General features: G+C 38.3%; 5 protein-coding genes and 1 long non-coding RNA gene across 7 annotated transcripts in view; 2 read left to right on the forward strand and 4 right to left on the reverse strand.

Annotated features, from left to right (window-relative positions):
- Window positions 1-4,156, reverse strand: part of LOC103723351 (DNA-directed RNA polymerases I and III subunit RPAC2) — a 5,348-nt gene extending 1,192 nt beyond the window's left edge. The window contains exons 1-3 of the mRNA XM_008814245.4: window positions 3,976-4,156; window positions 2,424-2,530; window positions 821-897 (exon numbers count right to left, since the gene is read on the reverse strand). Of these exons, the coding sequence (XP_008812467.2) occupies window positions 821-897; window positions 2,424-2,524 (178 nt within the window). The 5' untranslated portion in view covers window positions 2,525-2,530; window positions 3,976-4,156. The remainder of the gene's footprint in view (window positions 1-820; window positions 898-2,423; window positions 2,531-3,975) is intronic.
- Window positions 4,157-11,156: 7,000 nt separating this feature from the next.
- On the forward strand, window positions 11,157-13,212 carry LOC120111661. Its single transcript, XR_005513110.1, has 3 exons — window positions 11,157-11,286; window positions 11,909-11,977; window positions 13,039-13,212. It is a non-coding gene; the product is annotated as an uncharacterized LOC120111661 (long non-coding RNA).
- Window positions 13,213-16,587: 3,375 nt separating this feature from the next.
- LOC103723352 (asparagine synthetase [glutamine-hydrolyzing] 2) lies at window positions 16,588-39,292 on the forward strand. The gene is made up of 14 exons (XM_008814246.3): window positions 16,588-16,928; window positions 18,844-18,982; window positions 19,708-19,803; window positions 20,172-20,313; window positions 24,118-24,213; window positions 24,407-24,501; window positions 25,580-25,741; window positions 32,714-32,794; window positions 32,899-33,120; window positions 33,869-34,003; window positions 35,949-36,029; window positions 36,137-36,223; window positions 36,378-36,485; window positions 38,732-39,292. Exons 1-14 carry the CDS (start codon window positions 16,849-16,851, stop codon window positions 38,978-38,980), a joined length of 1,773 nt encoding a protein of 590 aa, XP_008812468.2. The 5' UTR covers window positions 16,588-16,848; the 3' UTR covers window positions 38,981-39,292.
- Window positions 39,293-41,709: 2,417 nt separating this feature from the next.
- LOC103723357 (probable inactive receptor kinase At1g48480) lies at window positions 41,710-44,982 on the reverse strand. The gene is made up of 2 exons (XM_008814252.3): window positions 43,680-44,982; window positions 41,710-42,643 (listed from the first exon to the last, which is right to left on the reverse strand). The coding sequence occupies exons 1-2, from the start codon at window positions 44,968-44,970 to the stop codon at window positions 41,955-41,957; spliced, it is 1,980 nt and encodes a 659-aa protein (XP_008812474.3). The 5' UTR covers window positions 44,971-44,982; the 3' UTR covers window positions 41,710-41,954.
- A 5,126-nt stretch (window positions 44,983-50,108) lies between these two features.
- Window positions 50,109-59,415, reverse strand: LOC103723353. Of its 2 annotated transcripts, XR_003382899.2 has the most exons (4): window positions 58,277-59,415; window positions 58,047-58,198; window positions 50,512-51,024; window positions 50,126-50,361 (listed from the first exon to the last, which is right to left on the reverse strand). XR_003382899.2 is itself a non-coding variant. In XM_008814247.4 (3 exons), exons 1-3 carry the CDS (start codon window positions 59,183-59,185, stop codon window positions 50,775-50,777), a joined length of 1,311 nt encoding a protein of 436 aa, XP_008812469.1. In that variant the 5' UTR covers window positions 59,186-59,415; the 3' UTR covers window positions 50,109-50,774. The 2 variants fall into 2 exon arrangements, 1 of the variants encoding a protein (XP_008812469.1); XM_008814247.4 differs by having other exon boundaries at window positions 50,109-51,024.
- Window positions 59,416-62,453: 3,038 nt separating this feature from the next.
- Window positions 62,454-69,525, reverse strand: LOC103723354 (receptor protein kinase TMK1-like). The gene is made up of 2 exons (XM_008814248.4): window positions 67,116-69,525; window positions 62,454-63,167 (listed from the first exon to the last, which is right to left on the reverse strand). The coding sequence occupies exons 1-2, from the start codon at window positions 69,322-69,324 to the stop codon at window positions 62,713-62,715; spliced, it is 2,664 nt and encodes an 887-aa protein (XP_008812470.2). The 5' UTR covers window positions 69,325-69,525; the 3' UTR covers window positions 62,454-62,712.
- Window positions 69,526-72,089: the final 2,564 nt, after the last annotated feature.

A 72,089-nucleotide genomic window follows, 5' to 3' on the forward strand; every position in this document is an offset into this window, starting at 1 on the left:
TTTAAAGATGAACAATCTGTGTTGCATGTGCCAAATACTAGTTTATATAAGCATTCAAAGTAATTTACAAGCTTTATTACTGTCTTAGGCAACTTACCATATTATAATCAACTCAATATACAATGACTAGTCAACAGGTTCAAAGTACCAGAAAGGGAAGAACTCTAGATTTATATTGTTCACTTGGTTGCCAACTAAATTTACCATCACTTTGTTGAAAATGTAGCTACCCATGTCGCCAGAAAATAAATTCAGGTCACAGCTGAGGTGCATGCAGTGTAACTGAAATGAAGAATATAGCAGATTGCATTAATATGCACATGAAAAGGAAGAGACTGCCAGATCACAGTTACTTTGTGAATTCGAGGTTTCACCCACAATTTTGCTCCAGATCCTGATGCATACTGCGAATCTATTATTTTTCGTCATGCTCCAGCCTTATGACAAGCTACAAATTAGGCCTATTTTCAGCGGGTATGATGCTGGATTCATCTCTAGCATGTCCAGAACAAATTCTATTTGGAACTGTTTGCAATGGCACACATGAACATCTACAAATATAATTGCAAAGAATAATTTGACAAGCTCCAGGATGATGGAATCTTTATTTTGAAAAGCCATAATTATAAGATAAAAATTTGATAGGCCTTCATCTATATGAACCATGAGCATGAGCATGATATGTGCATTGATTCCTTTCATAAAGCCAGAATACTCTCCATGCATAAATGTTCCATATCAGAGATAAGATTAACATAACACAGCAGTTCCAAGCATAGAAAATAAAAATTCCTGAAAAATTTCAAAGCACATGTGGTACCTGTAGTTTGGACTCTTATGTTAACCTTGTTATCTGAAGGATGAGGGATGCTATACCCACAAAATGCCACCCTTGGACTGCAATAAGGCAGGAAAAAAAAGGCAAAAATGGGTCATTTTAATATGAATAATTAAATAGTGAAATGAAAAAAAAAAACTCAAATTATACAAGGTTTGCCATCTCGGTGTACCGGACCCATAGCAGTACCATCATAATAATAGTGTCGGTACACCCGGTACAATATTCGATTTGGCATACCAAGTATGATATGATACGGTCAATACGCACCGGTACCAACCGGCACAACAAACCTAACTCAAATATATTTTGAAGTTCCAAAGCCATATTAAGCAGCCATAGTTTCTGAATTGTCAGTGTCAAACATGCGAAACAAAAGTAGGCAGCTACTAATATTGAACCTAAAGGTGGTAAGACAGACAAATACATTCTCCAGATTTTACTTAAGTACTCTCATTTCTGCCCTCTCCATAACATTGCTTGACAATAGATAGAATTAAGATGATGTAATGCAGAAGATGAGAGTGCACTATGGAGGTTTTTGATCCAGCTCACAGATTCACCTAAGGTTCTCAATTTTTCATATAGGCATGTTAGTTATAAGTTCTAACCTTTCAGCGATGTCAACTCCCACCCGCAATGCCAGAACTTTATATTGTTTCCTTTTTTTCTTTCTTTCCTTTTTGAAATGAGATAATGTTTTCATCAAAACTCAAATTTAGATAATTTTAAAGCAACAATTCTATATACGTTTTGTCAAGTAACAGAATTTCAAGATTGTAGTTTGTTTTCAACTTAATTTGTTGCTGCTTCGCTATCACCAGTACATACTAATATTTCAGTTTAAATAAAACAATCATGGCTTATCAAAAGAATATCCATATTTTCCTATTCAAAATCCATCTTAGCATTGGGAAACAACTTTTTCCTTCAAAACAAAACCATTTAAAGAGTGTTTCTGAATTACAACTTTTATTTATTGGGTCCTACTAGAAATAACCAAAATAATGATTTCATGCTCTTTTACAACTCACCCGTATGTGATTTTCAGTAACCAAGCCTTTGTCAATTTCAAACAAATGAACTGAGCAGAAACTTGATTCTCACATAACATAATTTCGTAGTCTTCGCCTTAAACAACAACCAATAAATATACGAAGATAATACATATGACACAAATACATATCATTGAAAATACATTTGTGGTCCTACAAAACAGTGAAAAGTCAAATGTAATCTTACTCTCTACACTGCATTAACAAACACTTGTTTGCCAATGTATTTAGATTTCAATTTGCTATACAACTATCTTCTATATTTCATGCCATATAAGAGTCATATTCTCATGTATATGTAAGCTTCAAGCATCCAATTATATATGACTGAAAGAGGCAATGTTCTAAGCATGTCATCTGTAGAGTTTTACAAAGATGCGTTGCATTAGGATAAAGCAAAATGCATTAGACATCTAACAGATGAGCAAAAGGTAATGGGACAAAATACATACAACCAAATTCAAGAATCTCACATTTGCTTGATACAATACAACAAATTGAAAACCTGATTAAGCTAAGAAAGTACTGACTCTTGATTCAGTGTGAATCTGACAGAATTTGCCAATGTGTGATCCTCATCCATTAAAGAAAATGTTGATGAGCTCAAATCAGTCAGAGAACCATGCTCCATTGCCAACTGTAGTTCAGGGGAAAAAAAAAGAATACATCCTTAGCTGCCAACCCTTACATTTCATCTATGCTATAACCAAGATAACATATATTTGAGGATAAAGAATCATGCATAAAAACATGGTTTTCTTCTCACACATGATGGACATAGACAAAAAAATGATGCTTCTAAAGTTATTAAACCCTGGTCAGGTAGATGCTAGCACTAAACAATGAACCAAAATGGCACTAAGCAAGTTGCTTAAGATGGGATGAGATGTCTAACGACAGTTTATAAAACATTTACCCTAATACAACCATATTCTTAGTTCAAAGAAGTTGCAGCTAGGCTGGAAGAAAAGAAAGGACAAAGACCCTGCTCATTCAGTAATAAGGTGCAAAAGAACAATGCTACATCAGAGAAGCATAAAATCAACAAAGCGGAATAAAAAAAGGAGAAAGGTTCAAAAGACAGATATCAACATAGCAATTTGTGCAGCTATTGCTTCCAGGTCAATCTCTTGCCTGTTGACAAACTCCACTTTTGCTACAACGAGTCTCACAACACCTTTTACATCTAGATTTGGATTTCCAACATACATTCAATCCAGTCCATCCAGTCAGTAGTCTGACCACCAGGTCAACCAGCCAGACCAGGTTGTCCCTAAAAAGAATATTTTTTAAACTAAAAATTACTTAAAAAATAGATGTGTAGCTGAAAACTATGCATAATTACTGACAAATTATCTACTTTAAATACTAAAAGTTTAATATCGTTTTTCTTTTAGCATTGAGTCATATTTCATAAATAAAGAAGCCACTTATTATATCTCGAGACACCAATTTTCCCTACTACCAGAGCATGCGCAAAAGAACGCAAACAGCAATTCACAAACTAACTTCCTTTTTTGTTCTCCCTTCAGTTTTTTTCAAATGTGGACGATATAAATACATTTTAACGCCAACCGGACACATGTAATCATACTAAAATGCATATTTTACTGCAGATTAAACAATCTCAAGTTCCAATTCAAAAAAAAAAAAAAATCTTTTCAGGAATAAAATTCTTAGAATTTTTTAAAAAACAAAAATTTCATATGATTAACAAAGAAAGTCATCAAATTTCTAACTTCAATGAGACAATTTACAGAGTAAACCCTCCTCAACATAAAAATAAAAAAAAAACGAAGCAGATTCCACTGCAGAAACCATCGATAAGGAAATAGATCGAAACGATAATCCACTGTTCGATGAACTTGACATTCTGCGATCCAGACCGGATCTCGATCATTCAGAGAAACCCCGTCAGGCGTCCAACGAGAAAACGAAAACCCTAGACCAAGAGATGTGCTAAGGAGGAACTAGCCTGGTGCCAGGCTCCGACTGCCGGCAGTGAGAGCAGACAGAGACAGAGAGAGAGCTGGCTGCAGGAGATAATACAGAGAGGGAGACTGAGGGAGAGGAAGAGGATACCAAGTAGGGGGATCTGTGTGAAGAGAAGCCGAGCGCCGGAGAGAAGGAACCGAGTCAGCGAAGAGAGGGCCGCCGGAGATAACGGAGAAGAGAGCAAAGTGGGGCGGGAGTGGGAGGATCGGGGGAGAGAAGGTTGGGTTTAGGGTTTTCCCTATTCTTATAATAATAACTAATGTAACCCGCGCTCCGTGGCGGGGTTTTTCCGGAACGAAAGAAAAATATTTCCAATACTTCGTCAACATATATATATATATATATATGTATATATATATATATATATATATATATATATGTATATATATATATATATATATATGTATATATATATATATATATATATGTATATATATATATATATATATATATGTATGTATATATATATATATATATATATTATGTATATATATATATATATATATATATATATATATATATGTATATGTATATATATATATATATGTATATGTATATCTATATGTATATGTATATATATATATATATGTATATCTATATGTATATGTATATATATATATATATGTATGTATATCTATATGTATATGTATATATACACACACACACACACACACACACAAAAGGAAATAGTATTTTTCCTTAACTGATGAATTTATGTTAGTTTTAATATTCATCATCCATAGGTTGTTCCCTTATATTGGAAAAAGAGCAGATCCTATAAAATCTTAGCAATTAAATAGAATTAGAAATTATTAAAAAAAATAAATAAATGGAAAGAAAATGCTAAAAGTTAAATTGCCTCTCTCACAATCTCTGCAATTGTAATGCAGAGTTGTAACAATATTTAAAGTATGTTATCAGCTTATATGTGGTTATTTTTTTGAAAAGAGAAGTTTTCTGAAAAAGTTTAATATGAATCTATTTTTCGAGAGTTGAAATAATATATTTTTCTTAAACTTGAGGTGAAGAAGGTCTGGATTCAAAACTTGCATGTAGATCACTACGTTAAGATCACTTTTTGGAAAATATTTATTTTGAAATTATAGATGTTGTCATTAAAATTTTGTGAACCAAATATAATTTGACAGATGTAGGTATCATTAAGGATCTTTTTAGTAACAGCTGGAAAAGTAAATCTGTCATATTTTGTATTCATCGCAAGTTAAATGTCGGGACACCAATTAGTTGCTGAGCTAATTTTTCAAATTCTATAAAGATCGTTGCACCAACTTTATCTTCAACAGTAGTGTTTAATTTATATCTTCCAAGGATGGATATACAATAGTTATTTTTGTTTAAGAAAAACAATAATGTATCTAGTTCTAGCAAATAAAATATGATAGTAAAAAATATACTGCAACGTTACTATGGAATTGAAGGTTGATCATTTTTACCGCATTAGTTGCCCAAAGAATTGTCACTATAAATCTTTATTGTAGCTCTGCAACTATAACATGCTTTATACCACCAACCATAGAAGGTGTCAATTGATTTTAAAGTTATCTTGCACATGAATTTTACCCTCTAAAAAATATTAAATAATTCAAGATTCTTGTGCAAGCAAATTATCGGATATAATCATATTTCAGACTGCACCGAAAGTCACGTGGATCCAATGTCAACAATCCTTCAATCATTTTTTTTGTTTGTGATACTTTCCTGTCGAGGGCTAATAATAATTTGTTACTTTTGTTCTATGAATCTAATAGGAGGTGCTTTGATCCTATGCGTAATTTATAGGCATATTTAAATCATAGTAGATAAATCCAACTTTTTTGTTGAATACATTATGTCAGAGAACTATGTCATAACCTATTTTGGTACTCTAGTATTTCCGACATTTGCATATCCATATAATATCTTGATACCGAAGATGTTGATAAGCATATTTTTTCTACAGATACAAAATAGAGAAAGTACTTTTAAATATTACAATATTGATTTTCATAATAAAAAATATTGCAAACAAACAATTAACCTCTATATGTTCTCATGGTCATGCCTATCAAAATAATAACAACTAGGCCTTCTCTTTTCTTTTCACAAATAACATTTTGATTAAACTCTTCAACAAATTTGGAACAGAAGGTGACAAAAGCTTTTTGAACACTAGAAACTAAATAAAATGGTTATTCAACAATATCATACCTTTAAAACATAAGGAAAGAGAGAGGAATAAAAAATATTTTTGTCTAATGATAACTAAAAAGGCAATTGAGTCAATATATGTTACTTTAAATTTTCTATCTCCAAATTTTTTTTATAAACCAACTTTTGCTTGACATGTATTTGATAAAGAGATCCAATAGTTATGATATGATCAATGACATCTGCAAACTAAATGCATCAATATAGCAAAATTGTATCCTTCTTTTTTATATTAATGGTAATGGTAGGTAAATTTTATGTATACCTATCAAATGAAGATCATTATAATTCTAAGTTGGAAGTTATCGAAATCAATGAAATTAAATTTTTGCAAGGTATAGAGCTAGTGTCACTATCAATTTGTTGAACGGTTGTCTGTTTATTAATGTATATAATATATTGATGGATAGCAACTCAAAAACTTTTTTTGTTCAAAGCAACATTGAATTTTTCAAAAATGTATATATTCCCTTCAATTAGCAAGCTACAAAACTATGCAGCATCTTATTTACATATCGATCCTTGAATTGGAGTTCTCTACATAAAACAAATTAACCAGAAGTGTAAAGATAGTATATGTATATATGAAAAAAATTATGAGCAATTATAAATAGTTGTCATAACTTGCTCATCTATTAGGATACAATTAACACTTAACAGCTAGTTATCAACGTTGGGATTTATTGAATCCCAAATCCTTGCAAGTCTGACTTTTATTTTACAATTGTATTTTTCTAGGATAGATGCGATAACAAATTGTATTCCATATCTCTTGCTATTTTGGTTTTTTTAAAAAAAATATAATATGATATATATACATGAACTTTGAAAATAAAAAAATAATGAAATTCGATAATTAATAATATATTGATGTATAATAAAAAATACATGAAGGTAAGTCAGAAAAAATTTCTCGATAAACAATATTTTTTTGTATAATTATCAAGACTTGCACATTTGTTTTTTTGTCAAAATCTTAAGCACAAACACTGGCCTAGGTAGGTGTAATCCAACTATTTTCAATGCTTGACCCTAACTTTTGTTAATTATCATGGCATAGCAAAGTCTTACTAGAAATTATCTTCTCTTGAAAATAAACAGTCGTTTTGTTTCTATTACTTGCATAATGAAATGTAGAATATAAACTTTGGTACCATTATGACTACCAGTAATGATTCTTACTTCGATTACTTTTATGGTTAGCTATGTCGTTATTAATCTAGTACCATTACAAAGACCCACACTTTGATTAATATTCTGCAATAACATTATTGGAACACCTTTTTTAATCTCCAATCATGATGTGGAACACCATTGAATTTTAAAGAGTTTAGAAATTCAACAGGATAAAGAACATTTGCAGTAGTAACATCTCATCCACTTTTTCATTTGTAGGTATGATGATAGGCACTCTTCTAAATATATAGAATTATCAGTTTTCTTCAAAATTTAGATAAACTGTAGAAGCAATATGTTGAATATAATCTTTATTTGTTTTTATAAATAGGTTGTCCGAAATCTTTTTCCAAGTTTCTTCTTCTTCATCTTCTTCTAGCTTAATAGTAGGAGCTTTTCCATCACCGACATCCAATATCCATTTACTAAAATTAGCTATTGATATCTTGGATTCTTCATCCAAGTCATTATTCAACTTTCACAACTTTTTTTCAAAACAAAAAATTGCAATAATTCCATAAGTATGATTGACTTATCGATGCATCAACTGTTTTTGCTCTACTCCCTCCAACAACAACAGGAAGAATTTGTCTAAAATCTCGTCCGAGAAGCACGATTTTTCCACCGAATAGTTTTTCTTCAGTATTTGAGTCTCTTATTTCCAAAATATCTTTTGAAGATCTATCAAGTGCTTCAAAACAATTTCTATGATTCATAGGAGTTTCATCCCAAACTATTAAACTCATAGACTCAATTAGTTTTGCAAGCTGAGTACCTTTTTTTATTTCACATGTAGAACATTCATTAACCTAAATTGGTATCTTGATCTTTGAATGTGTTGTTTGCCCACAAGGTAACAAAAGTGATGCTATTCCAGAAGAAGCAATAGTCAAAACAATTTTTCTATCACATCAAATTTTTGAAATTATTGTTTGCCAAATATAAGTTTTTTTCTGCTCCCCCATGACCATTTACAAAAAATAATCCACCTTTGTTTTCATTCGCAATATTCAAAATAGCATCATAAATATCTTTTTGTTCTTCGTTCAATCCCATGAATAATATCGAGGGTTCATATATGTCATAATCTAGTTCCTCTCTCAATAGTCAATTATTACTTCTGCTGCTATAGTTCTATTAGGAATTGGAAGATTATAATATGAAAGAGAACAACAATTTTTGCTAAATAATTTTTCTTGTTTAAACAAAATGTAATTCTTCAAATGTGATTCCAGAATTTATAGATTAGGCGGTTTTAACATATTTTTTAATCTACAAATAATATTGTCCATGAGAATTTTCCAATAATTTACTCGGATCAGCTACTTCATAGTAAATAATTAAAGTTTTAAAACCTTATCTTAATTTAGATGTCATTGCCCAATGGGAAGCTTCATTCAATATTTCATGCCATTTTTTATTGTCACCCAATAAACCAAGCGCATTACATACAGATTGGAATGTTGGATGGATAATATCATTTACAATTCTAATCTCATCATAATTTTTAGGTCCTTTAATCACATTTAAGAGCATTCTTAAATAATACAATTCACTAAAACTAGGCCTGCCAATTTGTCTTTTTTGTTTCTTCTGGTCCAAATTTTGCCCCTAGAATTCCACACCGATTTTGTTGGAAATTTTGCTTAGGTCAAGTTTCAAGCATCTTGAAATATTTCATTAGTTTGCATCCATTCTGTGAACATTATTTTTTCTACATCTTTTCTTGCAAGAATGAATGATGAACTCTGACTTCCATGTAGGTAATTTTGTACATAGATGGGAGATGCATAACCAATTACTCGACAGTTGGTTCTCTAAAAGTTTTTTTGGATGTGCTTGTTTGGTTGGATGAGATCAAAAGATAGAAGGGAGGGTAGGATGAGGAGAGAGGATCCAAGCCAAGGATTAAAAAAGATGATAGATGGGATAATATTAGCCATCTTTCTTCTTCTTAAAATTAATGAGATGGAGAAGGTTTGGAAGGTAGAAATTTTGGAGGAGAAGGGGATCCAAGTTTAGAGAGAAGAGTTGCAAGGTTGAGATTTTAGTTAGATCCAAGGAAAACTTAAAATGTTGGTCAGGTCATTATGGAAGGGTATGGTGGCCAAAAACCAAACACTTTTATTTGTGCAATACATATCCTGGCAAACAAATCAAGAAGCGACAAAGTTTGTTAGGAATGATATCTTGGGTTTGTCTTTTGGTAAAAATAGGATTTGATGTAAGAAGGGTTATAAGAGAGGAAGATGCTTGGAGGGACATAAAAGAAGAAGAGAGAGATAAAGGTTATTAATAAATAATTTTAAGTTGAAATGCTAACAAGGAGGTGCCACTAGTCAAGCGGTTCCAAGGGAGAGGGATAATGGTGGCTAATTGGAGAGAAGATTTGTCATGATACATCTATTATATATGTAGAAGATTCTATCTTATGTTGTATTCATGAAAGAGAAGTGTGATTTTAAAGTGAAGTTGTCGAGTGTAGTATGTATATAGTGATGACATATTGGATTAGTCTAAATTCTTGTTGGTTCATGATGGATTGAGTTTTATGTGCAAATGTATGATTTTTAGATTTTTGGGTGCATATTTTGTGGTTGGCCCTTAGGGTTTAGGTCAATCAGATCAGGGCAGAGGCTAAAATTGGTAGGATTAGGCTAGGGTGAGATTGGATCGGGTAGATAGGGTTAGTGTAGGATCCAACCAAGTAGCATTTATTTATCTTACTAAAATTGCGTGTGTATAGTAGGTCGAGGTAGGGCCGACCTAACTTTTAGGTGACTAAAGTAGTTGCCTAAGGCCTCGGCCCAAAGAAGGCCCACCGCAGGAAAGGCCTCAAAGACAAAACAAAAAAAAAAGTCCTCCTTAGTGAGTTCACCTTAGGCCGGCCCATTGTAGGAAATGCCTCAAAGACAAAATAGAAAGAAAAAAATGCCCATCTTAGTGAGTTCGCCTTAGACCCTCAAATGCATTGGGCCGCTCCTGGGTCGAGGAGAAGCGAATGTATGTGGAGAGTATATGTACAAGTGTTTTCTAGAAAAAGGTGAGATGGCTTGGTATGGTCATACCAAAAATATTCTAGTGTGTGTAATTGAAATAGGGGTGGGGTTGATAAATATAGAGAACTGCATGGTGTTGACTATATAAGAGATAAGTTAGGGACATGTCAAGGTTCATTTGCATAAAACTAAAGAGAAGGTTTATGTAACACCCTGAACCAGGGTTAGGGTAGCTTAAGTAATTTTTACCAGTTATGAAGCATCTTCATGATTTTAACCTAGTTTATTATGAGCATCTGAATGCACATGAAAGGTGAGGGAATATCAAAAATTTTATGATGTAAATTGGATGGAAACTTTCCAGGAAGTTTGATTCAAAATCATTTAAAAAATGTCGGGATTTCAGCTGTTACAGAAAATTTTACGGTTCCACAGATTGAGAGTGCAATAACTCTGGATATAGTCCATGAATCTAAGTAAAATTTTAAACACATAATATACATTGAGTAGGGGATTTACTGTTGAAATTTCAGCTCAAATGGATTAGCCTACAGCCTGGAACAAAGCAAGTTAGGTGAGTCCCTCGGAAGCCTGTCATTACAGAAAACTGCAGACCTAGATTTGTCCAAAATTTCTGTAAAAAGTAGGAAGTATGACGTGGCCTAAAACCTAGTTTTTAAAACCCCTGGGAACCACTCTTTTGACACGTTAGGTGTCTGGGAAGCTAACGTGTCAAAAGGGGGGGGTGTCTAGCATGTTTCAGCAGGCAGCAACTTGTGCTGCTGCTGTTCAACCGTTAGGAGTTCAGTGGTTGGTTGTAGGTGCCAGCCCAAATCAGGCCAGGAAAAGCTCCAGGGAGGGATAGAGGAAGCTAGGGGAGAGAGAGAGCTACTTGGGGAATCCAAATAATTTGTGGAAGAAGGTTTAAAGTAAAGAGGAAGAGCAACTTGCTGTTGGGCTGCAGAACAGAAATACAGAAATTTTTGGTGCACCCAGGCTTCCTAGCAAATTTCAGGTGAATTTTCCAAACTTTTAGTGATTCTAATTGTAGTCCCACGTAGGAGGGTGATAAAAGAAGATTTTAGTTATTCTAGATGAATTTTTAGGTATGAAAAAGGAATTGAACTATGCTTCCGAAGTTGTTGAAAGCAGTCTGAAATTCTGCAGAAAGAAGCGATGGGATTTCTTTGTGTTTTAGGTGATTAAATTGTTATTTAAAGCTGAAAGTTTGTAGGTTGTGTTAGGGATTTCCTAGTCCTAACACAGAGCCTAATAGGTGGAATTGATTGTTAAGAACCTCCGGGAGTTAAGAGGTTTAATTGGCTCGAAAACAGAACAAACAAGCTGAAAACAGGGGAATTGAATTCTGATTTATTTTTGGTGTTAAGTAGTTGTTTGGCAGCTGAAAATTTATAGATGATATAGAAGGTTTTCTAGTCCTAACCCAGGGTATCAAAGAGGGAGATAAAAGCTTGGAAACCTTTGAGAATTGAGAGGTTTTATTTATCCTAAAATAAGACAAGCAAGGTAAAAAAATCAGAAAGTTAAGATGAGTGTGTTGGATTTCTTTTTGGAACATGCATAATCATGTTGCATCATATAGGTTATAATTTTGATTGACTCTTTTAATTATTTAGGAGGAGAAGAGAGTCCCGGAAGTGTGCCGGGAGTATCAAGCACTAGGGTGGTGCGTTAGCCATCACAAGGTGAGTGGTTTTCTTCTTAACCATGGTAGTTTATTTTGTAATTCCAGAGAAATGAATGATGTCTCCAAATTCAGAATGAATATGCTAAAGAATGAAAATAAGAAGTATTAATTCTCATGATTAAATTGCTTTCTATCAGTGGATAAATGATCTGATTTGGAAAATATATGCTATGCTTGAAAATACTTTAAATTCATGTTTGTTGATTCATAAGTTTATGAACTTGTTTGGGAATGGATTAACCCAAAGTGACTGAACCACTTAAAACCCCTTATCACGGCCAAGAGAGTCATTTTAGTTTGACACCAAGCTATTCTGGAGTTGACCCCTATACTCTAGAGTCGACTCCAACCTTGTTACAGTAACTAATATTTGCACTTTTACCTTGGATACATCACATCAGAGTTTATGATATGTGCCCAATAGGGCAGAGATGGGACGCCGGGAGGGCGTAGCTATGATATGTGCCCAGTAGGGCAGAAATGGGACGCCGGGAGGGCGTAGTATGATATGTGCCAGTGGGGCAGAATTGGGACGCCGGGATGGCGTAGTAGTAGCACCATGCATAGGACTGTCGAGCTACTCATGAGAATGGTGCCTCATGCGAGTGGCCGACAGTAGGGCTCGCGGGAGCCATGATTTTCAATATTTAAGCTATGTATACATATGACTGAGCAACAAATGTATTATTTTTAAGCATAATGATTTCAGAACCTATGTGCATGTTCTATGTATCAAATTCTTCAAGGAAGGAAAGTGGACTCTACGGTCCAGAAAAAAAAAAAAAGGACTTGAGCAAGGCGATTTTATTAATGCTTTATTTTAAAGCAACAGCTTTATTTCCTGCTAGTTGTAGTACTATTGGCAAATAGCAGATTTCTTATGTGGTTGAAACTAAGTGCTTTAAGATCAAATGCAAATGTTTTATATGTGGCATAAACACGTTACATTTGATGTATGTAAGTATCACAGCTGAAACCTCATATCTCCTCATGATTAACAGATTGTCCACTCACTGGGACATAGGTCTCATCCCTCTCTTTTTCTGTAAATTCTTGCAGATCGGCAGAGTCATAACATTATAAAAGTATCGCATCAGCATCATCCTAGAAGTTTGTCATAGAAGGTTGGCCATGCCCCTCTGAGTGAAAGGAAAAAACCTTTGTATTATGCATATAGTTGGGGTGTGAATGTAAACTAACTTGAGACAGATGTAAAGTTTGTTATATTTTGAGCTATGTTTAGTAGATTTTAAGTTATCAATGAAAGCTTGGGTTGCTTTTAGTTATGATTAAAGTGAGTTAAATAAATTAAACTGACAGGTTTAGGATGTATTGATTTTATTGGTTGGTTGGATATAGTAATTGACAGGTTTTTAATAGTAACTTGTGAACCGCGGCACAAGCTACTAATAGAAACTCTGCTCGGTACTGTACCCGACTAACCTACTGTGGGAGGGGATCCCACAGTTTACTTGGAGCAGATTCAAAGGGTTATCATGGTAAGGATAAAGGTATACATAGGTGAACTAAGGAGCAGGTTGGAAGGTTTTATGGTAGATTAGGAAATTTCTAGAGCTTTTTAATCTATAGACTATATGTTAAAACATGAATAAATTTATCTCAAGAGGGCATCTTGGAAGCTAAATTAGCTTGCACTATCCTAGCAATCAAATTAAACCGATATTTTCAAATACATTTCATTAAGCTAAACCTACTATTGGAAGTGTCTTAATGAAATATGTTTCCGCTTTTTTGTTTGAACATATATAATTTAAACAAACTTGTAAAACTAACTTTCTATACCTCCAGTTGAATTAGATACCCAGTTGACTTTCTCCTTAAGGTTGCAAAGTAAAAAAATCTTGTAACCTAATCAGATATTAAGCTACCTAGATTATGCTTTCGTTTTTTGAGGGGATAAATCATATTATTGATTATATCAAGAAGAGAAAGGATATATTCGTGCATGGGTCTACCATGGTTGATATAAAAATAAAGCTAAGATAGAAAAGTGTTTTCTTAGCTGCTTTAAAAAGGCTTACAGTTCAACATCTCTTTTTGAAGTAAAGTTCTATCCTTTCCACCTACTTCAATTAATTGATTGTGCAATAAAAGTATCAATGCAATCTTGTACTTATGAATCAATTTTTTCCAAAATCTTTAATTTTTCGCGTTTCACCTCCACCTTCTTCATAACAAATATGAACCAATGGACATAATATTGGTCAACTTGATCTCTCTAAAAGATGAAGAACTTCATGTATTGCTTCCTCTTTAATCTTGGGTTACTAAATTCTTCATACGAACCTAATGACAAGATCTATGGTAGAAATAATTGCCTAAGGTTGGCCATTGGGTATATATAATAGTTGAAAGAACCATAAAAACCATATGTAGACATGTGTACCATTGTTGGCAACTCTTTCTGAAGTGATTATCCTTGGGTAAGATCCAAGATTCAAATCCTGGGTACTGATATGGCCAAAATATATTAGCTAGTTAGGAGGTGATGTGGGATACGTGTGCCTCAAACCACAGCATCTATACTGTAAGAGGCATTGGACCTTGATTTAATAGTGAAGGAGGACAAGAGCCAAGTGGAATTTGGCTCTCCTTCAACAATTGCTGCGTGCCCTAATATTCTTAGGGATGGAGGTGTGAAAAGAAGAGAGAAAACGAGATTAGGGTTTCAGGGAGAAGAGTTTCCAAAGATTTTCTTCCTCTCATACCCAACTTACAAAAGTGTATATATATATATATATGTGTGTGTGTGTGTGTGTGGGGTCAAACATGACCCAAACCAAAAAAACTTTTCTAGGCTAAACCACATGAAAAAGCACTCAAACATAACCCATGTATACCTATGACTTGCATGCTCTCTCTTTTTTGAGCCTAAACCTAGCCCAAATAATGTTTAGTCACCTTAAGACTCAAAATACCTAAGCCTTAAGCAAGTAGAAGACCAATTTCCGTTCCTACTTAAATCTATCGCAGGCTTGAGGTCGACTCTGGCACAGCTCGAGGCGACTCCCGCTCTCTCTGTATCACCGACCCCGACCTGGGTCGACTCCTGTAATCCATGAGTCGACTCCTTAACAGCACGTGTCGACCCCTGCTTACCTCGAGTCGACTCTCTCAGGCTTTCCAGAGAGTTGCTTCTCCGTCCGATTTTAGGGGTCAACCCCAGCTCTTTAGGGGTCGACCCCAGCTCTTCAGGGGTCGATCCAGCTCTTCAGGGGTCGATCCTAGATCAGCATGAGTCGACCCCTCTGCTATTTTTACTATAGTTTCTTGCATTTTCTTGCTTTGGATGCACCACACTTGTGCCAACAGGTGACACATGGCATAACAAGAATTCTGTGTTATCTGGATTCAAAATTTTGGGCTGATCCAAATAAGAAAAGTCTGCATTTCTCTCTATTGAATCAAGGACTCTAAAGCCCGAGCCTAGAGAACTCTTTGTCTACAAAATAAGGTATAACACCAAGTATCGATGAGGTATTCTTCTTATTCTCTTTATTTTCTCTTGTCTTCTCGCTTTATTCCTCTACCATTCCTTTAAAGTCCTTTCTAATTTAAGCATCAGAGAGTCCAGCTATAACCAATTCGGCGAGTCCTTCTGTCTTCTTTGATATGCAGAGCAATAGATGCATCGTGTATCGTTGGAGTGCTGAACATCTGGAAGCATTCTGCCCACTAGATCAAATTTTGGACAGTAACAAACTACTAAAAGAAAAAGCTTGTTATGTATTATATATTTCTTTGGAAGAATTAGATTTCAAATACTTAAAAAAATAGTTTCTTTTTATAAGATTTGTAGGTAATACTCATTATTTATGCATGTAGTTGAAACTAATAAGAAAAAGGTTTAGAAAATTTGGCGAAAAATAGATAAGATGGGGAAAATAATAGGGAATGGGCTCTTGGGTGCAGGGTAGGCCAAGGAGGGTATGGATGAAACCACTAATTTGATAAGCAAGAATTATTTCATATAATAACTGGAGTGTGCACTCTATAGAGGATTGATGACATTTCATACCGAAACAAAGTAAACAAACTAACTATTTTGTTATTTTTCTTGAGAGAAAAAAGAGCGGCAATTCAATCATGCTTCATTAAGAAAACGAAAAAAAGATAATAGAGTGATTTTTGGGCTCTTAGGTTTGTGCTTAATGAGTTGCTCCCACCATATTTGTCCACAACTATCCCAAAACTGGATTAACATTATATCTTTCATGCGAAAGAATGGTTGGTGTTTTTTCACAATGTTGACCATTGGATCACACCCCATACAGTCAAAACAATCTAAACTCATCAATTTATCCATATGGATACAATCTAACGTTGGATTGGCGCGAACGAAAGTGAATCCCTCTTTGGTGCGAATGATACAACCCGGTCCCTCAAAACCTGGGGTCAAGGTCTAAAACTTTGGCTCGGATCGCAAGTGCTCGCGCCGACCAAATCCATCCTGACCCTACCACCTTGGAATAAAAAAACACCGAACCACGGCCACGCCCAGATATTATACTCTCCAACACCCACACGTGCATCTACGCCACTGTATTAGTGACGTGTCAAACAAAAAGCACTTTATACTATATGGTCGTATACTCTGGACGTTGCAGCTGATCCCTGGAATCCCGTTCCACGCCGGGCCACAAAGAAGGAAGCCCTAGGACGGGATTCCAGTCCAATTTGACCAGATTCTCCGAATCCAAGGGCTGCCTCTTCCCTTAAAGCGAGGGGAACCGCTCTTCCCGTCTGTGACCTTTTGGCTGCTGCCTCTCTCTGGATTGCGGCCAAGAGCGTTGGTAACGCTTTCACGTCGAGAGAGAGCGAGCGAGCGAGCGAGAGAGAGACGCAGCCATGTGTGGAATCCTCGCGGTTTTGGGGTGTGCCGACACGTCCCTCGCCAGACGATCTCGAGTCATCGAGCTCTCGCGGAGGTATTTCCCCAATTTTGATTTTTATTCTCTCTGTTAATACCTTTCTCTTGGTCTTCTTTCTGATCTTATCCGCTCAAATGCCTTCTTTTTGATGCGAGAATGTTCTTTAGATGGCAAAACGCTCTTTGGAATGCGTAGATATCCTGTTTTGAAACATTATAATAAAAAATGCAACCTATCTGATGTATGTAATATGTTGGGTTATCAACACTGTGGATTTCTGTCGGGTTTATTGATGTACTTGATAGTGTATTGACTTTAACAAGGGCTTGAATTTTGTGTTTAGTCTTTGTGCTGTTTTGGTTTGTTTTGCTTCTTCTTCTTCGTCTTCTTTTTGCAACATATAATTAAGAGCAGAAAAGTGAATCATACTCATTATATCTTGTTTAACTATCCATGGCTGCTGTATGGATCCTTATATGCTTATTGTTTTTAGGGTAATAATTTGTCTCGGTGCAAGATTCTCAAATCTTTTTTTCCCCATGAGTTTGATCTATCTTAACTTTTGATCCGTGTCAGTTAATGTTCTTTCCATCCTCTTTCTGGAAACATCTTCTTAGTGCCTTATCAGGTCTCCAGTGCATTTGTATAAAACAAACTTGAGTAACTGAATTTTTTTACCAAGAGCAAAAATCTGCGATATGTTAGAAGATTAAGGAGAAATTCGATAAGAAACGTCATCAGGATAAGTTAGAAAATTGAGCTATGGATTAAAAAATATTGAGAACATTTCAATGAATTAACATAATTTAAAGACTATTAGAACTATTTGGAAAAAAAATATGAATTTTAGTACAGGTTGCCAAATATTGGTAAAGGTATCTTTTCTTTTGGGGCTATTGTTGGGATACAATTTAGAAAATTGTTGGTGAATTATCAAAAAATCAGGTATTTTTATCGAAGGTGATGGGACAACACTTTCTGGTTGGGTTGGGTTATTAAAACAATTGTCTTTATTTTGTGAGAAACTGCTTTTAACCACTATAAACCAGATGCATTTTTGCGATTGAAGTTACTGATTGATTGATGAATAGTTCTTTGAGATCACATTTTGGCATGTGAAATGTTGAATTGAAAGGTAATTACGTATCACTTGTTGCTTGCCTACATTTCAGCATAGATCCCTAGTTTGTTTTTTTTTCTTCTCATTGACTTGCTTGCTATAATGATTGCTTCTGTTTATAGATGCACGGAGTGTAACATTTTTCCCAAATAGATTCATAACTTGCAGGGACTAGCAAGTGAAGTTTATTGGGATGCAGTTTGGGATGGATGGCTTGGGGGCTTGTTTTTTTTTTTTTAGTGTTTAGGGAAGCTGCACAGTTAATTTTATAATATGAAAAACTAAAATGAATTGAAGATTTGAATTTGAGACAGTACTGTTGAACAAAATCTGTGGGACTTGGTTCAGTGTCATGTTCTATTGTTCTGAAAACTGGAAGCATATGGTTGATGGAGTTGTGTTTTGAGAACCTTCCATTGGGCAGTTGTACTTTTCATAGTTGACACCTGTGTCTAATTTGCTGAGACAATTTTGCTAGCTTTTACTAGATGCTTCTTCACAAAGACAATCAATCTTTGTGCAGTAGCTAGTCATGCTTTTTGACAGAATTAATCTGTATTACGTAGGTGGGGCTTTGTCTTAACTAACACCGACTCCATGTGCTAATATTTCAGTATTCTGTGTTGTTATGAGAACTTTATAAGGTTGCTTTAGGATGCAGATATTCACACATATATGTTGCACAACTTGATGTTGTATGATATTGTTATTGTTTATTTTCCAGTTGTATTGATGAATTAGGATCCTAACATAATTTCCCTTTTCTGAAGTGCATAATGAAAGCTATTAGTTTTGGGTCTTGATGTGAATTTTGAATAACCGATGGGCAGATTTTGTTCTTCTCAAACACAGGTTGCGGCACAGGGGCCCTGATTGGAGTGGCTTGCATTGTTATCAGGATTGTTACCTTGCTCACCAACGATTGGCTATTGTAGATCCTACTTCCGGAGATCAACCACTCTACAATGAAGACAAATCAATTGTTGTTACGGTTTGTAATATTCACAGACTTTTCTATCTTCTATTCCAATATGTCTCTAGTGACATAATGCAATGGAGCTATTGCATATTGTGTTATTTCCCTTGATTATGAGAAAAAAAAATGTTTGGTTAGTCTAATTCCCGTCTCCGAGAAACTTGAGTTATCTAATGGAGAAATTTTCTGGAAATCTGACTTTGAAATGATATAAGGATTGCAACAGGTCAGGGGAAGAGAATTAAATTAGGAATTTGCCGCTATTGAATAAGCTCTCAACATGTAATATCATTTCTAATATTGTTTGTAGAGGAACCAACGGGATGACGGACTTAATAACTGAAAAAGATTTTCAGAGCCTAATTTATGTTAAGGACTTGTCTAAGTTGAAAATCATTGTCTTCTTTGTGGTAAGAATGTGAATCTTTCATGGTATTTCCTCATTCTTTCTATAGTAAGAAATTGTCATTTGTGGTTACACACATGAAGATGGACATGGATTTTGTTTTTAAACATGCTATCAACTCATATAATAGACAATCTATCTGTAAATGTTGGACATGAACATTATCAATTTATTATCACTTGTAAAAAGATCTTTTGAATCGTTGATAGTGTTTTTCGAGTTGTCTATCTTCCTTTTTTTCCCCTCTTTGCACGTCGCCAATCACATGACTGCTGGGATCCTGAATTGTGCCGATTCAGCTAATAAAATTTATATTTTTGGCTGCTCTTTCTAGGTTAACGGGGAGATTTACAACCATGAGGAGTTGAGAGCAAAACTCAAGTCTCACAAATTTCGCACTGGCAGTGACTGTGAAGTGATTGCCCATCTTGTAAGTAATGAAAATATACAGAGATTTTTCCTGTCTTTTTTTTCTTGTTGCCATAATGGTTGTGAATTTAGGATGTCAGGTCTAACAGCATATAGAAGTGCTCCTCAGCCTTCTGCTAAGGTCTCTTGGTGGTGTTACTGGGTATCTGGGATTTATTGCACTGTCATCATGGTTAGTGGGGTTTAGGGATATCACAAAAGTGTTGCACGCCATTGTGTAGCCAAAACTGCCTACAGACTTCATCTGGCAAAAAAAATAATTCTGACAAGTTTTAAATGCACAAACACTAATAGATTATAATCTTTTGCATCCCCTGTGTTCTAGAAGTCTTTTTTAAATATTTTTAAAATCCTCTATGCTGTCCACAGTATGAAGAGTATGGCGAGGATTTCTTGGATATGTTGGATGGCATGTTCTCATTTGTTCTTCTTGATACCCGCAATAAAAGTTTCATTGCTGCACGTGATCCTATTGGAATTACTCCCCTGTACATGGGCTGGGGTCTTGATGGTATGTGGTAATAACCTGCTGGAATGCTTCTATAAAATGTATTGTGAACTTGATGAATTTTAGTACGTTTCATTTTTTATTGAAAATACTTCATTCTTATCTTCTGATGATTTTATGACAACTACTGTCACTATTTTGCATATCTAATCTTAATCTAGAATGGAGCATAATTAAGATAGAATACCAGATTCAAGCAATATGTTGTTATTTGTGATTGGAGAGATGCACAACTGTGAAAAATTCATTTCCCTACTATTTTTGGTTTGCTAAGAATCTCTTTTCGAAAATTTAAAGCAATCAAATGAAGGCTAGGATTGTCAACAAAGTTGATTATCATGAACCAAATAGAACCTGAAATGAGATCTGATGCAAGTAATTGAATCTGAAACATTTTCAGATCAGAACATTTTCATGGACCGCATCCATATCCCTTTTGGTTCAGATTATGTGGAATTTTGATATGACAACCCGTTTTTTTTATGGGAAGAGAAAGAATGTTTCTTATCACGTATATTTTAATAGACAAGACCAAGGTCTGCTGAATCGGGTTGAACCGCCCGGTTCAGACAGTACAGAGCCGACCTGATGCAAAACCGGGTCGATTCACCATTTGAATTTGGTTTCGGCCTACGGGCCGGAACCACAAAGAGACCAGCCAGAACCGGTCCTTTTCGGATTAGGATCTGCTGGAACCGGTCCTTTTCGGACTAGGATCGGCTGGAACCGGTCCTTTTTGAATCGGAACCCGTCGAAACCTGTCGGAACTGGCTGGTTCGATGCTGCCGGTTCGCACCGAGTCAACCCAATTTTGAATCGGGTTGACTGTGGGCATTGTGGTATTATGGCATGATTGCTGCTACTGTGGCAATAATGCCACAGTCTACCTGATGGCCTTCCCCAATGGAGTTTGACATAGGCTCCGCCGCTTATCCGGATCTTCTCGCAGACGGTTTTCTCGAGTGACTGTGAGCGCAATTGGTCCACCTTCGCCCTCATCCACACCAAGTAGAAGAATCGTTTGACATAGAAGCGCCTCAACGACCTTGTATATGTTCACTATAATCTGAGGTTGAAGCTAAAGTGCATTCAGAAGAAAGTAGAGCTCGAGTATAGATATGATCTATAGTGCTTTTGTTGATGATGAGGATGATCCTATGATCAGATAGGTTGTGGGCCAGCACCAGGAGCCGGAGTTTGACGAGCTAGGATTGCCTCCACGACTGGCCAGCTTCGTAGCCAGCGAGGCTAGAGTCGATGCAGGGTAATGGGCTAAGCGCAACATTCCATGCATTCCTACAGGTGATCAACCACAGCCACAAGAAAGCTAGTCACCATATGACTCTTTGTCCAGACATTCTCTCAGAGATATGATTGAGAGATGCTTAGACATGGCCGCTACGCTACCCAGTTGCGTCGGTTAAGAGGGCGACATAGCCAGATAGAGAGAAGCACGAAGGATAAAAAGGCAGCTGCTTAGCACACAAAAAAAGCACCTGCAAACCCTAATAAAGAGTGTCGAGGAGTCCTGAAGCAGCATCGATGATAGTTTTAGTGGTCATGGATCTGCTGGCCATGGCGAAAGTGGAGGACAGGAGACCACTGTTTATAAGACATAGCCGTAGGATGGTCTTCGATACAATAGTGAGTCCTAGTTTACGCATGCTATATAGGATAGGGACCACGGTGCACAATCTGGTAGAGCCTGCGAGGATACGATTGCATGTAGAAGATGGACTCCTCGAGGTCATTCAGGATGATACGATGTAGTTGCAGATGACCTCGCACGTGGAGTAGGATCCATAAATGTATTAGGTTCTAAGTCGTATGTTGGATCCTATTATTCGTAGCCACAGGTAGCCTGTGACCCATATAGATATGGATATGGATCTGGTGTGTCTGAGGTATCTTTCGGTGATTACTACCTTATGCAGTTTGGAGCATCTCATAGGTCGGATTTGGCTGCCTACATATTCAGACGGATCTCTTCACAGTCGTATTATCAGCTAGAAGACACCTCTCAAAGCTAGAGCTTCAATGCGAGATCCTAAAATGCTTATAACTCGACGTGCGTTTCTTATGGGATGAACGTATAAGACTACAATGCCCACTTGATTAGAGGGGTGGGTTGATGTGCCTCCTGACCATGCTTATGATTCGAATATCTACAAGAGCCATCGCCATTCAACCCAATTTTAGATATTGGTACGCATATTGTACTTTAAATGTATATAAGTGATTGTATTATTTTATATTTTTTACGTCACTACTTGAATTGAGGATATTTTATATTGTTCCTTGTAGAATGCAATATCTCACTAATCATTTTATGGTTTGTATAATTTTAAAATAATAAAATACATCATTAGGTTAAAATGGGATCATAGAAACATCAAAAAAATAAAAAATAATTAAAAAAAATCAAATTACACTTAAAATTATTGAAAAATTTTAAAAAAAGTGATTACCAATTAAATATTCTTGAAAAGTAAAAAAAATGGGCATGCCGGTTTCGTATCGGCACGCTCTAGCGGTACCGGACTAGAACCGGACCGTACTGACTGCCGACCGGTATAGGTCCCAACACCGGTTCGACGGTCCTTGGACGAGGCCAATCACAGTTGTAGATGGGTTAGATGCACATGTATGCGAGATTGGACCCTTGTGATGAAGTTGCATGGTCTGGTGGGACAATTTGCTCCTTGTTCTTCTGTTTCCCTAATGAAGATCCCAAGGGAGGCAAAGACAGAAACAATCCGGTTTTAGATGAACAGGATGCAATCTTGATTGCTGATGTTACGGGGACCCTCTGCTTAGGGCGGAGTGGCTCAAGAGGGGACGGGGGGTTGTGGAGTCATCCCGCAAGAGTCCGCACATTAACAGTAGTAGAAGGCCACATTTATATTGAAAAAATATTGTTTTATTGCAAAAATAACAAAAAATTAATATTATATGGCTTTGATTTTTCTGTATATTATCCAAACAACTTTGTGCTCATATTGGATACTGCAATGAATCAAAATCACCCACTGGAGTCATCAGTGAATCCTGATTGTTGTATTCTACATCCTGGACAGTTTTGAAATCAACATTTGAGTCATTGTATCTGAAGCAAAGCTTTAGACCTCCATCATGAATGCCTTCATGTTAGTCGCATATAGTCTTGGACTAATGGCCATAATACAAGTTGTACGAACCATAATCATAGGACATTTTTGGTCATATGCTACTGCTTTTGATTTTCTCTTTTTCACCTGTTGACTCTCCTGAGCTTGACCCTTTGAACCAGCCAAGTTGACTTGACTGTGAAATGAACGTCTAGCAAACCCTTAAATTCGTAAGACCTCATAACCTTCTTAACTAAAATTCTAGCATCATACTTCTGCATTATACTGACCTTGCATTCCTACTTTAGTCTTTGTTGCAAAAAAAGAAAACTATTCAACTTGATCACATCGCTGTTGCTAGATAAAAGTATTTGAAGCATTATTGCTCCAGATCCACTGTGGTTTACTGATTTAAAGAATATTCTTGATTATGCAGTTATCTTTTCATAAATTCAAATGTTTCTATCTGTTGTAGAACTATGGTTGTAATTGTACCACGAAGAATATTACCTCATCTGCAGTTTAATTTAGTTGCAAATTATTCATATTCCTTGTATTAGATCAAGCAAATATTTGCTCTATCACTAACACTTTATATACGCTGCTTTTTCTTTTTTTCTCTCCCTCCCCCACCAAAAAAAGCATGTGTATAAACTTCTTGAGCACTTCTAATGAGTGAACAGTGTTGGTTCTTTGACAGGATCTGTTTGGTTTGCTTCAGAAATGAAAGCTCTTAGTGATGATTGTGAACGATTTGTGTCCTTTCTTCCTGGGCATATATATTCCAGCGAAAAAGGTATCATTTTACAAGTGGTTTAGATTAAACAATACCATGGTTTTTTGTTGTATAATTAAAATTAATCAAATTTTCTCTTGGAAATTTGATGCTTATTCAATTTAGTTTTCTTCTCTATTATCATTTATGGTTACTAATTTAAAATTAAATCTGTTCTCTTTCACGTTTCTTATTAATCTATTATTGTCTGCAGGTGGGCTAAGAAGATGGTACAACCCACCATGGTATTCAGAATGCATACCATCGACTCCTTATGATCCTTTAGTTTTACGGCAGGCTTTTGAGAAGGCAAGTGCTGAAAATTTATTATTCATGCTACTGAATTTGAATGAAGCAAACCTGTGGTTACCAGATACCTTCTCTTTACCTAATTTCTCTCTATTTATTTTTTTATTTCTTCAAGTGTGAAGGCACTGTTTACAATGCTTGCAGAATTTCTTAAAATTCTTAGGTTTTTAAGTTACAATAATATTGCAATGGCTTTTCATCTAAATGAACTTCCATTTATGCTTTGATAATGCTGCATGTGGCCTGTCTTAGGCCAATTTACTTAAAAAGTAGTTGATAGAACAAACTCTATAGTTGACAAACTTTTCCAGGATATGCTTTGTGGTTATGCCATATTCCCAACTTCTGAACTCTATCAATAGATTGCATGCTCAAACAGTCAATCTGATGTTTTTTTTGCCTTAAACGACTTTTTCTTATATCTTCTACCAAGGGTGACATGTTTTGAAATATCAAACCAGCACTTTCTTCTTCTTTCATTTGTCCTTGTGGTATGTATTTTTTCCTCCTCATCTTCATCATAGGAGTTGATAATCTATCCTATATTTGCAGTAGCTTGGTTCTTGTTAAAGAGGAAAGGCATTCTTATTTCTTCTTAAAGAACAAAGCAGACCAACATTGTGAGAGCTCTTTTTTGAATCTCTTAGCATTTTAAATCTGTGGATAATTTTATATAGTGTGATCATATTGCTTTCAAAAGAAATAATTGATATATCATGGACGGAGCATGTAATAACTTAACAGTACTATATCTAGTTTTATGGACCTTAAGTATAACAATACGACCATTGTTTCCAGAAGGATATCTGTTGCATGCATGTGCGAGTCATCATCTTTGCTTAGTATTATAACTACATTCTCGATGGTGCATGCTGCCTGCACATAACATGGTGATGATTATCTTTCCATCAAAACCACTTTTCTGATACACCATGATCACCATAATCTTGTTTCATCAAATTGAAGTTTGATTAATTATGTAGAGGTGTTGTTAGTGAGCTGGTTGTCATTCAGTCTTTGCTTTTCTATATCGCTGCATTGTTTGTCCTTATGGTCAGATATTTTTGTAATCATGCAGGCTGTTATCAAGAGGCTGATGACAGATGTGCCATTTGGTGTGCTCTTGTCTGGTGGACTTGACTCCTCGCTAGTTGCTGCCGTTGCTTCTCGGCACTTGGGACAAACAAAAGTTGCCAGACAATGGGGATCTCAGTTGCATACATTCAGCGTCGGTTTGAAGGTCAGATTTTTTTTGTGTGGCTGATGTCATGAAATTATATACAAAAATTAGAAGTTCTAAATTATTTTATATCATTGTAGATTTTTTTACTATAATAGTTGTCTTCTAATTATCTTGTAAAATATTCTTGCTTAGATATATTTACTAGCTTCGCACTTGGATAGACTGCTATACTGACCTGATAAAGATTTAAAATAATCTTGAATTTTCATTGTCTTTCTTTACTATATTTTTTGCTATTATGGTTGCATGTGAATGTATATCATGAAGATTCTCATAATAGAAATTTAAAAAAATGTAAACTATTTAAGTTTATGATATTCTTTTAACAGTTTGCATGATTATTTCCTTGTGATTATAAATTGTTGCAACTTACGTTGCCAGTTATATTTGACTTGTTTGGGAAATGCTTTGTCTGCAAGTGGCAGTTAAATTGTTGATCAAACAGTTTTGCAATGTCCTCATTTTTGGTTTTTATAATTGGCAAATGCTGTAAAATAATCAGTTATAGAAAATTGAATACTGCACTGTATAAGCAAAATATTTCTATTGAATTAAAAGCTCTAGGTATAAAAAAGAAGCTTAGTGAATTGTGTTAAACTGAATTTGACAATTCATTTTGATGAAAGCATTGAATGCATAAGCCTGCATGCATTTGAAAGTGATTATAATCTGATCTACTTTGGCCCTGGTAGCTAATTCTCTCAGATCAATTTCCTAGTTTTTCTTCCTTCCTGAAATTGTTGCTCCTCCAAACTTTCAGGACTGCACCTTCGTTTTAATGCATCAACTTTAAGGAGCTATTTCATATGTCCATATTAGTGAAGAACCCTAGTGGCAGACAACATGAATTGATAGGTTGGAGGAGAATCATGAGTAATTGCATTCCAGCTTAAATTGATTTGTTCCATAATACTGTTATTGACTGTAGTAAGTCCAAATAAGTAAAAATTCCTGTGTCTGTTATTTTATCACTTTGTTACTATTTGCTGTTAATAACCATATGGTGGTTGATGGCTACTGATGGATAATAACAGAAGAAAAGATTGCGGTATTAAGAATATAACGCATGTAATAAATATCATTCTAAATTATTACTTAAAAGGTAACATATAAGGCAATATTAAGTAGTCTTAGTGGGTATTGTAACTGTTAAATAGTCTTTCTATAGCTCATAATCAAATTTCAAGGCTGTGTATAGACTGCTAAAGCTGATGTGATAAACAAGTGTCTTCTACAATAGCTAAAGAAATCTAAATCACAGTAGATAGGGCAAAAGCCAAATATACCAATACAAGATGATATTATGAGAAATTAAATTTTATGTATCTGAACTCTGAAATTGAATATAAATATGTTAAAAGGAAGATGAGTGAAAGATAAACTATATATGTATATTGAAGGAAGTGAGGATTAACATCAGGCAGCAAGCAGTTGAGATCTCTAGGGAACACGATTGTATGGTTGTAAGAGTCTAGGAAGAACGGGCTAGGTGGATTATTATAAGTAGCCATATCAAAGGCTATGAAGGCTAAAGAAAAGTCACATGAGATGGGCTTATAGGACAACATGAGTTCTAACTTGATATATAGAGATTTTATCAAATCTTAAGGGTACGGCTGATTTTTAGAAGTTATAAAAGGAAGTTTATGAAAATTTCACAGGTCCATGGTCCTTGCTGCCCCCTTGGATCCACTACTCTTTGAACCCTTTCTACCCATGGTTCATATTAGGCCATTTGTCCTACTTTTAAAAAGAACCATGGATCCTATGACTGGTTAGAAGTTCCAAAAGTGTATGACTTTTTGATGGTTTGATGCTCTGGATGAAGATCACATTCAATATTGTGGATCATTACTTCAAATTTCGAATGGTTGGGACATAAATATGTTAGTTATGCTCTGACATATAAACTCTTGTATAGTTCAAATGCTATGATAGGATCTCCGTCAATGAATTTTACAAAATTATTATACGAATTCCAATAATGCTGTGTACTGCTTCAGAACAGCTATGCCAAATCAGACAGGCACTAATGATGCCCCTCGATATTCGGTTTTCAGCTAGCTGGGTTCAACCAAGGGTACCACTTGGTATTTAGTAGAGCCAACAGGCACTCTCCAATTTGCATTGCTATGGTTCTGATACCAACTGGAACTGACTAGTAGTGAGTGAAAAGGGTAGAAGACCTTTTCTTTTGTTCATAGTACCAGTCCATTCTAGAACTGCACTGGACTGACACTTAACCTATAAGGGGTTGGGTACCAATATTATAAATCTTGATATACACCGTCAGATTTGAATGTCCCTAACCACTGTAAATCAGCTTACTGCTTACATCCATATCAATTGATGTTATTGTTGCTTGAAGGCCCTTAAGGGGCAGTATCCTTTTCCCGGTGCTCTTTGGTAATTAGAGCATACTCAGCTCTTGTAAGCATAAAAGACACTCCATGCAAAGACTATGACCATCTAACCTCATCGCTGGTAAGATCTTGTTCACCATGACATATATAACGTAGTTAGCTAACTACATAGCTCAGCTTCTCTTCTTCTCTGGATTCTCATATTTGAGTTAAAAAATCCTGATGTCTGCTTCCATGGTCCTAACTCCAAGTTTCATTAGGATTTTTCCAGTTCTATATAATGAGACTTAAACCATGGCCCTTAAAAGATTTCATAAAATCTCATTTATAATTTCATAAGGTTAGCTGTATCTCTCTTAAATTAAATGTGCAGTCTTCCTTACTGTGGTTGTTTAATGGTTGACTATGAAAAGCCCTCCTATTTTCCTCTCTCTCTTCGTCCATGTGAACCTCATGCCAACAAATCACAGTTCATTTTAATCTAGCAAACCAGCCACATATACCTTATACGAATAGTTATGATTATGATTTTGTTCAAACACTATAAGATTTCATGAAATTCATATATATCGCGTAGAACCCTGGCCACCCTCTAAGCTCATTATTTGTAACCTTTCTCTATCTGTCTGTGGCCTCTATTACAACTTAATGCTCACTTGAAATGTAAATATAGATTTTCTCAAGGAGCATGGAACTTCATACCACCACTATCGTTTAGGAATTTGTATTGGCTTGTTGCTAGTTGTTGGATCAGATCTCCAATCACCATGTGATCTTCCTTTTCTCTATTCCTTGCTTCATATTTATCACTTTTCCTGGATGTTAGTTTGAGACCTCTTTTGTCTTTGTTATTCCTCCATGTCACTTGATCTCTAGCCATGACTATGGGCTTTTCCTTGGCTCTCATTGATGAAACATTGTTTGAAATGTTGATTATCAGGAGATAGATTAAGAAGCCATTTCAAAGGATCTTACTCAGCACAATGTTTGGAGCAATTGAGGCAAGTCATGAGCCTAGGATAGTCGTGAGAAAGAAGAGACTGGGAATATATTTGAGAGGTAGAGAATAAGATCCTATGTGATGGCCAAACATGGGGTAGTAAAGCTTCCAAGCCCTTTTCTTTCAGCTGCCTTCTTTTGAAATTTTTTAGATCTGATTTCAAATATATACAATTTAATTATTTGTTATCTCCTCTTGTATAAGTTTATTTGGGCTCTTTTCCTCTTTATGGTGAGTTAGATTTCATTATTAAGCAAGCCATTGCGTGATACCTTATGCATGGGTTATGAACTACAGTAGGACAGTTTAACAGTCATTTTCATTGTCTTAAAAGTTGGTATTAACTTATTACTTCTGAAGAAATAACTAAAAGTAATATATAAATTTTAAAAAAATATTTACATGCATAATATTCATAATATTGAATCTTTTTTATGAGCCATTAAAATAAGGTTCACAATACTAGTTTCTGCACCCCATATAAGTACCATGTTGGTACAATGTCGATATGGGTCAGTTTAGCATGTCGACACTTGGTATGCCTCCTTGTGCCAAGTATTGGTTCGGTACCGGCACAATATGGTAAGGCTCGGTACAAGACCATATGCCCTAGTATGGCAAATCTTGCATTAGAAGCCATCAATTGCCATGTAGTTATTAGCAGTTGTGATAGCATGTGATAAAACAATAAAGGCAAGAGAACTTTTTAGTTCTTTGGGCTCATGGTCAATTATAGTGTTATAACGGGCCACAATAGTTCTAGCTATGCCTGTTATTTAATTATAGCTATGTTAATGAAACCATGAACGCTAGAAGCTTTGGAACATAGATACTGGTGACCATATAGGTAATTTTTGAAGTTTGCTTATGATTAAAATAATCTACAGAGGCTTGATAAAATCTAGTGGATTGGAAGTTACAGTTTATGCCCAACAACCATTTTAACCACTTCCACTCTTCCCCAAATGGTAAAAATTTGGATCTGCCTAGAATCAAAACAACCTTGAATGCTACCCAGTTCCCTTAGACTGTATTGATGTGATACTAGCAGAACATGATGTCCGGTAGGGAACACATAATTTCTGATTTCAGTTAGATATATAGGAATTTCATCTGTTCCTAACTGAATATGAGTTGGGTAGACATCGATTAAGTTTGTGAAAAGATATGATGTGACCAGGACAGTATTTATCTGAAATTCAACATTTTAAAAACTTTTAATTACAAAAATAAGTTCTTTCCTCGTTCTTTATGGAAACTTAATTAGAATTAGATCAGGGTGGTGCTTTTCTTATGTCTTGACAATGCTTGCATCTAGATTTCTATTTTCTATTAGCAGAAGTCAAATTTCTTTGATTGTATATATATGAGTATTCAAGTCCACATGGATCAGTTTGTAAACCATATTTAGAAATTTTAAAAAAATGTTTAATGAAAGCAAGACAAAAGGTACATATAACTCTTTAAAAATATAACTACCTTCCTTTTTTTGTTAAAGAAGATATAATTAAATGGGTGTGATAAGATCATACATATATATATCTTTAGATTGGTTTTTGGCTTCATCTGCATTTGCACGTCCAATTCACTAGATGTGCATGGTTGGACATTTAAAGAACCATCATCATACCCATAGGGAAGGTGGTTGATGGATTCATCATCTTTGTAAAGGTAAGGACTATGTTTGCTCATTTTTTGGAGTGAAAAGTAGAATGTTTACTTCTCTTTGCATTACCATTTGATGTGTTATATTTCCACTCATTTTCGAGGTTGTGGAGTCAACTTTAATTGTGGCCTTTTCTACAGAAAAAAGTAGGCTTAAGCTTAAAAGATAACAAGGTATCAACTCAAAGGGACCTGGCCAATATGAATGGCCAAACAAGCCACTGAGCATCAAAAATACAAGTATGGTCTTTCATTTGATTAAACTAATGAGGGAGAAAATTAGTTTTTTATCCTTTGGTGTTTTTGTAGGTTAGATTCTTGCATCCATTAGAAAAGGGAAACATTGCTTTGTTAGCTAATTTTAATTTTTTTGAAAATAATTGTTTGTTTATGTTGTAGTTGGAGAACTCTGCGAAAATGAATTTTTCTTCTCTTTAAGATGATTTATTAGTAAAGGTTCATCAGCAGGCTTAACTTGCACCCCAGATTCAACTACGAGAACTAATTTTGGATGACTTTGATCAAAATCTAACTTTAAATTAGATCTTGGACCACTGGAAAATCTGATTGTAGTATCAAAATGATTAGAGATGCTAAGTAGGTTGAGAGATATTGTTTCTTACCTTCCTCATTTTCTTTCACTCATCTTCTCTTAAACATGGTTCATCATTTTGTCCATCACTTTGTGCCTGGTATTGAAGGTCATATGTGAGGTTGAGTCTCCTAAGGAATAATTAATATAAGAATGGAGGATTGATACGCATATTTGGGTTCAAAAGCTAATGTCTTAAGCTTTTGGTCAAGTTGGGATTCAACATGTATATTAAGGTCTCTTATATTGAACTCCTTGTATTGCTAACAAGTGATGCAAGAACCAAAGGCATAAGGTCCTCTGCAGCTCTCCAAGTAGGAAGGTGCAGCCGTTGGTGGCTCCTGTGAAGAATAGTGACATATTGGATATTAGATTGGAGTCACGAGTCAGAGTGAACCCTTGATGGAGCAAGGAGCTGGTTAAGGTGCAGGTTCTCAATTGAGTGGTAATATTGTAACTTATAAAGAGCATTGTATAAAAGGCATGGTTTCTGACAGAGTGGACTCTTGTAAAATTGTGGTGCATGAATCTGTGAGAGTGATCGTGCTCTTGGGCTGAAGTGATAACACGTGGTGCTCTCAAAATAGTAATAGGACATGAGATTTGTTTGGAGAATAGTAGATTAGACTCAATTGGGAGTTGAAGTTGATGATAAGCTCATAGCTGAAAGGAGAGATTGCTGAAGGTCACATGGGAGTTTTAGTCTCCCATGGAATAAGGAAAATGAGTGATTCACGTACATGCTAAATCTAATGGCTTAAGCTTATGGGTCAAGCTGGGTTCCTACATGTATATCAAGGCCTCCTGCATTGGACTCTTGGTCTCCCTAATAAACTTGAACTTATCTTTTCTTCAAATGCCGGTTGGATGTAGATTGAATGATACTTGGAATTTGAAGATATTGTCAACATGCACATCACACATGATCCTAGCAAAAGCTGAAAGCTACTGGTTGAGCATTGTAATTGGTGTCTTCATGTTTGGGCATCCTAACAAAGACAAACTTGACATAGGGATATATAGTGGGTTTTTATATTCATTCTAATTCCTTACATAGTTGTCTGACTCATGAAAACAAGGATACATAAATTTCCTATGATGCATTTATTCTGACTGGTCATTATGTTTGGAATCAAGTTGGGCTGCAGTTAGTTAAAGTGATCGATAAGTAGAAATTTTTGAAATTTTACATGGATATATTAGCTTATTCCATTATTTTACCGATGTAGATGGTAAGAAGAAGTGATATGCATTGCTGCACATGTTTTTGACTTCACATTGGGAACCAATTATATTCTTTTTCATTAACCTTTTCTTGATGATAAGTTCATTATTATGGTTCTTGTCAGGGTTCTCCTGATCTGAAATTTGCTAGAGAAGTTGCAGATTTTCTTGGTACTTTTCATCATGAGTTTCACTTCACAGTGCAGGTAGGATGTTTTCCTTTTTCATTTTGTTCTATAAATACAAGAATAGACAGAAGTTATGACATAATACCGAAGGCAGTCACAATTATTTTTTTCCCCAATAACAGGAGGGTATTGATGCACTTGAAGAAGTCATTTATCATATAGAGACATATGATGTGACCACAGTTAGGGCAAGCACCCCAATGTTTCTTATGTCTCGTAAGATTAGGTCCTTGGGTGTCAAGATGGTTCTTTCTGGTGAAGGTTCTGATGAAATATTTGGGGGTTACCTCTATTTTCATAAAGCACCTAGCAAGGAGGAGTTTCATTTGGAAACTTGTCGAAAGGTAACTACAAAATGCACTTGTTTCTTTTTCCATGAAACTTATTAGTCTCTTTAATTGTCTTTTCTGAAGATTTTGGTTTCTCCTAGTTTATCATTCATAAATAGAAGATGCATCTAAGACAAGATATCATTTAAATAATTATGGTTTTTTAACTGTTTTATAGTAATAAATGTCTTCCACTTCTGAGAGTTGTATGCTATTAATTTATGAGTTCTATTTAGTTCTTGTGTAACAAAATGTAAGGTGCTTGTGTAACAAAAATGTAAGGTGGATTTTATGAATTCCTGAAGGACTAATTGCATATTGCACGATACCTGTAAGGTTTCATGTTAATTGCAGTCTGTCCATTTTGTTTTGTTTCTGGTAAGCAATCCTCTGTTAATTAAAGCCCATTTGATGATATGCTATCTCTGTTGGTGAAGTTTTATAAAAGCTCAGGCTTTCTTTGATATACATTGCATTCCATGATACCACAGACAGGTGGTTGAGAAGCCACTTCTGTGCATGGAGGTCTTCATGTGGGGACCTGATCACCGTCATCATTTCGTATCTTGACAATTGTTTATATCTTTAGTACCACCGCTCTTTTCTTATTTTAGTCTAACTCTAATCATCCATAAGATAAACCCTTGGCATAAGCTCATTTGACACTATTTCTTTTGTTAGAAAATTCAGGATTATGCAATGGGTAGGAACAGGTTTCGATTTTATTGTTCATGCTGGCTAAAATGTCTTTCATATATTTTAGATTAAAGCTCTGCATTTGTATGATTGCTTGAGGGCCAACAAAGCAACTTGTGCGTGGGGTTTGGAGGCTCGTGTTCCCTTTCTGGACAAAAATTTTATCAATGTAGCAATGGACATTGATCCTGAATGGAAAATGGTACGTGCTGGCTTTTCTGAGCATTACCACATGCCATCATTATCATGTGACATCTCTTAGTACAACATATTGCATGAAAGTTAGTTTTCTTGGATAAGTGCAAGTACTTCTAGAATATACAGAAATGCCTTTCATTTTCTTAGTCGTATTATAGATTATAAACATGTCTTATTATATCAAACTTTTGTTCCGTTCTTTTCTTTATAATCAATATGTGCATATTAGATCCATATGGAAAACAATGATGAAACCAAGTGCTTAGATCATATGCATAGTTCTTATCATGACAATCCAATTCTATGACCAACTAATTGGAACATTAAAGGAGAAAATTAAAGAATTGGTGACGTGCCATGGTCCAGATTTAACAATAGAAAGTGATTAATTGCAATCTGCTTAAACCTTCTTTGAAATGGTAGTATTCAAAGTCATTGGTCAGCCTACATTCCCATGAATAGTGAAAGGAATTTGTTTCTTGTCTTCTTTAAAACTCCAATAAACACTCAAACTTGAGTCACAAGCTAGCTCACTTCTAGTAGATTTGTAGGACCCAATTTTGATGTCAGTCATGGTCGGTATAACCATCCCGAGCCGTCCAGTTCGGGGCATCTCGAACTGTACCGGTGGCGGACCGGGATGATTCCGGCAACGAAAACGAGAACTAGCAACAAAGGGGAAAAAGGGGGAAAAAGTGGAAACGAGAGAGAGAGAGAGCGGGAGAGGGAGGGAGAGGGAGAGGAAGGAAGAGAAAGGAAGGTGGAAGTTGGCCGGCGGAGGCCGGGGCTCCGCCTCCTCCGCGCTATGGCTCCTCGGCCTCCGCGGGCTCTCTGTCGGCTTCCCTTTCTCTCTCTTTTTCTCTCTTTCGTTCTCCCTCTCCTCCACCTCTTCTACTGTGTCGGTACAGGCACGGCACGACACGGGGCTGTACTGACCCATGCCGCCAGGCAACCGGTCTGGGGCTCAGTACTGGCACAACAGTCCTTGGTATCAACTGTATTGAAAGTGCTCTATGACAATGATAATTAAAGAAAAGTCCGTTCTTGAGTAGGAAGCAATGTTTTCTAGTTGTTTCGATATTTGTAAATAAGGATCGATTTTATGTGAAGTGTTGAATTTCAGAATTTTATTCGAAGTTATTTTGTTTTGAAGAAAATGTCTTTGCTAGGTTCAGTCCCTTTTCCTCTCTCTCTACTTGTTTTGTCTATTGGACAATCTCTTTTCTCTATTTCTGTTATAATAATTCTAATATATTTGTTGTGCAGGACTTATTTTGCGCCTATCTTCCTTTAAGTTCAATTTGAAAATTGATCTTATTTCATTCTTTTCGACATACCCTAATGCTTAGAAATTGCTGATTTTGTATATCTGGGAGAATGGGACTGCTTTCCTTCTCTTCTCTATTAACTTGTACCTGAAATTTACTTGTCGATTTCACATATCTGCATGCTATATGATCTGAATGTGGATTTAGGGTCAACATTGAACTGATTCTTTAATTCCATATTTTCTCTTTATGCTTTATCTAAACACTAGGGCAGTTTTATTTAGTTTCTTATTTGATCATAATTTCCAATTTGTTCCTCTTCTGTTCTATTTCTGAAAACTTGACAGCAAGAAAAATGTTTGATCTTTAATCTAGAGTAAGCTTATCCATAGGACCTTTCATGCATATCTATGGTAATATGTCAAGTAAGTTCCATGAGAAGAGTGGATTTTAAACTTTAGCCTCTGGATCTTTTGAGTTACTTCTCATTCCTTTAACTAAAGATATTGGATGGTATAAAATTTTTGGTTATGTGCTACAAAAAAAATTCAATTCAGTTAGCCTCTTCCAATGGATTCAATATTATTAAACTATTTTGATAACTTAATTCAGAAACCTATGAAAACTGTTTGGGAACTAAGTGCTGCACTGATCATAATATCTTCTTCTATACAAATTCAGATAAGACCTGATCTTGGTCGAATTGAGAAGTGGGTTCTGCGCAATGCATTTGATGATGATCAGAATCCTTATCTGCCAAAGGTTTGAAATTATTTTTTGATGAATTATGTTTGTGTTGCTTAAACGCTATCACTAAGTTTCTAAAATATCAGTATCTGAGGTCAGGCTTATTTTTTTCTTTTTTGTAGCACATCCTTTACAGGCAGAAGGAACAATTTAGTGATGGAGTGGGGTATAGCTGGATTGATGGCTTAAAGGACCATGCAAATGAACATGTATGTCATCTCCATAATTCAAAATGAGTGATAGGAAGCAAATTTTTGCATTTTTTTATGTTTATTGGGCATGCCATAAGATAAAGATAATTTTGCAATATTATGATAGTTATTTCTATTATTATATATTTTGCTTCTTTTTCTTTATGGCCAGGTTTCAGATGCCATGTTAAAGAATGCAAGCTTTGTTTATCCTGAGAATACTCCTACAACAAAAGAAGCATACTACTACCGGACAATATTTGAGAAGTTCTTTCCAAAGGTGCGAAAAAATTTCATCTGAAGCTTTATATTTTAGAAAAGTATAAAACACTTTATTAGAAAACTCAGGGAACTTCTTAAATCACTAAGGGTTCATTTTCTTGTGCCTCAGGTCTGATATTTCTTTTAACAGTTGCATATTTTAATCAGATAATTGTTTGTTAATAAATTAGAAAGAAAAACAAGAAGTTGAAGCAAAGAAGAAACAAATTCTTCTTCTTCTTCTTCTTCTTCTTCTTCTTTAGGTACGACTAGTCTTGCAATGCAAGATTAGATTATCCGATACTTCTCTTTTTCCTATTTAGGTGTGGATCCTCCTTCAATCGTGCTGAATCAACGTGTTTTTGGACGTAAAAAAGGGAGGTTATTCGAATAGGTTGGAAGGCCCGAGAAACTTCTCAGGCCTTGCCAACTTACCTTTAAAACAAAAAGAAGAGAGAGAGAATGGGGGCCGGTTTGGAACCAGTCCGACTCGGTGCCAATTGGACAGTTCGCACCGGTTTCGCCCAGAACCGGCCGGTTCAGACTTAGTCCATGAGCTTCGTGGCCAGTTCCGACCTATTTCGGTTAGTTCCTATCAGTTCGGGACCGGTTTTGGCTTGTTTAGAGCCGATTCCGACAAAATTAGGTGAACTGACCCGGTCCCCCACCAGGTCGGTTTGGTACTGGACGAACCGGGCGATTCAACTCGGTTTGGCAAACCTTGCTCCTAATGCTCCACGGTTGTATGGCCTCATTGAAATAAAAGAGTCGTTTCATGTGGCACCATGACCACTTGGTTGACTTCCTTATCACTTTTATTTGATCAGTGCCTGTTATTTAAGGTTTTCAAAAAGGTTTTGAAACTTAATAGTAATTGTGCTTATGTTATATCATGCTGTAGGAAGGACAATGATTAGATGAATAGTCAAAAATATTTTCTAGTATCTAAATGTTTTTCAATATGTTAGCCTTGCAACTTGTTGGAGAGTAATGTTGGAATGATTGTTTGTGTTTGTGTTGGAACCAAAGAATGCTGAACCGACCCATATCGGCTGGTTCAGCTCGTACCGAACCGGTCCAGTCTCTGACCGGTCCGGTTCGGCGTTAAAAAATGGTACCGGATGGACCGGTTCGACGTTAAAAAATGGTACCGGCCCCCGTACTGGCTCGTACCGGCCTCATACCGGCCCATACCAGCCTCCGTACTGGCCGATATCGACCCATACCAACTCGGACAAATATTTTTGGGCTTTTCGAGGCCGAATTGGTGGTACCGGTTCGAACCGGTCCGGTGGCCGACCGGTACGCCTATCGGTACCGGTTCGGCGATCCTTGGTTGGAACCACGTGAAATCTTCCTCTAACCTTGGGCAATATTGATTCCTTTGGATTTTTAGTATATCAATTATGATCAACAGACAAAGCTGTTCAAGAAAATTGAACTAGGCCATTTAGCGTCATGAATTTGAGTTCTGATTTAAAACTGAGTTAATATAGTATTGCACGTGGTAACCAAACATATCTATTTTCTTCTCCTCAACAATAATCATGATGTGCACAATGACTTTGTCAAATCCCAAGGTATTCAACATATGATTTGGGAGTTCCTTAAACAAAGATAAGAGTGAGTCAAACATGGCACTCCCTTTACCTCATTGTGGAACTATAGTCCTAATGGAGAAGGGGATTCTGCAGCTGGTCTCTATTTTTTCATGCTTCGGAGGGCCAAAATATATAAACACACTTCTTAAAACACCTGACCTTGCACCCTCTTATTGACATCAGAAGTCTGATATAGGTTAGTGAACAGGAATGGGGTTGGATGTTCTAGAAAGTGGCTGTAACGTGTGCGTTGCGCATACTAATCTGCATGTTTGTGTATTTTTGTTCCCACTCATTGGAGTCTTGTTTGGTTTATTCAAATTAAGATTGCACGTTGTTCTTTCTGATGCAAATTTTCTTTCCAGAAAAAAAAATGTTGTAGAATATAGCAATCCATTTTGGAGCTAAAGTGAGTTTGGCTCTATGAGCCTTCATTTTTTTTACAAGATTGATATGCAGGTGAAATATACATGTCCAGTAGATATGATCTGTGGCCTATAATGCCATATTTGATTTTCAATTACTTAAATATACTGAAATCCGATTTTTTATAGTGTTTAAACATCCCGTCATTTGCAGTTTTGGCAAAATTTAGTCTGAACAATTTAATAAGTTTGCTTCGGTCTTTGAAGTTTCTTATCAAGCTCAACTACATCGTGAACAGAATGCTGCAAGGTCAACAGTACCAGGAGGCCCCAGTGTGGCGTGCAGTAGTGCAAAAGCAGTAGAATGGGATGCAGCCTGGTCTAAAAATCTTGATCCATCTGGTCGAGCTGCTGTTGGGGTTCACACTGCTGCTTACAAGGAGGTACCAGAAAAAGTATCAGCTTCTGACAGTTCCAGTTCAGTGATTGGTTTCTCTCCAAAACAAGATGGCGCGATTGAGGCAACTGCAACTGCTACCGCTGTTTAAATCTTCGCTTCCAGCCTCACCTGATAGAAACAGAATGAAGTTAGAGAATAGTTCAATTGGTTAGTTTTTCTTGTTAATACCATCGTGTTCCAGCCTCCTTCGAACCTGTGATACTTGTTTCTAGTTGAGCCAACAGACATTTTCATGTATGTTTCATTTTTTGAACTTAATTTGACTTTCGCGTCGTTTGAGTAACTTCAGCGTGGTAAGAATCTAATGGCATGCGTGGATATGATCTACAATCATGTATAAACGAATAAGTGCACTCAAGTGTTCTACATCCAAATGCAGCAGCAATTTTGTTCTCTAGTATATTAGTTGCATGGTTTGCTGTCTCGGTATCGGACTTCATATTGGTGCCACACTAGCACTATATCGTTAAAGTTTGGTATGGAGTTTTTTCAGCGTACCAAATCTCAGTATGCTTCTCATACCAGATACCGGTACTGAATCGGTACGGTATGTTTTATCCTATCAGGTTCAGGTTGGTACGGCGAACCATGATTAGTTGTCTTTGTGGATGGTGTAGGGGGGATGAATCTAGATGATAGTTTTATCATGTCTTCGATGGAAAGTAGGAGCTTTAAAATGCTCCAAATTTTCCAAATCTTGGTCGATATACTACAGTAAAACATCAACCATTACAGAAAAATTAAGGTTAACTTGTTCATCTTTCTTAATCATAGTATTTTATTACATTTGCTTAATTCGTCTTCCCTTTGTCCAAGGAGTTCATTGTAACACTCTCCAGATTTCCCTTGTCTTTGAGGAGGCTGCAACCGGATGAGAATTGATCAGGAAAAGGGGAAGTTTCATTGGTAAGCTGGTGCAAAAAATGGAGATGAAGCCCTTTGGGGGGATCATTAGTGGTGGTAGGAATGATGTGCCGGGGATGGCCTCTTAGATTAGTGTTTCAAACTTCAAAGGTGATATTATTGATGTGATGATCGCTTCTTTATCTTCTCTGGCTTCCAATGGCAATCTCAACCATCGAGGAGAGGAAGTGCAGCGTGCTTTAGATAAGGGACAAGGAAGAATGTAATTGACTTAGTAGATCTTAAACGTGTTCAAAGATTAGATCACCTGACCCAACTCAGCTCAGCTTGAAGTCTGAACCCAAAAATCCTTGACTATAAGTCTCTAATCATTATGTAACTCACCATATTTTCATGTTTAGATTCATTAATAAGGTTGTTATAGGTTGGAGTATTAACTAATGGAAGCTTTACCTTCTTGTTGTTGATGTGGTAATAGAGATCAACAATAATACTCTCTCTTGTTCTCCTCACTTGTCATCCATGTTTTTATTAGTATTTCTTGTAAGTTTCTCCCTCCCTTCTATAAATATGAGATGGAGCTGGAGGAAATATTGGATACTTCTCCTACCAATACAAAAATAATGTGCCATTCTATATTGTATATTCCATCATGTTTATCCATCAAACTAAATGGACATTACCATATATTGCTTACTTAATGTACTCACCTTATTTGTTTATTTTTTAGGGAAGCTTCCCTTGTGATTTACAATGAATACTTCTTATGCAAACTGATATAGTGCTACTCTTCGAGGCAGTTTCTTTCAGCATGAGCTGAGATATTTCATTGTTTGTCTTAGGTGAGGATGTCTCAGGGCAAACATGTTTAATTCTTGGGCCAATTAGCAGGTAGTCAAATGGAGGTTTCCAATGGATAAATTGAAACAAGAACAGTGAATGTAATGTTATTGGCTATATGTAAGTAATAAAGAAAGCTAGAACAAAAAGTAAAATAAACGTTTCTCATAAAAAAGTAAAATAAATTGTCTATGGGTAAGATGGCCGTAAAAGTTGTTCTTAGCACCATCAATTTGTTTTAAAATAATATGATGGAAGAACTACCACGTCAAATGCTAGGGAAACATTCCAAGACTCGAATAGAAACCTATTCCCAATATAAGAAGGGTGCAAAAACTTATTTTGTTGGTAGAGCATTTTTTTGTTAACCCAATACACACTTTGACAAGGTTGGACCAACATCAATTTCCAGTATAATCATTAGTTATTCACAGACAAGTCCCATAGTTTTCATCTTCTTGTATTCTTTTCACTAATATTTAACCATTTAAAAAATTTTATATGCTAGCAAAAAATACCTAATGAACAAAATGAGGATGTAGGCTCTAATTTGATAACAAAAGGCGTGCAGCCGTATGTCATGAATTTCTTTACCAGAGTTTAATACATGAAATATGACTGCCTTAAGATTCATTTCGATAGCTCGATATCCATCAAGATGTACCAATCAAAGAATTCCACGAAGATCGAACAACTGCTTATGTACATCGCATTACATCAATTTTGCTATATAACTTTATAATTAACCCTTTACAATTTGTGTGGACATTAGAGAAACCAGATTACCACCCCAAACTGTGCATATAGGTTGGTTTTATTAATTAGCTATGCCTGATTAAATATGTATTGCCATTACAAGTAACCATCCACAGTCCAAAGAAAAAATATTGCGAACACCGGGCATCAAAACAGCATGGTGGTTCACCAAACAGAACAGCTCTTCCAAAGGTCATTGCTCATGGTTCCCCAATAACGAACTGAAGCATCATTCCATATGAACAACATCCCAAATATCCACAATTGTAAAATGTAATTGCATCAAATGAACAACCATTTCTTTTCTCATCCATCAAGGAAAAAAAAGAAGAATAAGTCAAGATAGAAGGCAAGAAGGAAACATCAAGAGGTTCGAGCCAAGTTACTCGTCCAATAATTATCTAAAACTCAAATTGTTTGGAAAAAATTAACAAATTAAGGAACATCCAAAAAATCCACATAAACCATCTTAAAAACAAAAGGTATGAAAGAACATAACCACATCTTTACTCCCATGGAAAAACAGGTAAACAACCGATATCTGGTTCATCCATCCATGAATAAATTTTGGCAACGATAGCAAAAATTGCTTGCGCATTGTTTCAGTCAAGAATCAATGCTGTGAAGTCTGAACTCCTCAATGGAATCAGTGGGTTTAGATGATTGGTCATCAGCATATCATCAATTGCATGGTGATCCTGATGATGGCTTCTCTTCGTAGATGCTAAGCTCGATCTGCGGATCTCCTCAATCCGGATCACCACCTCTGACATCGATGGTCGCTTGTCCGGGTACCGCGCAGCACAATCTATGGCCAGCTGCAACAGCTGTACCATCTCCTCCTTCAGATTCTGGTACCTTAGAAGCTCAAGATCAAACACCTCTGAAATCCAATCCTCTCGGACAACTGATCGAACCCACTTTGGCAGATTGGTGCCCTCCTCATCATGGAAAGCCTGCGTTGGGGACCTGCCTGTAAGCAGTTCCAGTAGGAGCACACCGAAACTGTACACTTCAGCTTTCTGCGAGACCCTTCGGGCATCGGTGACCTCTGGTGCACAGTAGCCGGCAGCATGACAGGGCGTGGTGGAGGGGCTCACGAGATTAGCAAGGCCATGGTCGGAGACATGGGCCTCGAATGATTTGTCCAAGAGGATGTTGGAGGACTTGATGTTGCCATGTGATACTCCAGGGCCCATGGAGTGGATGTATTCGATGCCTCGGGCTGCATCAAGGGCAATGCCAGATCTTGTCTCCCAGTCAAGAGGGGTCTGAAGAGCTCCTCTATTCCCTGTATGGTTTGGTGAAGAGAGGAGCATCTATGGTTAGAGCACTGCTTTTCATATTCTCCAAGAATACAAGCAATTTGGAGTATATGAATGCTGCCATCAGGAGCAACATAAGGGGTGATTAAGAGTACTGCTGTTCACATAACACAAACAAAAGAAGGATGTTTCTCATTTCTTTTTTAACAAATCCAATTAAGACAGAAGCTTTTGCCTAGAAAAGATATAAAATACAAACAAAAATTTTCAGTTTTAAGCCAAAGAAAAAGCTTGCAATCAAGAAGGGAGAAAAGGAAATAAAATAACAAACACCCACTTGAAGTTCTATAGAGGCAGACAGTTAATACCAGAACTATAGATTAAAAGACAAGGTTGGTGTCAAAGAGACTGCAGAAAAAACTGGTCCTGACCCACCATGCAAAAGACCAACCCACTTGCATTTCTTTTACTGTAAGATAATTTTAAGCTAGGAAAAAGCATATCATATTGAAGAAAACTAAAGCATTTCAAAGATAATATCTACCAATACAATTCCATATGTTGTGCACCAACTAAGAAAAGATTGACCCAACTTATGTAATAAAAATATTTAAACTTTCTAACAGGAAACACATCATAATAAAGCAAATTCATTTTTTATTTCTTTTTTTTCTGAGGAAAGGAGGTCCAGCTACCCAATTTATTAAATCAAATCAGCAAAGAAAAAACAGTGACAACCCAAGTCCTCCAATTCCCATTCATTCATACAAAACCAAATCCTTCAACCTTATAATATTGCTGCAGCTTACCATCCAAATGAAAAAAAAGATAACACACACCCACCCCCCCACACACAATGCAGCAGAAATCCAATTCTCATGCCCTCAACTTCTCATCCATAATAACTTCATAAACGTAATTTCATTCAAAATTAACACAAAATATGCCAAAATTTAGACTCCAAACCCAGGATAAGAGGAAATAGTTATTAAAACGTGAACATTTACAGAGTGAATTAGCCATAACTACAGAAGACAAGGAGTAAGAGGGGCATGAGCTCACCATGGAGAATAGAGGAGAGGCTTCCCATTGGAATGTAATCATAGACAAGAAGCCTCTCATCCTTGCTGCAGTAAAATGCCTGCAGTGGCACCAAGTTCCGGTGGTCCATCGCGACGATGGCTTCGACCTTCTCCCAGAACTCCCCCTCCGGGAGGTTGACGTCCTTGAGCCTCTTCACAGCCACCGCCATCCCCATCTCTAGCATTGCCTTGTACGTCGTCCCCGTCGTTCCCTTCCCCAACACCTCCGCCGACGCCCTCAGCAAATCCTCCAGATCGTACACATCCGTCCCTGGCCTCAAGAACACCAGGCTCTTCCCATACCCACTCCCGCGCGCCGCCGCCGCCGCCGCCGCCGCCGCAGGCGCCGCATTCCCGTTCTCGACTGCCCCGTTGCCCCTCAACGCCATCACAGACTCCGGCGACTTCCTCCCCGCCGCCGCCATCCTGCTCCCTCCGCCCCTCCGGCAGAGGATGATGAAGAGAGCGGCGACGATCATCAACCCGACGACGGCGCCGATCACGATCCCGGCGATCGCACCACCGGAGAGCTTGTTCTTCTCGCTCCCGCCGCTGGCATTGAGCACCGGCGCCGGCGACGTTGATGAGTTCTCCCCTGGGCACGTGCCCAGCGGGCCCCCGCAGAGGCCAGTGCCCAGGAACGCGTCCGACGATATCCGGCGGAGCCCCACAGGGATGGATCCGTTGAGCGGGTTGAAGGAGACGTTGAACTGGACGAGCATCGGGAGGTCGAGGTCGGGGATCTCGCCGGAGAGCCGGTTGCGCTCCAGGTAGAGCATCTCGAGGCGGGTGAGGTTGTTGAAACCTGAAGAGATCCCGCCGGTGAAGTTGTTGGTGGCGAGATTGACTCGAACCAGCTTGTCGAGAGAGAACAGGCCGGCGGGGATCGCGCCGGAGAAGCGGTTCCCCTGGAGGTAGACCATCCGGAGCTCCTTGCAGTCAGCGAGGTCCGGCGGGAGGGGCCCGGAGAGGGCGTTGAGGCGGAGGCTGACCAACTGGAGGGCGGTGAGGTTGCCGACAGTTCCGGCAGGGATCTCGCCCACGAGACCGGTAGCCGGGAGCCGGATCCCGGTGACGCGGCCGCCGTGGCAAATCACGCCCACCCACGAGCACGGCGTCGCCGACCCGTTCCACGGCAGCGCCCCCCGCCCCACGGCAGCTTGGAAGGCCAGGAGCGCAGCTCTGTCGGCCTCCAGATCCGGTGCTCCGCCATGAAAGCACAAGAACATCGGGAGGAGAAAGAAGACGAGAAGAAAGCCCGGTGAATCCATTGGGAGGTGACCGGATACCACCTTCGGAGTCTTAAACCCCTAACGCCAGCTCCCTTTTATTTATAATTAAAAAATAGGATCGTGTTGAATATTACAAACGGCGCTAATGGCCAAATTCCCACTGTATTAAAAAAAATATTATTATTTTAAATAAATCGTTTTTTAAGATTTACAGATTATCCGCGGAATACCGATTCTTGAATGTTCCGCTCTTAATCCATGTCGAGGAACAAAGATTTACTTCTTTGTCTCCTCGTGACGTGGCAAGCGGATGTAGGGCCGCACTGTTTGCCGGCGTAACGGCGGGAGACGTTCAGTTAACGGCAGCGTCCTGGACGGGGACACAGCGAGGAAAGCGCGTTGACAGCCGTCGGAACTCGTGGCGTCCGGTTTGGCGGCAGTGGGTAAAGATCGTCGTTCCTGATACGGAAATTTAGGTCATGGATGGGGCAATGTTGTCCGTCTGATGAGGATCGGAGGGTGATGTTATGGGGACGGGGGGTCGCCACATCGAGTAAAGACGAGGGAAATATTTGGGGAGGTGGGGACCACTGACGGCGACTGACTCGGATTCGTGGGACAGAGTGGGGACCATGGGTCGGGTGTCGGAGAACTTTTTGGATAGCTATGATTGGAGGTCTACTTTTTATGGATCTCATTATCGAGTTCGGCCGAACCTCATCACTCTACCGGCGGCCTCATCGTTTTTTTTTTTCTGTCTTTCCGAGATTGGAGAGATTGGATTATAAAAGGAATTGCAGATCATGGTCATCAATGGATAGATTGGAAAAACTTATATTACCAAATCAAGAATGGTAGGTGCATGGAAACTTTTTGATTTGCTATGATTGAGACATTAGTCTATTCTCAATCCATCCACTTAATCTGCTATTGGAGGAGTAATGTGTCATTCCCCATGAATTGTATTTGTAATGAACTATCAAGATTATTGTAGGAAAAATAAAATCAAGATTCTCACTTTTACACAATCATTAGATGAGAATCGAATAGGACTTGAAATTCTCACTTTTACACAATCATTAGATGAGAATCGAATAGGACTTGAAATGAATAGAACAAACCTTTCAATCTGTCTGTATTTAGATTTGTTATGAGTAGCACAAAACATCAGCGCTCCTTGATCCATCCACTTTGTTAAAATATTTGCAGAAGAAAAAATAAAAAAAAAATAATTTTATTTTTTTGTTCAATCATATTCGGTACATTTCAGAAGTTATACATACTTGTATACAGGCTTTGTATAAGAAAAATAATATAGATTGATATAGGATCATTGTAACAAAGAAAAATATTATTGGCTAATCCAAGTTGTTACGTGATCCCTAAAATTACTCTAAAAAAATCATGCTGACAAAAAAAAAATAATACCGATCAATACAGGATCACATTAATAAAGAAAAATTACGCTAACATCTCCCCACAAACTTAAGATGGTACTATAGGCGCTAACTTGAGTTTGGAAACTAGATCACAAATGTACCTAAAAACTGACGTATTAGAACAAAAGCTGAAGTAGCAGCTCAAAAGCGGACATGATAGACTAGAAGCTGATATAGCAGCTCAGAGGCTGATGTGGTGGTATATCAAGAGTTGACGTGGTAGCACAGAGCTTGATGTGGTAAATCATGAGCTGTTATAGCAGCTTAAAGGCTAATATAGTAGATTTAAGAGTTGATGTAACAACTCAGAAGCCGATATGGCAGGTTGATGTATCAAGCTAATGTGACAATACGGAATTTGATATGTCAGAACAGAAACTAACATAGCAGTTTAAATTCGGATGCAACAGATCATAAAGTTAATGCAGCAAACTGATGTATTTGGCAATGTTGGCATAGCTAACTAATGCGGTAGACTAATACATCTACTAACATGATTGACTAACATTACCAAACTAGTGTCTATCGATGTGTATGATTGATGTGATAGATTGACATGTCTGCTGATGTGGTTGATTGACTTATCTAATGATGTGACAGCAAGAAAGCACATAGAAGATGATGGTTGTAGCGAGAACAAAGCTCAAAGATAAAACAAAAGAAGGTCGATGATCCTTGTAGACGAATGCATCATGAAAGAGAAGCAAGAGACCTCAAACTAGATGGTAAAGGATCTAGAGGCAGCAAATAAAATAGGGGATGGAGAGAAGGGGGCTGAGCAACATTGAGGAGAGACAAATGAAATTTGAAGCTGAGAAAAAAGTAATAGAGAGGAGTTGCGGATCTATTAGAAAATAATGGATCTTCGGATGTTAATTTAATGAAAATAGAGGCTATACAGATCTACCAAGAAAATGAGATCTTTGAATATTGACTCACTATAAAATAGAGAATCTACAGAAAAATAGAAGATCTGCATATTTACCGAAAAATAGAGAATCTTTGGGTGTTGATTCATCCAAAAAATAGAGATCGATAGATCAAAAATAGGGGTCTTCGAAGCTTCTAGACATAGTAACGATGACCACAGTAAAGACAGAAGAGATGTTGGCAACAGATTAAATGATCAGTGCTCTAATATCGTGTTAAAATATTTATAAAAGAAGAGAAAAAAAAGAAAAAAAGGAAAATAATTTTATGTCTGTTCTATCACATTTGGTGCATCTCAGGGATTATATATACTCATGTACAGACTCTATATAAGAAAAATCATATAGGCTGATATAGGATTATGATAACAAAGAAAAATATTATTGTCTGATATAAGTTGTTACGTGATCCCTAAAATTATGCTAACACACTTAATCTGCAATTGGATGAATAGTTCACCGTCTCCCATGAATTATTCTTGTAATCAACTAGCAAGATTCTCACTTTTACACAATCATTGGATGAGGATCAAAATGGAAGGAATATATGTTGAAAGTTACAGTCCATCCAAATGTTTATTGCTACGTAATATTGTACAAAAGTCCTTCATTAAAAAATATTGTCCAACTAGGGTTTACAACCTCAGAAAAAACAATGAGACAGAAAGCAGGCATCCATCAATCTACCATCACTAGTGCAAATTATCATGCATAAATCTCAATGTGTTAAAAAATATTCCATGGCCGGTCATGCATGAGAAACAAAAGCAATTAGAGAAATGTGGATTTATAGAGCGTGTATGCTAGATAGCTGAGACGGACTTTGATAGCTACGATCTCGCTTTAGCTTGGTCAATTCTAAGCCAAGTTTGGAATAAGGATCTTTTCATTCGAATACTTTGCATTCATCCTTCATTTTTCGAAGGAAATCAAAGAAGGTCGCACAGTTCTAATAAACCTAGAGCAAGTCAAGATGAACTTAATCAAACAGACAGGGGACAGGAATAAATTCCTAGTGAGACCAAGAAAGATTCTCTAGTCAAACAAATGCAACTCGACTCGACCGCAATCAATTAGTTTCAAATCATACTTATGGCAATTAGTTGGCTAGTGCTAGACTAGTGACTCCATGTAGACCTTCTGATGACTGGAATTACTGCAAATGCAATCATAGAGTATACCATAAGCCTATCAAAGAAAGATCAATGACCCAAAATAAATAGTTTTGTGGCCATCTAACAGCATAGCAACATGGTGGATTTGGATGCATAACCAGAAAACCATTTGGAGTTGGCAAAACAAGATTCTATTTACCACAGAATGCTTGCTCAGATTGTATCACTTGCTGCCACTTGGGTAAGAGGGTCGGGTGTTCGATTCTTGGTTGGAGTCAGTCTCCATGGGAGGGGCAGATATACTGATATAGGGCAGAAAAAGGTAGAGATTAGCCCCTCCTAGTCTCCAAAAGGAAAACAAGGATCTGTTCAACCAAGGAACGCGAAGGAAATACAGGTGGACCAAGAACTAAAAGAACCCGATATATATATATATATAACAGGCATAATTTCAGAGGGAGCATAGCTACAAACAAGAGTTTTCTTGGGTCCCATGGCATTAGAGTACTGGTATGATTCAACGGTTGGTGAATTCAAAAAGCACCAATTCAGCACCAGTTCAACTCAAAGAACAATTTGTGCAGATTGATATATAGGTGTTCGATCACATTTTTATTTTCAAAAAACATCGAAGAAGGAACAAGATAGTCGATAAGTTATGAGAGGTTTGAGGATTGCCTGAAGGATCAAACTTGCTGATCCACTAGTGGCTGGCCAAATATATATGACTGCGCTTGCATGGTACGCGTACTCCGGCCGGCTGATCACTTTGTCATCAGTCCTATTTCAAATTCCCATGGCATCCAGGTGCTTCAACAGAAATTGTTCACTGATTTTAAATGCCCCTATGGTGACTTGGGAGCACCATCTGCTAATCATATGGGAGCTCTAACATTCTATTTCTTTATTCCTTCTCTTTTTAATTATTTTGGGCTGTGGAAATAGTCAGATCAGGCCAATACAAACCAAGATGTCAAATGAGGACCAATAAGCCAATGGACATACAGACCATAATCTCATCATTTGTACCACCAAATTTAGCACATAAACCATGTCACTGCATAGATTCAATTGCTCTCATTAACCCTGCATAATGTCTCCCTGAACCTCCAACCCGGCCTCCACCAAAGAGTTTGGGAAACTTCTTGATCAATTCATTCTGCAGGTTGCTTCATTGTTACAAAATCCTCACCTAAAGCATAATATAGCTGCCAGAAAAACACAATATCCTGACTTTCTTAAAATCTCAAAAGGTGCTGAGTTGGAATCCAATTCTAAGGATTCTTGTGGTTTCAGAGAATAATCCAGCTATAGAAGAACCGGAGGCGCAGAGCTCTCCTTTTTCCACCCGCCTCTTTGATTTTAAGAATGCTAGTTTTAAGGACCAGTGATTACCTTTCTCGGACCCTTACTGCCCAACCGGTGAGCTGACAGCTAATGCGTTCTGCTTATTGAACAGCATCTATGGTTAGTCCGTGATCCTCAACTTCATCACACAAGTTCTAAGCAAAACCAACCCAGAAGGCATGGCGTTGAATGATTCAGCTGACAAGAGAAGACTGACCAACTCAGACTAGGTAAAGAATGGAGCAATTTAAGCATGCATGCAACCCTCAAAACGAGCCAGAAGAACCATCATCCTGGCTTAAGACCTACTGCAATGAGATGCAGGAGGGAAACCAGTTAACACAGCAGAAGGGCAAACTAGTCATATAGAAATTAAGATCAGCTCTCTTGACACCAGAATTCATCCATGAATACATTATTGGATTTCATCACAAACAAATGAAACAAATAATCTTTCTCCTTCACTTACAACAACACAGACACCATCAATCTCTCTCTCCTGCAACAACACAGACGCAGATGGAGATGTATGTGCGCCTTCATTAATGGAGCTACTATCACCCTCAGCGGTTGGTTCCAAGGACAGCTCCAACAATTCTCCTAGCACCAGTCATGCATAGACAAAACAAAAAATAACTTTTAAAGAAAAAGAATCTGAAGATGCTTGCAATCTCCTGACTCGCCCTCAGGAGCTAGAAGTTCACCAATTTAGATAGTTGACAGAAATTGCTTGCAGATTTTCATCATTACCATGTTTTTGCCCTGGAGAACGTACTCAGCAAAGAAGTTCCTGGTGAGGGTTGTTCCATATTATGGCCAAGTGAATCAACTGCTTATTCTGGGTTTTCCAACTACATGTTTACAACTGGAAAGGAAATATCAACCTAATGAACAGTAGATACAGGTGATCTGTTCTTTGATCCAACCAAAGATCCCACCCTTTCTCAGGCCAGACATGATGAGAGGCATGGCTTGTCCGGCAAAAACTATACCTAACACGAGAGCGCTAGTGCTTAGAGGAAGCCTCCCACCCCATGACCAGCAGCAGATTCTCTATATATGGTCAGTGCTTCTTCCATGACCTGAGCTTGAGATAACAATTGCGATCTTTTTTTGCCAGATGGATGAGTGGAGAGATAGTCTCTTAGTGCTGAATCTCCCCCAATTTGTCCCAGTTTCTCGTAGACTTTTGGGGCCACACGGGGGTCATATCCAGCGGAAGCAAGTAGCAAGAGACCAATATAATCTGCCTCCATTTCCATCCTGACAAGACAATCCATCTATGAACAATGTATATGACAAAAATGCACTGACAACATCTGTGAACAATATATAGAACTGATGGCAATGTGATCATTAATTTTCGATGTTAAAGACTAAATAATAACGTAGAAACAAAATTTTAGCAACCTCAGTCAAGCATGAACAAGGTAGCAATGTTAGACATGTCAGAAGTATTGAAAATTTCACATGCTGCAATATCTACAAGTTATCAGAACATATATCACATCCCATGCAACTCCCAACTCATGTTTCTTCAGGAATAAAATCATATATTGCATAGTTAAACTTTAAAACTGCTAAACAGGTGCTAGGATGTATGCAGAAGCAATAAAAAGCTACTCGCATAACTAACAGTCCCCTAGCGAAAGGATATGCAAGGAAATATAGTAATACTGGGGTTGCAATTCACTTAACCAATATGCATTATATTTAGAATAATATATATGGCTAAAAGAAAGTTTTCTGTTTGAGCTATAATTTTATGGGTCCCGTACAAATTCCGATTGCCAAAAAGTTCAATGACAATTATTTTAACAAATTAACAAAATGTTACCAGGTCATCCACTACTAGCTAGCACAATAATGAAACAAATGAAACAAAAATACAAATTCATAGATCAAGTACTAGCATCAAAAGGGATATCAAGGACTACAAAAGGACAAATAAAAAATCAACAAGAAAACATCTGATCAAAATATTTTAATGTGTTGGCTAAGGTTAGTTAATTCCTATTATACTGTCCGTGGTACTTGGTCATTATCTTCTATGAGACACTTTATAGTGTTATTTCATGAACAGTTTTAGCAGTCCTAGAACTCAAGACTCAATCGAGGTATAACTGGCAATGAATTTCTTGAAGTCATCCATGCGTTCATCTATCATGTCTATTGTTACCTTTTCAACTAAAAGAAATATGATATGGATTCTTATCAGATAGCCACATAAAGGGCAGGTTTAGCATCCTTCACAGGCTTCACTGTTTGGTTAACCTTTGAAGCAAGGTTAGCCAAACCGGTACTAGGACCCATACCAGTCGGCAACCAATATTAGGACCCATACCGGTCGGCAACCGGTATTAGGACCCATACTGGTCGGCAACCGGTTCGGTACAGTACCAGTTCGGTACAAGGTGAACTGGGTGGTTCACCCCAGTTCGGCAAACCTTATTTCAAGCCTTTTGAAAAGAGAGATGGGGGCGAACCAGTTTAAATTGGTGCAAACTAAGTGGTTTGCACTGGTTCCACTTTGAACCACCCAGTTTGGAGCGGTTCACGGCAATTTTCCGAATATACCGGCCGAACTGTGCTGGTTCCACACCCATTCGGTTCGGTACAGGGTGAACCAAGTGGTTCGGCTCAATTGGCAGGCCATGCTTTGAAGATTATAGAACAGTTTTGCTCTTCAAAGGTAATTTCTTCATTCCTTTAATCAAAATGAGTGAGTCATTCAGTTCACCTATTGGTTTCTCCCTGCAACAGAAACCACTGTAAAACCTAAAAGTCTAAGAGGACCTTCTAAATATGCATCAGAACATTTAATGCCTCACACATGAGTTGTACATACTATTGGTCCACCAAATGACAGATTTTGTCAAATTATTCCAGGTTTTTCTGACTGCTATCTAGAAGCTATCTATCATGATTATCTTTTTTTTTTTTTTGGTTAGATATCTATTATGATTATCCCAGCCAAAAAATTCACACAGAAAAGTTTAGGTTCCCACTTGTGCTTTTGTAGTAGATGTAAAATCATTACTTGTATCATCTTCTCAACACGTGCAGCACAACCCATTAATAAAGTAACATGGAGTTCATTCTGTTATCGAAGGTTCAAATTATGCACATGGCATAGTTCTGGTAGATTTAAATTGTAACTGAATTTCCCTGCTTAGGTCTCTAGGGCATATCACTTCAGATTCTCTTCCTCATAAGTAGGAACCCCTACATCTTCACTTGAGCATCTGACGAGTGATGTAGCCTCTTTCTGATTGAAGGCTACAGAAAGAAAATATATAACAGTTGATTGATTCATATATATTATAAAACAATTCAGATCTGAATTGAGATCTGATCTGTCACAAGGAAGTAGTGTGCTGTATTTTCTTACAGCAACAATGAGAACTGAATAATATGGAAAATGTGAGAAGAAAAGCAGAAAAGACAATGCATAGAGTAGAGAAGGAAACAACAGAGAATAAGAGGAAGAAGGGAAGGAGGCCTGCTGCCTCTCTTTGTACAATTCCTAGGCCAGCAAAACAGCCAACCACCTTTATATTGCCTCAATTACCCACTAATCCTAAACCTGTTAGGACTCTCTAAGTTAGGAAATAAACCAAGCTAAAACACTATCTGAGACCCCCTATTTTCTAGGATACTCTTTATATTTCATGTTTAATGCTCACAGTGCTGTAGCATGAACAGCACTTGTGAATAATATGCTACAATACATCTACCCACTGAAAATAGAAAATTAATGACTTAAAAACTGAACCTAATAAATTAAAAACTAAACAATTAAAAAATGAAAGTTACATCAATTGCTCCGTTGCATGTTGGCCTGTCCTTGAGCTTGTTTGGCTGAAGTAGTTTTCACTTGTATATGGATGCAATATGCCTTAGCCATGATAAGTGCTGTCTTTCTAGTGAATCCTGATTGTTTTTGGCTGATAGTTTATGTGGCCATTGGTAGCATAGGTTGGAGAGCCAAAGCTTCTTTTAGTTGAAATTATAGGTGCTGGATTGTGGAAGATGTAGGAACCGCATCACATAAAACCTCCTCGGTTTAGATTTTTCCAATTGAAAACCTCTTCATCTGTGCTTATATAGCATATCACATCTGGCTGGACAAGAATGCCTGCATCTTTGATGGTAACAAGGCATCTTCAAGGGTTGTGGTGGACAGAGCCATCTGTCAGGTAACGGAGATTATCGCCGCTACTCGGGCACAGTTGCCGGAATGGACTAGGGACATCTGGGGCTCCCATTTCACTGCTACAGTGCCCCGAGTTACTCTTGATTCTTGGGGGGGGGGCACCCCTTGGCTATCTTAAGGTGAACTTTGACGGTAGCGCATTGGCGAGAAGAGACAGAAGAGATTGATTGCGGCAGGTGGGAGCCGCACCTGTGATATGACTGCTATTGGAGGAGAGCTCAGGGCAGCATGGGAGGGAGTTACCTATGCGAGGAGGTTTCTAGGGGCAGACTGCATCATCCTGGAGGGAGACTTGATTATGGTGACTAAGTAGATTCGTGACGTCGAGCGACAAGGCGATGGCATTTCAAGGTGTTGAAGTTAAACCTGAGAAAGTGCAAGCCAGTAAAGAATGACCATAACCTTAAAACATGCATGAAGTTAGGAGTTTTCATAGCCTAGCTACTTTTTATAAGACGTTAATTAAAAGTTTTAGTACTGTATGGCTCCCATAATAAATTGTAGGAGAAAATGAGGGTTTACATGGTAAAAGGATGCAAACAAGGCATATCTAGAGATAAAAAAGAGAACAACACAAGCCCCTGCTTAAGGCCTTCTAGACTTTTCTAAAATTTTTGTGGTAGTTCGTGATGCTTCAGGGGTAGAATAAGTGGTCCTTCCAATTGCTATTTTAGTGATAAACTAAATGAGAGAAGACAAAATAATTTACCTATAACAAAGAATTGTATGCAATTGCAGGCATTGAGATATTGGAGATATAATCTCCTATCTAGAGAATTTATGTTGTATTCGAATCATCAAACCCTTGAGTATTTAAACTCTTAAAAAAAATTAGGTCTCGAACACATTAAATGGGTCGAGTTTATCTAGTAGCTGTTTTAAAGCACCAGTCTGCTATAGAGAATAAACCTACTGATGCAGTTAGTAGAGTAGTGGCCATCTTCTATTCTGCTCATATCAAGGTGATTGAATGAGCATATATAAGATGAATATGTTTCTCATCGAGATCTTAGTGAAATTTACAATTCATTGATGAGTGATGCACTTTCCAAGAGTGTAAACTTTATTATTGATGAGATTATTTTGTAAGGGCAACTGATTAGTGTTTGCTGGTCATTTCGGTCAAGATAAGAGCATTGCTATGGATGAGGATAGGTTCTTTCGGCGGAGCCTTAAAAGGGATTCACATGTATAGTTTCACAATATCGTAGTTGTCAATTAGCCAAGGCTATATACACAATTACCTATACTACACACATTGTGACAAGACTTTAGCATAGACTTTGTCTTAGAACTTCCACATACCATTAGATATCACGATTCAGTACTTGTTGTGGTGGATAGATTTTTAAAATTGATTCATTTTATAATATTGTAAATTTCTTTTTTCAAGAGACTATGTACATGGCCTTCTTAGGACCAAGATCCACCGTACTGATTGTACCGACGTACCGATGGAAACCAGTACTGTACCGGCGAAGTCAAAAAAAAATAATGCGCGGACGCACGCGCGTCCGCGTTAAATGCCACAGAGTGGCATTAATCCGTGCGCTACCCCGCGCGGGCTAGCTGTCCCCCGCAGCGTGAGCGCACTACCCCGCGAGCATGGGGAACCGTATGCGGGCACAGTTCACTGTGTGGGAAACCGCGCCAACTCGCGGGCACAGTTCTTTGTGCGGGGAACCGCCCCGCGCACGGGCGCGGTTCCCAGAGAGGGAAACCGCGTGAACCCACGCCCGTGCGGGCGCTCTTCTCCGCGTGCGAGACACCCGCGCTTGGGCGGGTGCGAACCGGCCTGATTCGCACCGGTACCAGCTTGTACGGTGCGAAATGGGCCAGTTCGTACCGATACACGTACAGAACCATTCGATTCCGAACCCTTCTGGGTCGAAACCGAAATTATATACCGTACCGAACCGGTGCCTATTGGCACCGGTCCGATACGAGCTGAACCCACCGATTCCGGTCAGTTCAGCATACCATGCTTATGACAACTACTTCAGATTATGATGTTAGATTTTAGTTACTTTTGGAAGACCCAACGAAGGATGCTAAACACCAAACTCCAATTTTCATTAGCTTATCATCCATAGATAGATGAACAAACTTAAGTGGTGAATCATAGTCTAGAAGATCTCCTTAGGTGCTTGTTTTTTGTATTTTTGCTAAGTATCTTGTTAGGTGTTTATTTAATCCTCTTAATGCCAGAATTTTCATATAACAGCTCTATACACCAATCCACTAGTCATAATCCTTTTAATGTAGTCACATGTCAAATGCAACAAAACCTATAAATCTCATTCCTTCATCACCTGAGTCTAGACCCAGTGAACCTGCAAAAATATTTGCTAGGCATTTACATGACTTGCATGCTGAGATTATAGGAAAGATTTTCTTGAGCGATCAAAACTACAAATCTGCTGCAAATATCCATTGAAAGTTTCAAGAATTCCAATAAGGCAATATGGTGATGATGGGTGTTCTTCTTCTAAAGAGTGTTCTAAAGAAATTTCAGGCCAAAAATACAAGACTATAAAAGATTCTCCACAAAATAATCCCAACATCTATATTATAGATTTACCTCCTAACATGGGGATTAGCCCCACTTAATATAGAAGATTTTACCCTCTAAAAGGAATCAACTAATGATCCCTTGGGTGGACAACCAATTATTGATCCCTCTTTTACCGGTTCACAGACGTATCCTACCTCACATACTCTAGCTATACCACTACCGCCACTTTTCCTAAGAAGAGAGAAGAGATTGGAGATCTTTTAGATGGCCAGATCATTTCCACTCGTTAAAATGGATATCAGCTTCTTGTCAAGTAGCGGTGTCAACCAATTGAAGATTGTACAAGGATCTTAGAAATAGAACTTCAAAGACTTAATCTTGAGTTGTGCGATTTACACTGCAATCTTCATTCGCCAGAGGTGAATTCTCACAAGCCAAGGAGGATTGACGAAGACCAAAATACATTCAAGACTTATTATCATTGTTGACATTAAAATAAAAATTTATGGATTGGAAACAAAAGGATACAAAACTGATTAAGAGTTTAATGAAGGCCAAAATTTAAGTCTTCAAGCCATACCTAAAGCTGATTAGAATCTTAATGAAGACAAAAACTTAGTCTTCAAACCTTACAAGGCCTTAGTCTTATTGTTCAGTCATTAATGAGGTCCATATATTTTTTATATTATTTTTTGTGTTTCGTAATTTCTTAGTCAATTAGGTTTAATTGCTTGAGTATCAGCAACTTTATTTTATTTTAATCTTACTTGACCAGCAAAAAATTTCATGCGACTCTATTCACTTGCTTGAGGGTCAAGAAACATTGTTGTATTTTAAGTTTACCCATTCCACAATATATCTTTCTTGGCCAATAAAGGTAACTCGGATATGAAGGATAGGCTAGCTTGAAATTGTATTTTAGTGGAGGTGCAATTTATCATATGTCACTTTCAAGCTATCTATAAGCAAATAGCTGCCCCCACCCCAAGATGACAGGTAATATTGATGAACAAAATCAGTTTTTCTATGTGAGTTCCTTCATGTGAAGCAAAGAGAGGGTGAGGCCTTCCAGAGTGGTTCTGGGTTACCTTTGAGTTTTCCCTCGTCAGATTTGAGGTTGGCTGTGAGGCCCTAAATAGTGAACCTATATGCTATCCCTTTGCCTATCTTTCTCTCCTATATTTTTTATTCTTTCAATTTTTTGTGATTTTCTTGTTGTTTCTTTCCTTTTACTTCAATTTCTGTCAAAAACTTAGACATGAACTTCAAATCCAGCAAAATTAGTAGTTTAGTCTTACCATCATAAAGCCCATTCAACCCTTGATTTTCTTAACCCCTAAGCCATCCTACATCAATTGGACATCTCAGAAACTTATCAAAACTTTATAGTTAGACCTCTATCCCCCCAATGTATTGTATTGCGATTGAACCTTGAATCATGATCCACCCATTTAAGCATCCAATTTTCTGTGTGAATTTTCTTGATGGCACCAGCAGTAAGCACATGAAAGATTTCAGAAGCTTCTTAAGCGATCAAGATCATAACTGACATACCGCCTTGAGTGAGGAAGCCTGAGGACAAGAGTTGACATCGCATTGATAAGATCAGGCATCGCCAGGAATTGCAAAAGAATCAACTGCAATAATGCAACCCACAAATTCTTCGTGATCCCTTCCGCGACATGCCGGGCAACACAATGGCCAACCTACAATCAGATTCAGATTCTCACAACACCTCCAAAACCAATTTTAAGTAGAAAAATTGAACAAAAACAGAACAATACCTCATGACCTATGACCGTGGCGATCTCAGCATCGGTCCTGAAATGGTCGAGCAACCCCGTGAACACGACAATCTTGCCGCCCGGAAGGCAGAAGGCATTGACGGTGCTGTCTCTCACAACCAGGATCTCCCAATTCAATCCTTCCAAGTGCTTGACCGCGGTCCCGCGAGCCTCGCCCTCCTTCCGGCTCTTGTGGATCCACCTGTCGTCAAGAATCTCATCCTCTGGGCTCCATTTTTCTTCAATTTTCGCTTCCTCACGTCTCAATGCTAGAAGAGTGTCCCGGGAGCGCTCAGGGATGGCCAGGTCGGCGGCGGCAGGGAACTCGGAAGCGTACTCCATGTCGCTCCAGCGGCGCTCGTCGTGGCGGAGGCCGCGCTGGAGAGCGTCGATGATCTCCTTGGCGATAAGGCGGACGCGGATGCTGTCGGGGTGGAGTGCGGGGAGGATCTTGCCGCGGAGGGCAGCCTTGAGCTGCTCGAACTGGGACTCGCCGAGCTGGCGCTCGAGGGAGGGGGAGAGGAGGATGAAGTGGGTGCGCTTCGTGTAGGGGACGCTCTCGAGGTTGCCGTAGTAGACGCTGATGGCGGCGCCGCCACCGACGACGGCGACAAGGAGGACGGCGCGGGGGTTCTGGTACCAGCGAGGCCCGCCGCGACGGCGGAAGTGCTGGAGCTGGCGGTTGTCCACGTAGTAGTAGTAGCATCGCCTCCAACCCCCTGTGCTGGCGCCGGCGCCGAAGGGGGCGGCGGGGCGGAAAATTCGGGAGAAGGGGGCGGAGCGATTAGAAGGAGGAGGGGGAGAGTATCGGAATCCATTGGATCGCGCGGTTGGGGTTTTGGGAAGAGGATTTCGATAACGGGAGAGGAGAGAGGAGAGGGAGGCCCTTGCTTTCCGGGAAAAATTCATTTTATTTTTTTTTCGTTAATGCTGGGAGAATTTTTTTGTTAAGAAGGGGAGTTATTTGGATTTATGGATTGGTAGCGAGGGAGGACAGGGGAAAGCCGAGTGAATGATCGACCGACCGCCCCCAGGGAGGGGAGGGGGAGAGAAGAGATGATGCATGCGGTGAGTCCGGGGAGAAGAATGCCGGAGATTGGAGACTCGTCTGGAACTCCTTGGTTTCCACCGGACACGGGAAGAGCAGAGGTGGTTGTGGCCACCTCTTGCACGTGTAATCTCACGTGAGACAACGGGCGTTGCTATTTTTTTTAAAAAAAATAGAAACAACAAATTTTTGATAATAAAAAATATTTTTTTTATTTTTTTTAAATGAGAACAATGAGGAAGAAAAAAGAAGAAATGAGAGCAACGATATGGCCGAGGATAAGCAAGAGCTCGATGTCGGATGAAGAGACAGTCGAGGGAGAGGTAAAGAAAAATAATAGGAATAGAGCTAATGATAAGGTCAAGAACAAATGATAGCTCGGCATCGAATGGAGAGATGGTTGGTGAGACTTGAAGTTACATCCGATATGAGGGGTATAAGAGATTATGTGGCACCATGTAGCAGAGCATTTTGATGGCATATAATAGGTGGCCATTGCCATCAAATTTATATTTTGCAGCAACTACCTAAGCCCGTAATGAAGTTTGACTTAATATTAGCTAGGCAGCGAGTTTGCACATCAATGTATGCTACGAATTTTTAAGGAGTAGAGCCCTAAGCTTCCTTATTTCTTGGGTGAACATACCACTTCCCATGAGATTAAATGAAATCCTCTTCGATATATGGAGTGGCCCCATAAGAATACCCAAAATTCCTCTTCTAATTGCATGTAAATAGTAAAAGGAAAATGTACAGAGATATAGCGTAGATAGGCAACCACGTCAATACGAACTAAAGCAAGGTTGCTATCTCTGCAAAGAAGGGAGTTTTCTGATATTCGTGCTGTCACTTTATGAAGAAGAGAATTAACGTTGGCTAGCTTTAGACGAGACCCTGAAAGTGGAACACCCAAGTACTTTCAAACTCTCTCCTTCAATGGCATTTGTAAGATTCACCGTGTTTGTCTCTTGGAGCTAGGGGGTGTAGCCGGACTGAATATGATATGAGATTTTGCAACAATAATTGATTGACTTGATAAGGCATAATAAAGGTCAATGAGAGCTTCCAAGCACAGAATATCTTGTGTCATTGCTCGGGCCTCTAATAAGCAATCATTTGCAACAAAGATATAAGAAAAAGAAGGCCCTATCCTTCCTAGCTAAAAAGCTTGAAATGCTTGGTTATTAACAGCCAACTACAATAGGCTAGAGAGTATGTCAAAACATAAGATAAATAAGCACGGGGATAAAAGGCAACCCTATCGTAAACCCATAGTTGGGTTGAAACAAGGTATAGGAGAACCATTTATTAATAAAGAGAATCTAGGTTTTGTGACATGCCTGCACCCAACTAATAATGTAGGGGTGAAGTCGAAAATGCCTAGTATGGATATCGCAAAGTTGCAATTGACTCTATCGGAGGCCTTCTCTATGTCTACCTTAATTGCCACCAATGACTTTATCCTAGGAGAATTTTGTGAGAAGTGCATGATTTCTTGGTCTAATAGGAAGTTTTCTGTGATTCAGTGGCTAGGCACAAAAGCCCCTTGCATAGGATAGATTAGTGCAGGCAAAAGAGGCTTAAGTCTATTAACTAGGTTATTGGTATTAGATAAGCCTATAGGTCTAAAGTTTGTTACTTGAATAGAGTTCGACCTTTTTGATATTCTGATAATATAGGTTTGCTTCCGAGAGTGAGGCATTGAAGCATACCTGAAGATGCTTTTGACCATTAAAATCAAGTTTTTGATGATATACTAGAACTCCTTCAAAAAGAATGGATAAAACCTATTTAGCCTCGGCACTTTGTCTGGTCACATTTTCTTGATTGCCCTTTCAATTTTGTTTTCTATAATCGCTGCATAAATAAAGTCATTGTGATATTTTGTTACCTTCTCTAGCATCAACAACAACCAAGAAGAGATGGTTTCCAATGGTTATAAAAGTGCTCAAGAAGTAAGTTTTGGATGGCTACATCGTCCACTAGTGTGTGGCTTTGTGGATGTTGAAGTGTGTTAATGTGGTTGTGTCATCTTCTTGAGATTGTAGATCTGTGGAAAAATTTTGTAATGATGTCACCTTCCTTGAGCCTAGTAACTTCGGACTTTTGCCTCCAAAAGATCTCTTATATCTTTAGGTTATTGCTAAAGGCTCGTAGGGTTTGAAGTAATTATATGTTCTAGTTGTGACAAAGCTTTCTTTGATTGAAGTTGCAACAAGGCGGTGTTTAGTGCAGCTCCTACTCGAAAAATATCACCAACTTGTCATTTGTTCTAGTAGTAAAGCATCAATTTCTTGATGGACCACTTCATGTACTTCTTCAAAAGATAGCCATATTTTTTTGAAGCCAAAGGGCAAGGGGCCTCTTGATCGGCAAGCTACGATTGGAACTAGTATGGGATGGTGGCCAGATGCAAATCGGGCTAGATGACATACCTTTGATTTAGGGAATAACTGTATCCACTGATCTGAAGTAAAGGTTTGGTCTAATTATTCCCATACACAGGTTAGTTCTGGTTGGTTATTGCACCATGTATAAGGGTTCCTTGGAAGCCCAAATCAATCAGGCCTGTCATTTGCAGAAATGCACAAAATTCCCTAATATCCCTATCCATCCTGAAAAAGTATGACCACCTTTCTTATCCTCAGCATTTAAAATATAATTAAAGTCCACCATGGTCATAAAAGGAAGGTTCATAGACCGAACAACCATGGTTGACTACCGCACTGCTCTATGGTATGAGCCATTTGTGCTTGTGTACCCCACTCCTAAGATCTAAGTAGGACTCAAATTAGGTTGTAACAATGCCACACACCAGCCAACAGTCCGCATTAATCTACCAACATTCTCAGGATCAGAGGAATGAGGGGGTTTATATGGTGTATCACTCAGGATCCCAAGCGAATGAGGCCGACTGAAAGGCCGATGGCCTTCGGAGGCCTTTTGGACACGTCTCCATGCTCAACCGTCCCCTCATGTCTGAAGAAGTTGGAGCAGAGGATCGCGATCACGATCTTTTGTTCTGCTTTTTGCTTCCTTCTATTCAAATTGGACTGAAGTCGGTTGGCCTGCCAACTTCAGTCCAATATGGCCATTTCAGGCCTGGTCTTACAAATATCAAATACAGGATTGAACTGTTTAATGGCCATTAATTTTATTATTGGAATTAGGATCCACCCATTTCATTTACTAGGTGTAAAGGAAACAAGCTCTTGATGCTAGAGCAAAATGATAAAGGGAGAAAGTGAAAAAAAAATGAGCAAAAGAGATTTGCTCTCCCCCAACAACATCCATTCCCAGTTAGAACGAGTGTGTAACAATATAAACAATCATACAGCAATAGTAGAGCCTTCAGCAGAACATTGCTGAAGATGCCCTTACAATGCTTCTAAACGTATCTAATGCTGGGATCTTCATTGTACCATTCAGTAAATCTGCTTTCACCATTTTGCCATCCCTCAAGTCTGCCTCTGAGAGACATTTCTGGATCACCATCACTGTCATCGTCGCAGCTAGTGGGTTTCCACTTTTCCACGAGGGGAGCTAGCTTATTTACAGCATGGCTCATGTCAGGCCTCTGAGAAGGCTCGCGGGCTGTACAGTAGCGTGCAAGTTCTGCTACTTCCCATAAGCTTATGAGATCTTCTTCATCAAGATGAAGATTAGGATCTGGAGACGACTTAAGAAAGTTTTCCTTGTCAAGGATATTTCTGCGGAAGACATAAACCAGATTGGTATCTTCATCCGGGCGGGTATCATCGAGCACCCTCTCTCCAGTAATTAGTTCCATCAATATAACTCCAAATGCATATACATCAATCTTGGTTGTCACTTTTCCAGTAACTGCAAGAAAACCAAAATGTAAACCCATCATGATATTACTTATGACATGTAATCAGCAAATGAATAAAAATGGTAATAATGCACATAGTAGCTTTTAGTGTCACTGGACCACAAAATGGAGCCTAACTATACCTATTAGATTAGAATGGTCTCTCTTCAAATCATGTAATCACAGTCATAAATATGTAAAGTCTGCTACATGTGCATGAATTGTAGTTTATAAGGAACAATTTTAGATCATGGTCAAATCCCATGCAAAAGATATTGTAATATAAATTGACTGACCAAAGTTTTGCATTGAAGGGACTCAAAACTGCATTGACTAGCTAGCCAGAGCAACTATATTAGTGTTTGAATCAAGTTCAAGTATAATTAATACAGGAGTTAGAAGTTTTAGATATGTTGAAGGATATATAGTTATGCCTGATACTGAGTTATTAATTGTAAAGTATTCTGAAGTTCGGTTCTAGCCTATTCTTTCAGGGTGATAAGTTGAGTTTGGGGCACCATCCTTGCATTACTAACGTACAATTTTCAGGTTTTTGGAAGTTGGAACAATGAACTTTTAGTACATTCTTCCCAAATATGCCTACCTGGTCAAATTATAATGCCTTCAAACTACAACAGAAGAACAAGAAACAAGTATGTTCTTTAAGTTGGAATTACCTTGTTTGGCTTGCTTGATAGAAAATATGTAAATAAATGATGAAGAAGAGAAGAAACATGGATGGTTGGAATAGATTTATCATATTAATGATATAAAGAAAGAAATAAATATTAATTTTCATCATCTTAAGGTTCAAGTGATCCTACCTTGGGGCGGGGGGGTGAAGGTCATCCCTTAATTTATTGAGATACATAAATATTTGATCGTAAATATTATCGCGGTAGATTTCATATATAGGTTATGTGAAATGAAGGGAACCTACTTCACATGTTATTGTTGTTTTGTCTTCCTCTTGTTAAATTCTTATGTACTTTGTGCCAATGCAAAGTGAGATATCCCATCAATTCCTTTTGCTATATTTATGTCAAGATCCCTTCAAAGATCAAATACCCAATGTAGCTTCTTATTAATCCTTTCAGATTCCAAAATCCATGCAACCACTCATACAAAAGTTCGTGAACGGCAAGTTATTCCTTTCATTGAATGGCCAAGAAAACCAACACCATAATACACAAGAGACTCAAGCTCCATTTTAATTCTTACAACCAGACAACTTCAAAAGTTCCAATGAAGAAGGTCAAGATTTTGTTAGATGGGATATATTGATGAGGTAGTGATACAGTATCGTTTTTTCTTTTTTTCCCTTTTTTGTCAAACCAACGCTATACCATTGCACTGTACTATGAAGAGGAATATACAAACCTAATGAAATCGATACTTAAACAACCACCAACGTACAAAAAAGTAAAAAAGCATATAGGTGTGATTTATTCTTGCTGAAATTTGATATCCAAAAAATAATGGATAGAGTATGAATTGTTTTGCAAGATCTTACGACAAGAAAATACAAAGGTTGAGAAGACACATAATATAATTATCTTCCTTCAGATTGAGAGAAACATATTGTTAATTAGTCTATAATGATGCTACTATTTATCAAAATGTCTTTGGTTGCATTCCATTACCAATTCTTTTAGAAGTTTTTCCAGGTCCCTTTGTTGCTTGATGTTGTAATTCTAACTCAAGGAAAGAAGTTATGGGATTACTTACAAGACAAACAATTGGAGGACAAATATGAACCAAATAAGACATAGCTTGACGGCCCACAAGAAGGGCATATGATGAGCATCACATCATATAACCTTCAGTATATTACCTATGAGGGTCAAGAATTACAAAAGGTAGAAAAAAGTTATGTACAGAAAAATTATATTGTAACATTTGCAATCTCATATTCATGGTTCACAAAGGATTCCGGAAAGAGCACTGTTTACTAAGCTATGTCAAGCAATTTTTAGTCCAGGAAGATCACTAACAAAGTCCACGTTTACTGGTAGGCCAGACCTAATCCACCTTTACAAACGTAAGGACAAAGCATATAGACAACAAGAGCTGCATTTTTTTTTTAAATGTGGTATTATAATAACTTTTGATTTGTTTGAGTTGGATAGTAGCTCAAGTTTAAGAGTTGAAGAACCCTCTTCGACCAATAGATATAGTCTATAGTCTATACATATTAAAGAATTATACAAGTTTGGAGATACGATAATGTTGTCAGAACAAAAGTAAGTAGTGGCAGGTCATTTATGCGATCTCATAACTACAAACAAAACCAGGAGTGTGATCTGAACTTATTCTTAGAACTTTTAACTTGAAAAGAGTGATGCATTATACTAACTGTCATAGAAAAACATCCATGAAAAGTTTTGTTATAAAACATTAACACATCATCTTCTTTATTATTGTCAAAAAATACAAGAGATCACATGCTCTGGAAATGTATCCATATTAGGAGAAATTATATCCTACATGGTGTGCAACACGTGGCTGTGCATGACGCCAATCACAGCTACTCATTCCTGCATTCCCCATTCATCAAGCGCTCATCTCGGTGCACCGCTACATGAACGAGCGGCTGCGATTGGCACGTGCACGGCCACATGGTGCACGCCGTGTAGGATATAATTTCTCCTATATTAGGGCACAACTAGGCTGTAACATTGGAGCACGCAGCAATATATGAGGGTTATCTGCCCTGTGTTAGTAAGCTCAAACTTTGATTCAACAAACTTCCTCTTCTTTAGTGGTAGCTGAAAATTGAAAGGTTTTATTACACATAACAGCCAAACCCATTATTAAAAGGATTCACCTAGATTCATTAACAAATAAACTGATGGGAAGATGATGTGAAGATGGAGTAAGTTACCTAATTATACAAAATCATTAAATTCCAAAGCTCAAGATCAAACAGAATTCGGCCTTTAAATCACAGAGGCAGCAATTGCTACAAACCTTCACCATTCACCTCTTCAAGGTCAAAAGTTGGAGTCTGCCTCCACAATGATCCAGAAAAAGATCGGGTTCTTCAAAGGATCCTGAGGTTTAGATTGCTTGAGTATCCTACCTCTAAACCCTCATATCGACCCTTCATATACCACCATTTGCCATATAGCATCTTAATATGTCATGTAAAAACTGTACCTCAAAACCTCCATGCCCACCTTTTACCTACCCAAACTGACATCTCCGATGATAACAATCGTCATGAAATTCATAAATTATATTTTAACTTAGATAAGGAACTCATACATCTAAACACTATCCCACCTCCAAGTAGAGGTATGAGATTTCAAACTGGCGTAGCTAATGCAATTGATGAACAAGAATGTGAAAAGGTGGTAGTTTGACAACACACCAACAAACAAGTTCTGTACAACAAATATGGCTGCTATGACACATGGAATGCTAATTGTTGTCAAATTCAATGAATAGATATACAACGACATGTGAAAAGCTCCCATCATATTCAGACACCAAATTTATGTAATATGATATATCACCCCTCAATGGATATATTATGCAGCTGCCAATGTAAAGGTCACAAAGCTCAATATTGTCTTGGTCAATACTATAATGTTATCGCTTAAAGTTCCAAAGCAGGTTTTTTCATCTAATAAACAAGCTAGCAGTTGAAAATTTCTAGCTAACAGAGTGTAATAACATACTATGTCAAACATGTATCGTTAGCACTCATATCTACATTTGAATTTCCATTGATAGTGTACAAAATATAGTTGTTAGATAAGAATGTATTTATGGAGATGTGGATGTATGCATGTCCTATTACTCAAGAAGCAACCTTTATATGTATTTGAATTTAATTCAGTCTACAGGAAACAACAAAGCACAACAAACCAGCAATTTTTTTCTAGAACAAATAGAACCAATATAAACTATCTTATTGAATCACTAAATCAGGATGCAAAAACAAAAATACTTACTCGCATATTCAGGTGCAAGATATCCGAACGTCCCCGCCAGTCGTGTCATCATAGACTTCTGCTTATCTAGTGCAAGCTTGACCAATCCGAAATCTGAAACCTTAGCCCGCTTGTCATTGTCCAACAATATATTCAAGGGCTTCAGGTCCCTGTGGATGAAACTCTCCTGGGCCAAGCTGTGCAGGTATTGAACCCCTCGAGCCACATCCAGAGCTACTGCAAGCCTCTGCTGCCAAGTAAGAGGAGAAAACCCATTCTCACTGCATTCAAACAAGTGCTGCTCCAAAGTCCCCCCTGGCATATATTCATAGACCAACAGCTGCTCATCCTCATCGTCGCAATAACCTAGGAGGGCCACCAAGTGCCTGTGCCTTACTCTTTGCAACACATCAATCTCTGCTCTGAACTCTTCATTCCCTTTCTCACCTATCAAGCCAACCCTGCTCCTCTTCACTGCAATCATCGTCCCGTTAAGCTGCCCTTTGTAGACGACTCCGAATCCACCCCTCCCTATAATGTTGTCCTCGCTAAAATTGTTCGTGGCACTACGGATGGCATGGATCGACATGCACATGCCTTGCGTGTCGGTCGTACTCCCCATGTTGTTTTGAGTGTACCGTCCATTCCAGCTTCCATCATTCAAATTCATACCCATCACTCCTATCTTCACCAATTCTGGCCCATTTGCAGGGGTTTGTGTAGCAACCCGACCAAATTTCTTGCGCTTCCTTCTGTGAATATAGCAGATCAATGCAGCCGCCAAGCACCCCATACCAACCAAAACACCTATAACTATTCCTGCAGCTGTAGCGGCTTGAAACTTTGATGAAGACCCATTTGAACCAGAATCTCCTCCGGAAGGATCCACTTCTTTGCCGATATTCGGGTTGCCTTCTTTCCTCACCTCCACAGTCTGACGGAATTCCGGTACTTTTCCTGAGAGGTCGTTGTTGGTAACATCAACAAGCGTCAGCTTCTGCAACTTCGTCAAGCTATCTGGTATTCGGCCCGAGAGGCTGTTGTTGCTCAGTATCAGCTTCTGCAATGAGGCAAAGTTACCAATGGCGGGAGAGATGATCCCACTGTAACGCCGGTTCGCAAAATTAAGGACCACGATGTCCTGGCCACCACAGGTCACACCTTGCCAATTCTTACAGGGATCGTTCCCCTGCCAGGATTCTGTGAGGTCCATCGGGTACTCGAAGCCTGCCGCGACTTCCAGCAGCGACGTCACTCTCGGGTCGCACTGCTCCGCCGGATTCTCGACACAGAATTGGTTGCCCTTGTCAATGTCGACGGTCACGCCATCGGCAAACTTAGGCATGGGGCCCTGGAGCTTGTTGTTCGACAGCGTGACGTTCTTGAGGGTGGCGGACGATATCAGCGACGGCGGGACAACTCCGGTGAGGAAATTGTCCCGGGCCCTGAAGTCAGTCAAGGAGGCGAGGTCCGAGAGATCCGGGATGGGCCCTGTGAAGCCATTTGATTGCAGCCATACCACTGACAGCTGGGTCATCCGTGCGATCACGTCGATCCGCCCGGTAAGCTGGGAGCCGGCCTGTTGATTGTTGAGTACAAGCGACTGAATATTGGATCCCTTGAAGGATGCCGGGAGCTCGCCTTTCATGGTGTTGTAAGAAAGTGTCAGCGACTGCAATTTGGGCATTTTGCCGAAGAAATCCGGGATATTGCCGGTGACCCCGGCGTCGGAGGCGGAGAATACCACGAGATTCTCGCACTTGGATACATCATCTGGTATGGACCACGGTTTGAACGGGTTCTTGTCGAGAGTCATGGTCTGAAGGCTTGTGAGGCCGGAGAAGAAATCGGCAGGCATGGTGGAGAAGGCATTGCTGTCGATGTACACACTCTGGAGGCTGGCGAGATTGGCGAGGGAGGGGAGATCACCTTTAATCTGGTTTTTCTGGAGCTGGAGGGATTTGAGGGAGGATAGATTGGAGATGGAGGCGGACAGCTCGCCGGAGACACCCTTGTTCCTGAGGTTAATTTCGACGACGCTCCCGCCTTGGCAGGAGACCCCGGGCCAGCTGCATGGGTCGCCGTTGGCGAGCTTCCATTGAGGGACGATAAGGCTCTTGGCGATGTCCTGCATGGCTGCACTGTCATCGCAGAGAGAGGGAGAAGGGAGGAGGGAGAGAAAGAGGAGGAGGAGCAGAGGGAGAGGAGAAGGGCTCCTAACCTTCCCCATTGTGAAGGCATGGGGAAGGGGGGGCGAGAGGAGGAGGAAGGAAAAGATGGCTTCAATGGCGGTCTCTTTTGGTGGATGGAGGATGGGAGAGAAGGGGAAACAACGGCGATCGAGGCGGAGAGATGGATGGGCCTCATGATTTCTCACCTCCCTCCGGCTCCCGGCTCTGAGCTTCCGCTGGCAAAAGCGCGTTTCCCACCTACTCCCTATTTTTGGGTCTCAAAATGAGCTTTTACCGGCGTGGCGGTCTGTCGGAATTCGGAATAGGGGAATGTCTGTTGACTTGACGAGCTGTCACAACACGTGGCTGCGCCCCCGTGTCTGACAATTTGCAGATGCCGCGTGGCTGACATATCGTCAAACATGTCGCTGAGTTTCTTCCAAGGGCCTCATGGAAAAGTGGAACGCTAAACTCTCAAGATGCTGCACCTATAAGTCTTTAGCCTGAAGTAATATTTTGAGCTGAATTAGAATTAAAGTCTTCCATGTAATCTACGTCTCCTGAAATTTCTTTATTAGCAAGCCAATCTATATGTTGATAGCCTTTATCGAATATATGAGAAGCCTTAAGTATTTGAACAACTTCTTTAATTTTTCATATATCTTTGAGTAGAGATAGATGAAGAGGACCAGGATTAAAGGAGCAGCAAATCCATTGCACTACTATAAGAGAGTCACCTGCTACCCAAAATTGAGTGGCAATAAAGCTACGCAAATACCTTCCCCGCCGCTCGTAGTTCAGCTTCAATAACTAAGGGCTGGCAAAATGATCAAGCATTAGTTTTCCATTGTGATCTCTGATAAAAAAACCAGCACCTGCAGGTTGATCTTTTGCAGACCCAGCAAAGCTAACCACATCGATACTCTAACGAGAGGGGTTGACCAGTAAATTATAATGAGAGAAGAATGAGGAGGGTCCAAAGAACCAGTGGTTCCCCATAGCCTTGCTGTTGCACTAATGGAATCCTTGTTCAGGGCTTGAAGAAGTTCTCTTGCTAGATGAAAGGCTCTTTAGTAGTCACATAAATCCTCTTTAGTAGTCAATTTGCCTTGAAATACTTGTTCATTTCTACAGGGCCATTTTAACCAACCGGCATGAAGTAATACAGCTTGGTCATTATCACCAATCGCTCTATTGTATACCATGTGCAATAGATCATCAATAGAATAGCGTGATCAATATCTTCAATTTGATCCTCACATAGATCACAAAAACACTTATTGGGATGTAACAAACCATGATTATATATAGTTAACTTATATGGGAGTCGTCGCCAAGACAATTTCCACCAGCAAATTCTAGTGTTAGTAGGAGATTTCCAAATCCAATCAAAATCAGCCATTGGATGATCAATTTCACTATTGATAATATTATTATAGACTTCCTTCAAAAGCACCTTGCAATTCTTATTCTTTCCCCTTAATTTGACTCATTGCATGTTTTAATACTGATGGGTGTGCATAGGAGCTTCGAATAAAGATTTTTGAGTTTCCATGGAACTCTCTCTCTCTCTCTCTCTCTCTAGGGCTCGGGGGAGTGTTCATCAAGGAGGGAACCCCATATAACAAATGAACAAAAGTGCTCCTGAATGCATCAGCTATAGCTGGAACTATTTCAAATTATGAAAAATTATTATTAATTCAGAAATGTGGCTAGGGACATCATGTAGCTGGCCCAAGCACCTTTTGCACTTCAATTGCTCCACAACGAACATAAGAACAATGGAACTCAGTGAGGCTGCCAACTAGGTCCGATATGTTTCTCATGCATGAGCTAACAAAGTCTACTTGCACTTTGTAATATAGGAGACCACGACTTTGAGAGCCTCCCTCTCGGCCACGTAGAATTTGCTTGCAAAGCTTGGACTGCACAAATGCCTTCCCATGCACCACGTAGCTCTAAAATGGGACTATCTGTACCATTGAAGGAAAAATACCGGCGGCAAGAAGCCAAGCCTAATAGTCACGAACCATAGAGGCAGCTCTAGCTATGCTACTGGGTTTAATGGGACGTCGTCTCTCTACAAGAAGTTATCTTCTTATGTCGGGTTTTAGGAGGTGGGGAGCAATTTGGTGAGATTTTGGTCCCACCTAATTGGAGGTTGTGTGGTGGATGGCCTAAGTAACCGATCATTCTTATATATCCTTAATCCTAAATACCAAAAATGATCATTTTTAAAAATTTCATAATCTTCAATTTTTACTCTACCTTCAATCTCTATCTTTAATTTTACTAAAGTTACATTTCATACATTTAGTAGGACCATAGTAGAATACATAGAATATAATTTTAGTAAAATTAGAAATAGAAATGAAGCTAGAGTGAAATTTGAGAATAGAGCGATTATTTTCAGTTTTATGATCAATTATTTATAAATAAGTGAAAATTGATGATATCTGAAAGGATAATAATAGTATGGGTGTGGTTTACGTCCTTTACACAATAAAAGCATAAGTTTTTTGCTGCACCTATTTCACTTCCATAAGTTGCTTTAAGATCTTGATTCCAAGATTTTAATTAATGGTGTGAAAGAAGATATTAGTCTATTTCTTAGGAGCCACAACCCCTCGTGTACCCATCTCCTCTCTCCTAATTAGATGTGCTTCTCATTTTACTGCCTAAATGCCGCCCATCAGAGTTCCTCTCCTAACCACCTGATTATCATTAATCCTTGCCTTCTAATCTCCATCTACCACATTGTTGCCTCCTCTTCTATACCCTATTGCTTTTACTATTTGTTTTCCTCATCCACCCACCTCGCCCT

This window comes from Phoenix dactylifera, chromosome 8, assembly GCF_009389715.1.
Source record: "Phoenix dactylifera cultivar Barhee BC4 chromosome 8, palm_55x_up_171113_PBpolish2nd_filt_p, whole genome shotgun sequence".
Taxonomy (NCBI): Eukaryota; Viridiplantae; Streptophyta; class Magnoliopsida; order Arecales; family Arecaceae; genus Phoenix; species Phoenix dactylifera.

Coding starts and splice junctions, on each gene's coding strand:
- LOC103723352 (XM_008814246.3), top strand. CDS start 16,849: ATGTGTGGAATCCTCGCGGTTTTGGGGTGTGCCGACACGTCCCTCGCC. Junction 24,214..24,406: donor TATATATTCCAGCGAAAAAG/GTATCATTTTAC, acceptor TATTGTCTGCAG/GTGGGCTAAGAAGATGGTAC. Junction 34,004..35,948: donor TTGATCCTGAATGGAAAATG/GTACGTGCTGGC, acceptor ATACAAATTCAG/ATAAGACCTGATCTTGGTCG.
- LOC103723357 (XM_008814252.3), bottom strand. CDS start 44,970: ATGGATTCACCGGGCTTTCTTCTCGTCTTCTTTCTCCTCCCGATGTTC. Junction 42,644..43,679: donor CCTCTCCTCTATTCTCCATG/GTGAGCTCATGC, acceptor CAAACCATACAG/GGAATAGAGGAGCTCTTCAG.
- LOC103723353 (XM_008814247.4), bottom strand. CDS start 59,185: ATGAATTTTTCCCGGAAAGCAAGGGCCTCCCTCTCCTCTCTCCTCTCC. Junction 58,199..58,276: donor CCACGGTCATAGGTCATGAG/GTATTGTTCTGT, acceptor ATCTGATTGTAG/GTTGGCCATTGTGTTGCCCG. Junction 51,025..58,046: donor AGGCTTCCTCACTCAAGGCG/GTATGTCAGTTA, acceptor TTGTCTTGTCAG/GATGGAAATGGAGGCAGATT.
- LOC103723354 (XM_008814248.4), bottom strand. CDS start 69,324: ATGGGGAAGGTTAGGAGCCCTTCTCCTCTCCCTCTGCTCCTCCTCCTC. Junction 63,168..67,115: donor TCTTGCACCTGAATATGCGA/GTAAGTATTTTT, acceptor GTTTTCTTGCAG/TTACTGGAAAAGTGACAACC.